The following is a 69,279-nucleotide window of genomic DNA, read 5'->3' as shown; positions in this document are numbered from 1 at the left end:
TCCAAGTAGGGACAACCCTTCTGAGGGCTTGGGGGCACCCTGGGGTTGCCAGGGCCTCCCGGAGCCCTGCGAGCCCCTCGGGGGTCTGGCCTGATGCCCCCCTCCACGTCCAGGGCAGGCAGTTGCCCAGAACCCCAGCTTCCCAGCAGGCCTGTGTGCAGTGGTGACCCAGGAGGGGCCTTACCTCCACTGAGGGGCCACCAACCTCTGCCAGGCCACAGAGACCCCGAGGAGTCTGAAGGTTGGAGACCCGGGGCTGGGACCAGATGGCACTTTCCCACAGAGCCGTCCCCAGGCCCAGCTGGGGACACGTCCCCCTTCTCTCCAGACACACCCTGCCTGCCACCATGGCACATCGGCCTGGTGGGGTCTCTTAAGTGCTTGCCACTCTGAGGTGACTGTCCCTGTCCAAAGAGGTTTCTGAGGCCCAGGTGGGATGTGTCGGCCTGAGCAGGAGGATCTGGGCCCCCTGGGGGCCGGGGACTGTCTCCTGGGGGAAGGAAGTGCCTGGGAGCATGTGTGCTGACCCGGGACCGTCCAGGGAGGCCCGTCTGTGGGCCAAGCGGGAAGGGAGCTGCTGGAGAGGCTTGGCTGCCCCCGCCCTGCCTCCCATTCCTTAGCTCCATGCCTGTCAACCTCTGTCACCCAGTGAGTGATGTCCAGGGGCCCTGGAAAGGTCACAGCATGTTTGAGCGGGGTGAGAGAGAGGGGAAAGGCGGGGGCGGGGAAAAGGACGTGGAGGAAGCTCTAGGCCCCAGGAAGGAGAAAGGGGTCTGGGAGGGAGGGAGCCCCTGGGGCCGCCAGGAGGGTCCCTGCCTGCTGCTGCCACCCGGAACCCTCTTCTTAGCTAGCTCCCACGGCCCCAGCCTTTCTGGCCTGTGCTCCCCTCCCCCATCCCCAGCCCTCCTGTGCAACCAGGCCTTGGACCCAAACCATCCTGTCCCCTCCTCTGCTCACCCTCCCCATGCCGTGGTCTCCATGGGTCAGAGCTGCAGCCTGGCTCTGCCCTGCCGCGGGTCCTCCCCTCATCCCAGGCCTAGAGCCTCCAGTCCCGGTGGCCCCCTGCCCGAGGGTGAACAGCCTCACCCTGGGTCGTGGGACAGAGGGCACGTTCACCAAGAGAGGCTCCCAAGGGACACGTGGCTGTTTGCAGTTCACAGGAAGCATTCGAGATAAGGAGCTTGTTTTCCCAGTGGGCATGGAGCCAGCAGGGGGGCTGTGGGGCAGCCCAGGGTCAAGGCCAGGCTGTGGGGCTGCAGCTGCCTTGGGCCCCACTCCCAGGCCTTTGCGGGAGGTGGGAGGCGGGAGGCGGCAGCTGTACAGCGGCCCCAGGCGAGGCTCTCAGCCCCAGTCGCTCTCCGGGTGGGCAGCCCAAGAGGGTCTGGCTGAGCCTCCCACATCTGGGACTCCATCACCCAACAACTTAAGACTGAATTTCAAGTGTTCTGTGACTTGGGCAGACACAGCCCCTGCCCGAAGGGGTTGCCAGCCTAAGACAGTGGGGACAACGTGGGTGGCGGGCGATGGGGGAGACAGACAACAGGACCGAGGGTGTGCAGGACACTCATGTCACTCGTGCACACCAATGGGGGGCATAGGAGGCTGGGGAGCAGATAGACTGGGCTGGGCTGGGCGGGAAGGACAGGCAGATGGGATCCCAAGGACATAGAATTTCAGACCTTCTGCCCCCGCACTCTCTGCTGAGCCTAGGAACCTCTGAGCAGCAGGAAGGCCTTGGGTCTAGAGCCTAGAATGGACCCCCACCTCCACCTGCCCAGCCTAGGCCCCCGGCATTGAGGGGTGGTCAGAAAAAGCTACCCAGACTTCCTGTGGGAGGAAGCCACTAAGCAGGATGGACACCATCGCCCACTCCACCCAGCCCTGCCCAGCACAGCCCTGCCCAGCCTAGCCTTGCTCTGCCCAGCCCTGCCCAGCCCTGCCCTGCCCTGCCCAGTCCAGCCCTGTCCAGTCCAACCCTGCCCTGCCCAGTCCAGCCCTGCCCAGCCATGCCCAGCTCTGCCCTGCCCTGCTCAGTCCAACTCTGCCCAGCCCTGCCCAGTACAGCCCTGCCCGGCCATGCACAGCCCAGCCCTGCCCTGCCCAGCCCTGCCCAGCCCTGCCCTGCCCAGCTCTGCCCAGCTAAGCCCAGCCCTGCCCTGCCCTGCCCAGTTCTGCCCAGCTCAGCCCAACCCTGCCCTGCCCAGCCCAGCCCTGCCCTGCCCTGCCCTGCCCAGGTCTGCCCAGCCCAGCCCAACATGACTTCTCTGGCTGGAGAGCACAGGCTTGGCCTTAGAAAGAGGCTGGCAAGGAGGGCCGAGGCCACCAGGCCACTGCATGCTTACGGGTCAGACAAGCTCAGAGCCTGCTCCCCTGCCACCTGTCAGAGCTATCACTGCCAACATGCTGTGGATATACGTGGCCTCAGGGCTGCTGGCTCCAGGCTGCCCCCGCCCCAGCTCCCGAGGCCACCCCTCTTATGCCATGAACCCTGTGCCACACCCACCTCTGAGCTGTCCCCACTCCTGCCTCCTGCACCCCCTTGAGCAGCCCGCTGTGTGTTTCATGGGTGTCTCAGCAAGGAAGGGAACCTCTGCAATCTTGCCAGTCAGGGTGCTGTCGACTGAGTAAATGCCCCTGTGCTGTGCCCGAATGTCCCCATCCTTTTGCAAACGACCGTCGGCCTGCCACCTTCCCGGTGGGTGTCTGCCACCGACCAGGATCCTGCACTCCCATGCGGTGGGAGAGGCAGACCCGGGCTCACCTCAGCCTCCCCACAAGCCAGGGAGAGGGGCTGCCCAATGGCGGGAGGCCCCCATGGGTCCCAAATGGCAGCTGCCCACACTCCTACCCAGGAACTTTGTCTGTGACGAACAATAAGGAATAAGGAAGGGAGTGAGAAAGAAGGAAGGAAAGGCGGTGGGAGGCGTTGCAGGTGGGGGAGGATGTTTGGAAAGTTCCAGAAAAGAGTCACTTCACCAGAAAGGCCAGAAGCTCCCCGCGCCCCCCAGCGCCTGCTCGGCTCCGAGGTGAAGGGATGGGAGCGTCGAGGCGGGCGTGGGTGCCAGCTGTTCTGCGTGGGTCTGTTTCCTTCAGCTCCTTTCCGGCCCTCGCCCTCCTCTTCCCGCCACACATACACTTTTTTCCTTTTTAAATTGTTTTATTTGGGGCCAGGTGAGGTGGCTCACACCTGTAATCTCAGTATTTTGGGAGGCCAAGGTGGGCAGACAGCTTGAGTCCAGGAGTTGGAGACCAGCCTGAGCAACACAGTGAGACCCCATCTCTACCAAAAACCAGTCAGGCGCAGCGGCAGGCACCTACATCCCCAGTTCTGTGGGAGGCTGAGGCGAGAGGATCGTGTGAGCCCAGGGTGTTGAGGCTGTAGCAAGCCATGATCGCACCACTGCACTCCAGCCTGGGCAAGAGAGTGACACCCTGTCTCAAAAAAAAAAGAAGTAGAAAAATTTATTTTTAAAAATCGATTTAACACTTGAATGCTACAATTGTCCAAGGAGGAGCAGAGAGCCCGTGTCAGACAGCCTGAAGCCTGATCGTCTGCGATCAATGGCCCTGCTGCCAGCTGTGTGTGGCAGTTTGGCCTGGCCTGATGCCACTGTCCTTCTTGGCACCAGCTCACAGTCCGTGCCCATAACAGATATGGAGCACCCAAGGAAGGGCAGACCCAGCCCCCACCTGCCCTGGGTCTGAAGATCTCCCAGGAGGTGCCATGGGGTGCCTTGGGCGGGAGGGGCTGGCCGATAGCCTTGAGGAAGTGGTACGGATATGCAGAGAAGGGCATGTCCCAAACTCGGGGGCACTGTGGCCTCCAGCTGCCAGGAGACAGGTGTGCTCTGACCACCAGAACTGCAGGGCTATGACAGCAAGCCGGACTAGGGGAGACGTCTCTGCTCAAGTGCATATTTGCCTGATGGCAACTGCTCTCGGGTTCGTGGGTTCCAGGCTCTGCCCCGGTGCCTCATGCAAACGGGTCCCATTCTACAGATGAGGAAACTGAGGCACAGGGTGATTATGGCTGTCCCTGAGCTCCTGCAGCCAGGAAGGTGACACACCAGGATATGCTCCCAGGCTGCCCGCTGGGCTCGGTCACATAGTCTCAACTGCCCTGTGACACTGTGTGTGTCTGTGCTTGTGGGGAAGGCGACCAGAGGCCCCCTTTCCTCCACGCGGTGAGCCTACCAGCAGGAAGACAGTCCTCAGGTGTGAGGATGAGCCTCGTGGTAGGCACAGAGAAACAGGAGGAACTTTCTAGAAGGTGAAGGCTCCCATGGCTGGGACTCTTGGAGAAGGTCAGATCTCTGTCCACTCCTGCCCACTCCCCAGCACAGACAGAGCGAGCAGGACAGAGAGTTCAAAGTCCCAGGATACTGCAGAGCTCAAAGGAGGGCAGAGAGCACCGCCCCGCCTGGGCGCCGGGGGAAAGGTGGGCGGGGTGCTCAGGGGCCCCTGGCGGTCCCAAAGGTTGCCTCAGAGAGGTGTGGGCTTCTCCTCCCTCCTACACACAGTGTCTCTGAGGATGAACTGCCGTGTGCCCCACGGGGATGCCGTGTCCTGCCGTGTGCCCCGCGGGGATGCCACGTCCTGCCGTGTGCCCCGCGAGGATGCTGTGTCCTGGCCCTCGCTGGGCGCCTCTGGGACGAGGTCAGCTGAGCCTGCCGTCCTGACTCAGAAACACCATCTAACTCTCTAAGTCCCTTCTCAGTGAGACGGGGGGTCTTGCACCCACCTCCCAACCCCCATGCACCTGAGGAGGTCCCCGTTCCCCTACTCTGTGGCTCCACCACGTTCCACGCATCCTACCTGAGGGACAGAGGGGACTGTGAGATGATTCTCAAGGCTGGTTTTCCTCTTTCACCCAGGACAGGCCCCAGCAAATTCTCACCTCCAGAGGCCAGGTCTGCCCCGCAGGACTTAGGAAATGCAGCCCTACTTCCATCCAGCACACCGACCCAAGAAAGTGCCTCAGAGCCCTGGGGCCTGGGGGGCCTGGCCTTGGTCTCAAGGCGTCAGCTCCACCTGGAAAGGAGTGAACTCAAGCCAGGACGCCCCATCTCCACGGCGGAAACGGTGCTGCCGGCTGCTCCCTCCTGGGGACTCTGGGCCTGGAGCTCCTGTGGGAGTTCGGGGGATAGCTGAGTCCCACGGAGGTGCCCCTCTCCTCCCCACCCAGTGGAGCTTGGGGTGGGGGCAGGCGAAGACAGGGCAGGAAGCATGGGGCATTCCCCCTCCCCACAGCACTGAGAAACCAGGGGAGCATCCAGAAAATGGCGCCCACAGGCACCAGCTTCAGGTGACCCTAGCCCAGCCAAAGACCCAGGGCCAGTGTGTGCCACAAAGCCCGTGCCTGCTTTGCTGCTTTGCCTGCTCCCTCCTGCCTGGGACCACCGTGGCGAGGGGAAGGGAGAGTGGTGGCCCTCTCCTGACTCCTGAGGCCTGTGGTCCAAGCTCCCAGCCCTCAGGCAGGCCAGGGTCTAGACACTGCTGCCCCAGACACACCCCCCAGTCCCAGCCCACAGGCTTCCTGCAGGATCCCTTGGTGCACCTGGGGGCAAAGCATAGTGAGCAGGAGTGCAAAGAAGCTTCGTCGGGAGGGCGGTCCCCACCACCCTTGGACCCCCGGGTGGTCCCTGGGGTCCTGGGATGGACCCTGGGAGGGACGGTGCAGGGGCTGCTTTTTGCTCCAAGAGGACAAAGTGCCACATTGCCTCCGCAGAGGGCTGCCGAGCTGGGAGGACCCACAGTGCAAGGCCGCACAACCCCCCAGGAAGCCTCAGAGCCCTCAGGTTCCAAGCCAAGGCTGTGGGCAGGAACCCCTGTGCGAGCCCTCTGGAAGAAAAACCTCACGGCTCCGGCGGACGAGGGCCCCACCCGCTCCCAGAGCCCAGCGTGTAAGGGAGGGGTGGTGCCCACATGAGGCCCAGGGAAGGGTTGCGGCTGGGACGCCCCCTCACCGCGCCCAGATATCCCAGGCAGCCCTTCCCTCCACAGAGAGACCCACTGGGCCTGACCCTGCCCTGGGCACAGGGTTGAGCCAGGGACGGCCCGTGGGAGAAAGACGGCTTCAGGGGCCACTGGCCGGGCCAGGCGGGTCCTTCCCCAGTTCTGGGTGGCAAATGGGGTGAGGCCAGAGCCTTCTGGCCAGGGAAGACACTGGCCTGACTGGTGTGGCACGGGCAGCAAAGGAGGGTCAGAGGCCACTCTGGCCTGGAAGAGTCTCTAGCCACCTGGACGGGGGTGGCCAGGCCTGGTCCCTGCCCCCACTCTCCCAGGGGTCGGGGCAGCCGGGCAGAGCCAGTAAGTGTTTGTTTTCAGATGACATTTGTAAAGAAAAACAGCCCTCCCACTCTGCTTGACCCGGTGTCTGGAATGTGGGGAGGCAAACAGCTGTACCCTTCCCAGACCCTGCACAGCCCCTGGTGGGGGCAGGGCCCTGGTGGGGGCAGGGCCCGGAGGTGCAGCCTGGGGAGGCACTGGCCATCGTGGTCAGGGCGCGGCAGCCAGGCTCTGGGCTCTGTTCCGGGCCTCACTGTGTCCCCGGTGGGGTGCCGCCACCTCCCCCCGAGCCTGGGCCCCGCCGGTCAGACACCCGCAGGGACAGCTTGTCTTGGCTAGCTGGCTACAGCACCTCGCTGGAGTCCAGCAGACACACGCTCCCGTGCGCACGCCGCGCCCCAGGCCAGCCCTCACGCCACTGCCCCTGTCAGACCCCTGCCTGCGGTGGGCTGCTGTCTGCCTTGGCCTGCCCCAGCTCTCTCCACGCCCTTGCCTCCAGGGAGTCCCCCTGGAGGACTCCAGCCACCCAAGCTCAGCAGGGCCAGCCTGAGCCCCTGCCCCACCCGGCCTGTGTGAAGGGTCCTCAGTCCCCTGATCCCCCAGACCCTCCAGGCTGGGTCCCTGGGGCTGGGGGAAAGCCGGCTCCAAGGTCCCTGGCCTGGATGATTTCCGGGAGGCCCGTCCCCTGCCACGTGCCTGGTGACCCTTGCTCCTGCCTGGCTGCCCGTGGTCCTCTGTGCGACCCCCACCCCCAGCCCAGGAACTGGACAGGAGACTCTGAATGGACGACAGCAGAGCCTTCCGAGGGCTGCCCCTGACCCTGGCCCTGACCCTGCCCTGGAGCCTGGTTTCCAAATCTTGCCTCATGCTTTCGCCAGACCCCCTTGGCCCCTTCCCCTGACCCTGGAATGCCCCTGGGGCTTCCTGGAAACAGCCCCTCCTTTGCTTACTACTGGGTGCCAGACCTCACCAGCACCGACCACCTGAAGGTGCGGGGACATCCCCCCATTCCCTCTCCTGGGGGTCCCATCGCCAGTTCCCCGTGGGCAGGATATCAGAAGAGTTCTCTGCGCAGGTCCTCCGCCCCTTCAGGCACGGGGGAGGGCAGCTCAGGGACCAGCGGCAGATATCGGTGCCTGCCCCTGCAGAGGGGTGCCCCATGCTGAGACAGTGCGCACGGGGGACACTCCGGGCCTCGGTCCACTGTCCATGTGGCAAATGAGGTGCTCTGCGGGGCTTCTAAACTCTTCACCCTGGCCTCCCCATGGGTCCCTTCCCTTCTCCTTGGGGGCCCTGGCCCCAGGTCCCCAAGGCCTGGACCTGCCTCTGCCACCCTCAGAGCAAGGATGCGCTGCAGAGGGAAAGGGGCTGCGACTCGGCCCCAGAGCTCCGGCTTCCCGTCTCCCAGCCCACAAAGCACTAAAGTCCCTAGGTCCTGGGACATCAAAGGCCCAGGAAGCTCCTTGTGCTGAGTTAAGCGTAGTGGGGCAGACGCATGTAGCTGGCATTTCCCACATTTACAGCTGCTCTGCTACGGGCTGGGAATCGGCTTCCCCTGCACCCCGGTCATCCCTTGTCCAGAGGGACCCGTGGGAAGGCCAGGGTGAAGAGTTTAGAAGCCCCGCAGAGCACCTCATTTGCCACAGGGAGGGTGGACTGAGGCCCGGAGTGTCCCCTGTGCATGCTGTCTCAGCACGGGGCACCCCGCTGCAGGGGCAGGCTCCAACATCTGCCACTGGTCCCTGAGCCACCCTCCCCTGTGCCTGAAGGCCCAGCACTTCGAGGGCTGCCTGGGCTGAGGACCTTCGCAGAGAACTCTTCTACACCCCACGGAGGAGGCTGAGGGGTAGAGGCAGCTGCGGGAGCCCCAGGGCCACCAAACAGGCACGCCTGCCCCTCTCCTCGGTGGGTGCAGAAAGCTCTTAAATGGTGGAAAAGCAAGGCATGGCCGCCTTTCACAGGCACTGCTCAGAAGGTTCCAGAAGGAGACAATGGCATGGAGGGAGCAGGGCCCAGGCTGGTGGGGGCGCAGGGATGAGGCCAGTGAAGGCCATGGGTCAGGGGGGGCGGTGCCCAGAAGCCAACGACCCCATCCTTATCGCCTGTGTCTCTCTGCACACAGCGTCTCGTCTGCAAAGTTAGCTGAGCAAACGCCAGGAGCCAAGGGTCGAGGCAACGCCATCCATGGGGCCACTCCACACCCCCTCTGCCGGCCCCACCAAGACCTGCTTTCTTGGTTGAAATCCAACTCACAGTCTGCCCCCGGGGGCCCAGCAGCCCTGCCCACTGGAACAGCTGCACCCACAGTGCCCAGCTTCCCAGGGCGACAGGGGCTGGGTGAGCCTTCCTGTCCTCACTGGAGCATGGCCGGAGTGATTTTCTGCTTCTGCTGCAGACCATCCCGGGCCTGGTGGGAGCAGCTGTAATCGCATTATCCCATTATGCCTCCACCGGGCACTGGGATGGGGACAGGGCTGCAGGATACGACTCCATTTATCTATCGCCAGTGGAGCCCTGGGGGCTCTCCTAGGTCCATGGGGAGGGGTGGCCATCTCTTTAGGCCCAGGGACCCCAGGACAGGGGTAGAAAAGCACAGGAGAATTAAAGAGTTAAGGCCAGAAGGGGCCAGTCCGGCCAAGTGGAGCAAAGCTGTCCACCGGTGGCCAGGGCATGACTGAGGGGCTGTGTGGGGAACAGAGGAGGCGCCTCGAGCCCCCCAGCCGCTCCGAGCAGCTGCTTATCTTACCCAGGCCCATGCCCGTGATGAGCTGTGTGACTACCTCCAAGATCAGTCAGGAGGCTCGGCCCGGGGGCCTGCGCGGCGGTCAGGAGGCTCGGCCCGGGGGCCTGCGCGGCGGTCGGGAGGCTCGGCCCGGGGGCCTGCGCGGCGGTCGGGAGGCTCGGCCCGGGGGCCTGCGCGGCGGTCGGGAGGCTCGGCCCGGGGACCATGCAGACCTAACAGCTCCAGACCCGAGGCAGGGCAGTTGTGCTCCAGAGGGCTCCCACGGCCACGCTGTTCCTCCCAGGTGGACACCCTCGTGGCACGTACACCCCTGCTCTCAGCCCTCTCCTTCACTGGATGGAGAGACTCAGGACCCCCAGAGGTGGGTGGCGGGCAGAGGAGGTGGAGCTGGTCTGAGATGCAAGACGTGGCCCATGGATTCTAGGAGCAACCGGCGACTTCCGAGGTCCCCCACCCACTCAACACACGTTCCCAAACCCCATTTTACAGATGAGGATGAGAGGCCCAGCACAGGGGCCCATGTCTCTGTCACCAGGCAAGGTCGGGGGGATCTAGGGCCAGAATCTGGCTTCCCGCTCCGGTCGGGGGTCAGAGGTCTCCGGCTGGCAGCCGAGGCCAGCGGGACACAGGCTGAGGGATGGGGACAGCTGCTTTCTCGGCACAGACAAGGCTCCCCTCCTCATGCTGCAGACCCCGGCTGCCCCATCAGTCACGGCCCACCCAGGACCGTGCAATCATCCCCCACTTCTCCTAATCCTCCTGCCAGCTTCTTCCCAAGAGTCCAAGCAGTTGGATGCATTTTCTAAATTCTCAGGCCACTGCTGTTTCCTCCTCAAATTCCTTGCCCCCCACCCGCGGCCCCCTCCCAGCCATGGGAAAGGACTGCTGCGGCCTCCCCACAGGCCCATGAACGGGCGGGGCTGCGTCCAGGCAGCTGTGAGGTGCTGGGACCCAGGGGTAAGAGCCCCGATTACAGAGGCGTCATGGGAAAGCGGCGAGGGGAGGCCACCCAGAGCCCCCACCACAGCCCCGCTCCACGCCCTCCCTGGAGCTCTGGCCCTGGAGAGAATCAGATGGGACCCCCAGCAGCAGTCACTTGAGCCTCCCTGCCACTGGCTCTGCTGAGGATGCCCACTGGGCCATGCTGTGGCCACCTGGCTTGGAATGTGGGCACCAAGGTATCAGCCCAGATTCCTACCCATCAGGGCACCAGCATAGGGCCAAGCCAGTGCCACAGAGCCCCCGGGCTGCACGGACATGTCCTGCACGTACCACAAACCGGGAGGGAGGGGTGCTGCCCAGGGTTCTGTGCCCTCCCGGAAGGGGCTACAGTGGGGCTGATTGTCAGGTGGTGGCTCTGACGCAGGAGAGGACAGATGGATAGAGCCCGAGGGCAGCCTGGCCAGGTGCACACAGTGGTGGCTATGACGCCTTCTCCCACGGCTGTCGCTCTGGGTCCAGGAGTGATGATCTCCAGGCTCCAGAGAACTAGAAACAGCCGGCAGGCTCGCTGCTGATAACCGGGCCTTCTCCACCTGGTGGGGAGTGATGAGGCAAGACCGGATGGCGGGCCCCAGGCCTCCCCTCTCCTGGGACGGCCAGCTCTCCTCGCCTGTGCACGTCTCAATACGTCCATGATTACGCAACCAGCCCTTATCGCTGGATGTGAAGATCTGGAGGCCAGGCGGGGCCCTGAGGCCACAGCCTTCCCGCATGGGTGAGCGGTGAGCTGTGCAATTAGCCCTCAGGCCATCCTCACCAGGCCCTGCCTTTGTTCCTCCACCTGCCAGGCAACATCCGCTGGCGGTCTCCCACAGCCTGGCCAGCCTGCTCTTTCTCCCTCCACTCTGACCCCTTCCTCCTCGGGGCCCTGACATGCGGCTGTCTGGCACCCATTTTCAACTACTCTTTTCTTTCTTTTGAGTTTCACTCTTGTTGCCCAGGCTGGAGTGCAACGGCACGATTTCGGCTCACTGCAACCTCTGCCTCCCAGGTTCAAGCGGTTCTCCTGCCTCAGTCTCCTGAGTAGCTGGGATTAGAGGCATGCACCACCACACTCAGCTAATTTTGTATTTTTTGCAGAGACAGGGTTTCACCATATTGGTCAGACTGGTCTTGAACTCCTGACCTCAGGTGATCTGCCCGCCTCGGCCTCCCAAAATGCTGGAATTACAAGCGTGAGTCACCGCACCCGGCCTTCTTTTCTTTTTTCCTGCCCTCAACTATCCTTTTCATTAAAGAATTCAGAATTCTCTCCCCTGCCTGCCAGGATGGAACCCAAAACCACGTAGCCAGTGGGCCTGCCCGAGCTGCGGCCCTGCGCCTGTCCCCGACAAGCCACCCTCCGTTTTCCATTCCATCATCCTCTCTCTGCACCTCAAGCACCGTGACCCCTCTCCTGCCTGACTGACCTCTCCATCTCCAAAGGAGACCCTTTCTTGTGCCTTCCCGCCCTCTCCAGGCCCGCAGTCTGCCTGGGGGCTGCCCTGGGGGCTGCACTGTGTCTCCCACTGCTGTCCACACGTGCTGCCTGCTCTGTGCCTCAGAGGCACTGGAGCTCATGTGCTCGAGGCGGGTGGCCTTCGAACACTGTGAGTCCCCACATCTTGCCCCTGGAGGCCACAGCTGCCCTGGGCCAAAGCTGGGCCGCTTGCTCTGCAGGGACCAAGGGCAGGGCTGCCTCGAGGGCTTCAGGGCAGGAGAGAGAGAGCGAATCTCCTGGAGGCAGATGAGGACCACAGGGAGGCTGCAGGCCTTGAACTCCTCCCAGAGAGCCAGTGGAAGGATGTTGCCTGGTGGATGGGAGATGGCAGACGGGTGCTCTGGGGGCTCCTCCCTCCCTATAGCACCTTGGACATGTTTTGTTTTATCATGGTGAAAATACGTAACAAAACTAGCCACTTTAGCCATTGAGCCATTTTAGCCATTGAGCCACTGAGACATTTGAGCCATTCAGCCATTTTAGCCACTGAGCCACTGGGCGCACACATCAGTGGCACTCAGTGCTTTCTCACTGCCGCGCAGCCATCGCCACCGTCCACCTCGGAGCTCCTCCCTCTCCCAGACTGAAGCTCCCTGAAGGTGCCCAGCCGACTTGCCAGCCTCCTTGCAGTAGACGAGATGGGGAGGCAGCCCTGCTCAAGCAAGGAGGCAGAAGTCTTGACTGTTCTCCCTGTGGTCCCACGGGGAGCACCTGCAGCAGGGCCCTGGCTGGACAGACGGCCACGAGGGGTGTGGTGTAGTGATCGCGTGCCCTGGCCTGGGCAAGAGAGTGGCGCCCTTGGCCTGCCCAGCCCCTGCCCTGCAGCCCGCCTGACAGCCGAGGGGAGCTTCACCTTCCAGCCTCTGGCTGTCATTAGCTGCTCCCGACGGGAGGTGGGACGGGCAGGGGAGACTCGTCCCCGCAGCCAGTGAGGATCCAGGCTCACGTGGGACCACCTGGACCTCATTATTCTTAAGTGGTCCAGTCTGAAAGTTTGAGAAGAGGGGAGAAAAAAACTGCCAATCCCCAGGTCTGGAGAGCCCCACCCCCTCTTCCAGCCATCACTGAAGCCCCGGGGGCTTCAGCCACAATGGAGAGCTGAACCGGGCCCACCCCAGGGCCCAGGAGGGGCATCTGCAGAGGGTTCGGCCCCAGAAGGACTTGGAGGTCAGGCAAGTCAAAGGGAGTTCAGAGCTTAGGAGGGGTGAGAGGTCAGACTCTGGTCCTTTCTCATCAGGTGGGGTCCCTCTGTCCTTCCAGAAGGTCACCTGGGGTGTCTACAGTCAGGGCCAGTCTGACAGGTGGGATGGTGCTTCCCAGCAACCCCACCTTGGGGAGAACCCTGCTGCCTCTCCCTGCTCTCCACCTCCGGCACAGGCCCCGGGAAGCCTCCAGCTGATGACAACACTGAGTAGACTCTGGGGCCAGCATCTCAAGGCACCCAGGACCCCAGACCATCCAGCCACACCCCAGGCTATGAAGACGGGGAGCTCCGGGGAGGCTGGGGTGCCTTCAAGGTGCATCCTAGCAACATCCTCGACCTGCAAGAGGGACACTTGGTCTCAGCATGGGGAGGACGTGCTCAGACCCCATGGATAGGATTTGCTCAGACCCCATGGGGAGGACATGCTCAGACCCCAGGCAGGCATCCTAAGAGTGCCTCGCCTGGACCCCAGGCTGGTAGCTCCTACCTCTCGCAGAGCAGCAGAGGCTGGCAAGAGGGACTCAAGAGTCCTGGCTGGGGGCAGAGGGCCCTGCATGGCTCTGGGGTCCTGACCCAATCCTGCATTTCCACAGAGAGCTGCCTCAGCACCCATACTGAGGGTCCGTGCACCCCCTGGTGTATTGGGGACCCTTCCCCCACCCCACCCCCCATCGCCACTGGGACACCGGAATGTGCAGGATGGCTGTGAGGGGAGAGGCAGGCCCGGGGCGCGGCGGGCAGGGCTGGACGGGGCTGGGGATCTGTAGGAGGCTGGCCAGGCAGATGGGACGTGTCTGGACCCTTAGCATCATCACCTCTGTGTTTTGACCACCGAGCAAATATACCCTAAATGAAGCACAAATTCGCCAAGGGGACAGTCAACTCTGTCCTTTCTTCTTAATCCCTCTGGCTTAGGGTTTCCCAGCCTGGACAGCCTGTCTGAGGGGAAGGCTGCCCAAGGGCACACGGGCATCCGTCTGGGGACATTCAGGCAGTGATCAATCCCCGGCCGCCCTGGTGTGTGCCCAGCACTGTGGGCCTTTTCCCAGCCAGCTAGTGGGGGAGCGGCCGCTGTGGCTCCCTGAGTCTTAGTGAGATGGTCAAGGATGGGACAAAGATGGAGACCCACATGCGGCCGCATCCATGGGCAGAGGAGGTGGAATACAGGACAGCTCTGCCATCCCCTCAGCCGAACCATGAAAAGCAACCCTGTCCCCTAAGGCCCCAGTGCCCACCTGGAGGCCACCATGAACTGGAGCCCAGCACAGCCGCCACCACCACGTCTTGGCTGTCCAGCTCAGGACAGGTCAGTTCCAAGGCGTCCAGGCTGGAGCTCTGGGGGTGGAACAGCATAGTTCCTGAAGAGTCACTTGTCCAGCCCTGGCCGTGGAGGGACAGGTGAGAGCCCACCGAGGGCTCTGAGGACTCCAGGAGGGACCAGCTGAGGACACCGGTGGGGGTGATGCCTCCCCCTTCAATGGCCGCTCGCAGGAGGCAATCCCAGAGCCCCGCTCCGTGGGCCACCAAGTACCCGGAGCCTCATTTAGAAATGGCCATCCCTCCCCACTGGCCCCGGCTGGGATCCTGGTGCTCCAAGAGTCCTGCTGTGGTCCCAGGGAGGAGCAAACCCCCTCCCAATCAGGAAGCATCCTCAACCCCATCTAATTCCAGACGCTGCCTCCCACCTTGGCTTTCGGAGATGGAGAACAGAGCCGGCCCCTGCCCAAGGCCCCGGAGCCCAGGAGGGCGCCCCTCTGAGCAGACAAGCTCGCCCCTGCTCCCAGGACGAGCAAGCCCCTGCCGAGGCTCTGCTGCTGCTAATTGGCCCGTGGGATAAGCAGACCTGTCCAGGAAAGGACCCCCTGATCTCCCAACCCCAACCCCATCTGGCTGGGAGTTCTGACTTAAGCAAATAATCCGTCCAGGGAATTGAAGGCTCAACAGAATCGCCCACTACGGATCCAGTCTTGGTTCCTCCACCCTCCTCCTGCCACCTCCACCTGGGCGCTTGAGATCAACAGCAAGGCTTTGCAGTCCTGAGAGCTTCCCTCAGATGCCCTCCAGCCTCAACCCAGAGGAGATGGGTGCCTGGGCCGTGACCCCTCACACAAGAGGACCAAGCCCAGAGAGGAGACGGGGAGCCATTGGCCCAGACAGCTGGGGTCTGCGATGGACTCAGTGAGGTCCGGCCCTCCTCACTCCAAGGGGAGCTGGGAGCCGACCCGGTGAGGGAGGACGTCCTGGGAAAATGATAGGAATCAGGGAATGGCCCTGGGGCTCCAGACCTCTTCTGATGGGGTTATTCAAGGCCCCTTGGCAGGGCTGGGCATCCTCTGGACCCTCGGGGGATAAGGTCCCCTCACTCCACCACAGAGTAGCATCTGGGCACCTACCTCCTGGCCATGGGCAGAGCAAAACTCTCTCCTGGACCCCAGTGCCCAGAGCCCTGGCCTTGAGAAGTAGCTGTGTGTCCTCAAGAGCCGCCCCAGACTGCCCCCCACCACCTTGCAGGCAGCTCACCCTCCCACCCCACCAGCTGCAGGGTGCGGACACGAGTCTTTTACATCCCCAAATGCTCCTTCCGCGCCTGCTTCAGGAGGGCAGCCCTGCCTGCTCACAGCCCAGCCCTGCCCAAACTCCTGGCCAGGGGACACACGGGCATTAGAACATGGCATCCTGGTTCTGTTCTATGTTCAGGAAGATGACACCCATTCGGCTGAGGGGATGGCAGAGCCCCTCTCCCCACAGCCCCCTCTGCAAGTGCAGCTCTCCTTTCCTCTCCCCGCATGCCTCTTCCCGAGGGCGGCCCCCTCTCTCCATCAGGATCACCCTTCCTGGGCCTCTGGGGTGCACTGTTTTCCCTAAGCCCTCCCTTCCTCCCTCAGGGTCAGGCCCTTTCCTCCAGGCCCCTCTCTGTCTCCTGGTCTCTGCCCTCTCCCAAAACTCATTCTATTTCTCTACATGTCTACCTGGTTCCCCACCCGTCTCCATTCTCCCAGTCTCCCGCCTGCCAGGCTGGCCCTGGCCCCAGCCACTTGGCAGCCTCCTCCTCCTCCCAGAACCTTCTCTTTCCTTCCTGGTCCCATCTCAAACTGCAGCAAGCTGGTCAGAAGGTGAGACCAGGCTGGGAGGAGCTCTGGGCCATGGAGATGGTGGCCAGGGGAGGTGTGGGAGGTGGAAGGACAGGTGGGCCAGGTGGGGAGCAAGGTGTCCTGCCATGGGAAGGGCTGGAGGAAACATTGTATCCAGGGATGGTCAGAGTTCGCCTGGAGGCCCTGAAGGTCTTGCTTTTAGAGCCGGACGGGGCTGCCGTGTGGCCAAGCCAAGTCAGTGGCCCCATCCCGGGGCCTGGGCTCCTGGCGTCTGCCCTGGAGCCCACCATGTTGCAGTACTGAGTGGCCGTGCATTGCTGCTCTCTTCACTGTATGACCGGGGGTTCCCTCTGTGCCCCTCAAAGCCCCATCTGGCCTGGACTTTGGGTCTGCAGCTGGCGCATGAGAATCTTCCCACAAGGCAGCGTAGGGGGACTGGGGAGCCGACACCAAGGATGCCAAGGTCTTACTTGAGTAGAAGACTTCCATCCTGAGCGATCCTGCTGGCCAGTCCTCCGGATCCAGCCCTCCCGGGGCTGTGGCCACCCCCAGGGCTCCAGGCGGGTCTGGGGTCCCTGGTCCCCCAGGTCGTCTACCCCTTGCTGCAGTTCTCCGGAAACAGGGGGTGCTGCCCTGGCCATTTTGCTCCTTGCTGGGTGTCTGGGAGGGCTGTGAGGGGAGAATAAAGGGCAGGGAGAGGTGAGAGACCCGAGAGACGGGGAAAGCAGTCTCAAAGGAGGGGAGGGAGGGCGGGCCAGCCGCGTGGCGCAGCGTGTAGGAGGGGAACATGGCGGTGCCCGGCACGAGGTGGGGTGCGGGGCGGCCCTGGAGCCCTGGCTGCCTCTCCCTACAGCGGGTCCGGCACTAGCCAGCCAGCTGAGCATGCTGTGTGTGGAGTCTGCAGAAAGTGCTGACCCGCCAAGCCCCACAGGCCAAGCCAGGCCCGGGGGACAGGAAGGAGCATGGGGCCTTCACTCACTGCCCAGCCTGGGGCACGGCCGGCCCATCTCCCATTTCCAGGGCATCCGGGGACGGGCACGCCCCGGACACTCACTGCCCTGCCACTGGAGGTTAGCATCCTCCCTCACCCGGTGCCCTGCCCAGGTGGCTGTTACCTCCCTTACCTCCTCCAAGACCCTGAGCAGGGGAAGAAAGAAAGTGGATGGACCTGACCCTCTGACCTGAGTGCGGTCCCCGCTCTGTTCCCCTTTCCTCTGCCCCTAGTTCTCACTGCGAAGGAGGACAAGAGCGCTCACCTGGGGTGGCCCCACGTGCCTGCCAGCCTTGGTCCAAGACTGCAGAGAAGGGGCCTTGAGGAGGTGGGGAGGAACCCAGAGGCAGACCCCGAGGGTCTTCCCTGAAAGTGGAGGGCTGGTGAGCAGCAGGAAGATCCGGGATTGTGCCCTCAGCTGCCCTCTCTGTCCTGACGTGTCACTCGCTAAGGGTCACGGGCCAAGGAGGGACCCGGCAATGTCCGGGAACCACAGAGTTGGGATGGCCAGGCTGGGTGTGGGGTCTGTTGGGGATCCCAGGTGAGAGGAAGGAATTGGGTGTGGACTTGGGCCCGAGGCAGGCTGGGTGGCTGGTGGGTGGCTGGTGCAAGGCAGAGGGCTGGGCCCCGGGGGCATTCTGTCCCGGCTCCCCTGTCCCCTCACCCAGTTCGTGAGCATCCCTTGTGCAGCGGGCCCCGGAGATCACGGGGGTGGCGGGCAGATGCAGTGCAATATCCCCCAAGGAAAGTGTGTTGTGAGGCGGCGGAGGGCAGGGCCGGAGAGGCCCCAGCTGCAGAGCAGGACGCCGGAGGGCGAAGGGCAGCCGAGCCAGGGCCTGGGGTGGCCGGAAAGTGGCACTGTGTTCTTGCGGGCCGGACCAGAGCCCAGGCAGTGTCAGGAGGTGGATGGTGTGGAAGAGAGACAAGTTCCAGGGGCACACTGGGGGCCCCCTATGTGGCTGGAAGGTGGAGGGGCGCTGGGTAGAAGGGCTGGCATCGGGCTGGTGGCTTGGGCTAAGGCAGCCTTGCAGGGGCTAGCTCCTGAACCCATGCACAGCGAGAAGTATGGGCTGGAGTGGCCACAGCACTGGGGAGAGACAGATGGAAAGGCTGGACAGCAAGCAGGGCTGTGGCCAAGCCAGGGCCCGGGGAGGACAGGGACAAGTGGCAGATGTGAGGGTGCAGAGGAGCAAAGTCACCAGGACCTGGCCTGGATCGGGACGCTCACGAGGCTGAGGCACTTGGAGGAAGGCCCTGGGGGAGTCCGGCTGGCTGCCCCACCCCTGCCACCCTTAGCTCCCTCTGCCCGCCAGGACTCCTGGGCTCCATCGGGTGCCGCGGCACCCTGGCCGCGACGTAACAAGGGGGGACAGGGTCAGCAAGGTGGCCTTTCATGCCTCCATGTTTGCAAATCCCCAAAATGACCCAAAAGACAAGCTCAAGGCTGGATTTTCCAAGAGAGCCCCTTCAAGTACCAAAGGACACAAAGAGCAGGCCCTTCAGAGTCTGTGGCCCGCAGACGGCCGGAGATTCCATGGCTGGCCTGCCGGGCTCCAGCAAACACGTGCAGGGCTTTCCAGAGCCCCGCACAGAACAAAGAACAAAATGGGGAGAGCAGGGCCTGGGCTGAGTGGACCACGGGCGGGTGGGTGGAGGGGACGCAGCGGCATGGCGCCCACTGCCAGGCCAAGGGCAGCTGCAGGGGGCTGGGCTGGAGCAGACCCGGGGAGGGGGTGGGGGCTGGAGGAGGCTCTCACGGCCGGAATCAATAACTCATGCTGGGGGAGGGTGGGAGACATTTGTGGCGGGGCGGGGAGGGGGCGCCGGACAGGGTGTCCCTCCACCCCCAAGTTCAAAGTTTTATGGCGAGCAGGCTTGACTTCCTCCCGCGTCCCTCCTCTCCAGGTGTTATTTGAAAAAAACACTTTTCAGACTACATGCTGAAAAGTTCAGCATGAAAATTTAATGTCAGAAACTCTGTAATCTCTTTCCCAGAGATAAGACCCAGCCCCTCGAGGAGGGGCGAACTCGATCCCTCTAACACAGAAAGCAGACGCCAGGCCGGGAAAGCAGGGGCCTGGCGGCCTCGCTGGGGGAGGCTCAGGCTCGCGCTCCCTCCCTCCCACCCGGGGCTGGGAGGGGGTGACTGAAAGAGGCCCTGCAGGGATGGAGCTGCAGGGCTGGGGTGAGGGGTCCGGCAGGAGGGGCCGTTCTAGTGCAGCCTGCAGGCTTCGGGCACACTCGGGCCTTTGGGAAGCACTTCCTGCCGCTCTCCCGCGTGCACCCCGCTCCCTGGAACTTGGTGTGGGTGCCGCGGCTGCCAAGGCTCGGGTTTCCATGACGCCTGAGGCCCCTGGCCCTCTCACTCAGACCCGAATTTAGGCCTCACGGAGGGCTCAGGCTGTGGACAGCTAAGCTGGGGAAGGACAACATGGCCACCACCGCCCCTGGCCTTTCTGACCGGCAGCACTGCCCTGGGTTGGGTGGTGGGGGCGTCCTGCACACACAGTTCCTGAGGTCAAGCCTGGGTGTGGGGGTCTCGGACTCTGAGCTGCCAGGCCCGCCGGGTCCTGGCCTCAGGGAGAGGAGAACAGAGCCGCCACACACCCGGCTCCTGACTCGATTTCTCTGTGGGTGACAGACATAACTTCTCTAAGCTGTTCCCAACAGTCCCCACCCTGAAGACGGCCTCCACCTCAGACATCAGACAACGCCCCGAGCCCCCCCTGCCCAGGGCCGGGAGGGCAGGCTGCCCGGAAGGAGGGTGGGGCTGCCCGGGGGCTGGGTGTGCTCCAGACCTGTGTTCTGGGACTGCATTCCGGGGGAGGGGGTGGTGGGAAGGCGCCATGTGGAGCAAACCGGCTGGGCTGGGGGCAGGAGGCCCCCCAAGCGGGGAGAGGGAGGCGTCCGACCGACCGACCGCACTGCTCTGCTGCCCCCACCAGGCAGGCTGAGGCCGGCGTCCCTGGAGACCGGGACCTGGTGGCCGAGCCCAGCACTCCTAAATGAGCCTGAGACCCCCACGTCCTGAGAGGCAGGGGGCTCCTTTGTAGCGGAAGGAGACAGAGGCCTCCTAAAGGGGCTGGACGCTTGCCCAGGGCGCTAATCGCCTGGAAGCTCCCAGAATGTGGGTGTGGGAGAGGCCAAACTGCTTTCTCCCCAGATCCCAAGATCCTGGGTGACCCTGAACCCGGGCCTGGGGACCTGGCCACGTCTGCCCAAACCCCCTATTGCCCCCCACATGTGCTTTGCGTGGTCCGAGCCCGGCGGGCGGGGCAGGGCTGGCTTGAGGCCTCCGAGAGGGCTTCTCCCCAACCGTCCTGCCCCTCCAGGGGACATGGGGAGCCAGACGGGTCTGTTGTCCTGTGTTTCCTGCTTCTCCCGGTGTTGCCCTGGTGTGTTGCCATGGTGATGACACCAGGCATGACTGGGAGGGGTCACACCTCAAGCAGACCAAGAATCCTACGTGTCCACCACAGACGGCACCTCCTCAGGACACCCACGCCCCGGCCCCTGGCCCCCAGGCCTTTTCGAGAATGTTCCATGAGCCTGATGGATAGGCACGAGGTCCAGCGTGTGAGGCCCAGCCCGCTGCTCTGGCGCCTGCCCCTGCATCGCCACAGCACCCCACCCGGCCACCCTGTCTGTCCTCGGGGGCCCCCCAGCCGTCTCAGATCCAGGTTGCCCGATGTGAGAAGCGCCCTGGGTTTCTGCTGTGTCCCTGAACCCTGACGAGGAGCGCTTCTCTTCCTACACCCGCAGCCCCTCACAGCCCCTCCACACCCCAGGGTCCCCCAGCCAACCCAGGGCCCTGTCTGCTGCCTGCAGCTGAGCCTGCAGCGGGGGACCCCCGGCAAATGTGAGGAAGCCTGGGGAGAAGGCGCCCCTGCAGAAGCTGCTGCCCGTGTGCCCCCACCCCATGCTGCCGGGAGAGGCTCGGACCTCAACAACTTGGGGGTGGCAGAAATGGTCTCGGCATGATCAGTGTGGCCCCTTCTCAGCCCCTTCCTGGGGGGTCCAGAGGGCCTAGCAGCTTCCCTGGCTGGGGGCTGAGGGGCCTCAGGGCAGCGACTCTTGGAAAAGCCTGAGGTCAGAAGAGTTCAGAAACGGCCGTGCTGGCTGGGTCCTCTTGACTGATGTGGACAACTGTGTCCCATCTCCCTGAGCTATTTCTGTTTTCGCAGGAGTCAGGGGAGGGCTGGAACTCCGGCTTCCCGGCATCCCGGCGGGCAACCAGATACCCTCAGATAAAGGGCATTCCTGGAGGCCTTCATCACGCTCCCCAGGCAGCTGCTGGCCCCTCACCCTGCACAAGTGGGCACGTCCTCCCTGAGCCCCGAGGGAGGCTCGGAACACATAGCTTCCCTGTTATGTACCAGCTGAGGGGCCCGGGTGGATTTAGCTGGGGTGAGGCCCAGGGGCCCAGGCGAGCAGGGGATGTTCTGGTGGGGAGGACATGGCTGAGATGGGAAGAGCAGCTGGTCCTAAGCCCCACAGGCCCCCTTCAGGGCCCCGAGCCTGGGTTTTATTTTGGGAGGCACCTTCTAGAGCATAAGCTGCCTCATCCCGTGGGCAGGCGTGGGGTCGCCCAGGGCCTAGGGGATCCTCCAGCCGGCTGTCCAGCTCTGGGACTCTGGGTTCCGGGGAACCCTCAGGGGCTGATGTTCTGAGCTTGTTTGCCCCACAGTGTTCTCAGCCAGGTCTGCACCCTAGCAGGATGCCAGAGGGCCTTTCCCAGACTTCAGAGCTGAGGCCTGGGCCTGGCAGGCGCCCCCTCCTCCAGCAGGACGAGAGCCAACCGTTCACTCAAGCCACGAGCACCCCACGGGCTGCCCTGCAGAGCTGTTGGGAGGGGAGGGTCCACGATCCCAGATTCTGAAGACCTCTGGGCCCAGCAGCAGGGCCTCTGAGGGTGAGGAGGGATGAGTGTTAGGAGCAGAGTCCATTGCCGGCTGGTGGGGTTTATTTTGTTAAACAGAAAGAAAAACAGCAGCAGCAGCACAGAGCCCCGAGGCAGTTGACCTCCTGAAGCCAGGCAGGGTGCCTGGGCAGGGCCCCAAAACCACAGAGGAGCCCCAGTCAGCCCTCTGGGGAGGAGGGTCAGGCACCCCGACAGAGGGTGACCAGGACACACGACCCAGCAGCCCCGAAGCCCCCAGTACCTCCTCACTGGGGACCAGCCTGGCGGCAGGAGGCAGCCCTGGGGGTCGGGGACACAGTGCTGAGGAACACTAGGACCTGGAATGCTCCTTAAGGGAGTGAGACACCCCTGGGGGGCAAAGCTAGGTCTTGACCAGGGTGGGGGCTGCAGAGGAGCTGAGCTGACTCCAGTTGGTGCGTGGCTGGCTGTCTAGGGGCAGCACAGAGGGAGGTCCCATCCCAGGCCAGCAGTGGCAATGCCATCTCCAAAAAACGGCCCATGCCATGAGGCCTGAGCCTCCGGTGCCCTTGCCTGGCATGCTCTGCCACACCGTGGCCGCGTGAGGGACAGACAGTGAGGGACAGAGCCCCATCTGGCAGGGAGGTGACGGGCTTGCCATGTGCCAGCAGGTACCGGGGGAGGAGGGGCTGGGTATCGGTGGCGGGGACCCCGGGGTGCGCAGCGTGATGTGAGGCGGGCTTCTTCTGCAGGCCCGTGTCTCCTGGGCAAGTGTTATCATCTCCACATTTTATTTTATTATATTATTATTTATTTACTGAGACCGAGTCTTGCTCTGTCACCCAGGGTGGAGTGCAGTGGTGCAATCTCGGCTCACTGCAACCTCCACCTTCTAGGTTCAAGTGATTCTCCTACCTCAGCCTCCCGAGTAGCTGGGATTACAGGCACCCGCCACCACACCTGGCTAATTTTTGTGTTTTTAGTAGAGATGGGGTTTCTCCACGTTGGCCAGGCTGGTCTCGAACTCTTGGACTCAAATGATCCAGCCGCCTCGGCCTCCCAGAGTGCTGGAATTACAGGCATGAGCCACTGCGTCTGGCCTCATCTCCACATTTTAGACAAAGCAAGACAAGGTGGCAGCCAAGGGCCTCAGGGTTGCAAGGCGGCAGCTCCAAGTGGAAACCTGGACTCCTGACCCCTCACCCAGGCCGCATACCTGCAGCCAGGCCTCCCTCCCAGAAGCTGCTACCAGGCCTGCTCTTGGCCCCAGCCTCCTGTGCTCCCGGTCCAGGTGGTGGCCATTGTCTGCCAGCCACTAGGAGCCAGCTGGGGGGAGTGCCGTGCCCCAGCCCCTGGGCTGCCCATGTGTCCCTCCTACACCCGTGGGCAGGGCCCTCGAGTCCCAGGTCCCAGTGGCCAGCCATCGGTCTTCTCACTAACTGCAGGATGGCCACTGAAGGCCAGAACGGTGGAGGCCTTGGGGACCACCCGAGAATCTCGCCCACCATGGCCCAGGCCCATGGGCATTCTGTGGCTCCAGCCTGTGGCTCAGGTGGGGGTGGGGACCTGGGATTTCTGACCCCGGCGGTGGGGAATGAATAGCAGACCCCTGTCTACGCCCCTGGCCTGCGGCTCACTGGCCTTCCTAATGAGCGTGTGTTTCCAGAGCCCTTTGATCTAGGGCTTTAATGACCATCCCCTACCGAGGAGCCACCAATCAATGGGCCGCCCCCTCCCCAGTGTGCCCACAACCAAAGCAGGGCTTATCCAGGCCCCCTGACCGGCAGCCCTGAGGCTGAGGGCTCCTGCTCCCACCCGGGGTCACCAGGATGTCCTCAGTGGCATTCCAGGTGGGACGAGCCTAGCTCCTCCTCAATGCCTCCATGCCCACGGTCAGGCCCAGCTGCCCAGGGGTCATCTGGGCACCTCCTGGCCCGTGATGGGGGAGGGAGTGGCCGAGCAGTGCTGGCTGCCACCTTTGGGCACCGGGGGTCTGCTCGGAACACTGAAAGAGGACGAGACATGGCCTCAGCTCTGACTCAGGGCATGGGAGCAGCCTGCGCTTCACAAGGTCGGTCCCCCACTCTGCCTGGGGGCCTCCTCCCGAGCTCCATCCTGGGTGGGCCAGGGCCCTCTCCCCATGGGGTCTCCAAGCCCCAACACTTGGCCCACAGAGTCCGGCGGGTGTGCCGTCCATACTGTCCTGCTGGCAGAAGCGGTGCCCTCCGCTGGCCCTGAGGAGGCCGCTGTTGCTGTCCCTGCAACGGGGGACACCCTGACTTCCAAGGCTGGCTCTCCTCCCGTAGTTAACAAAGTGGGGGCGCAACAGGCTGTGTCTCCAATGTGGCGATGGGGGGACCCACGCCGTCCCGCTGATGGGGAGGCAGGGGCCACAGGGCAAGGCGGGAGCCCCAGGGGGGACTGCAGGGGTCCAGTTCTTTGGGGCCACCCTTCCCCCAGGGCACCCCTCACTCAGGCCACGCACGCGCAGGCGGGAAATGAGACGTGTGAGGCTGGGCTCGGCCCTCCCCCTCTCTGGCAGCAGGCATGGGGTTTTATGAGTGCTACAAATCAGATATCACACAGTTTGGGGCTGACATGGTTTTTGTAAGAATTATTTCAGGCCCTGGCCGCCGGTGAAGTCCCCGGGAGAATGGGCGCGCCCAGCTGCGGGCCGTCGGAATTCCAAACACTTGGTAAAGCTAAGGTACTAGCCGGAGCACCTCGTTCTGTTTAACAGGCTGCTTCACCCCTGCCCCGGGCCGCGCAGGCTGCTGGGAACACCTCCCCCAGGCCGGGGGGCGGGGGGGCTGCCCGCAGCTGTGAAAGCTGGGGCCTGCCTGGGCGGCCCTGGCTCCAGGCTGAGAAGCTGAGAGGGAGTGAGTTGAAGGGTTGGTCCCACTAAGCATCTTCTCCCAACCCCAAAGATCTACCCAGGGTCCTGCTGTCAACCCCAGACACCGGGCCCAAGCCGCTCCTGGTGGTCTCCCGTGCTCCATCCTGGGCCCGGCTCGTTCCTCCTGGCGTCTGTGGCAAACTGCTGCAGGCCGGGACCTTGCCCAGCTCCCACACGCTGGGAGCACGACAGTGTCCCGGCCTCGAGTGGGCCTCACTCGGCATCTGTGACTGGTCAGTTCTGCCAGCCGAGCCTGCTGCTAACTGGGCCCGGTCACGGGCTCAGGCTGCCCTCTGGCTACTTCCCTGCTCCTTCCCTTCAGTGGGCCCAGGCCACAGCAGAGAGCACAGATGTGCACAATGTCACCACTGCCGGAGGAGGGACGGCCATGTGGGTGGCCCGGGGCACCCCAGGCACACCCCAGGAAGCTGCTCATGGGTGCCCGTTGGCAAGGAGGGTGCAGGGGGAGGCACATGCCTCCACCAACCTCAGGGATGCATCCAGGCTTCTATCCTGGGATATTTGAGCACTTCCATAATTATCCAAATACCGGTGTCGTCTCATACTGTCAGACAAGGACACCCTTCCTTCTGCGATCATCGCTAAAATCCATGACACTGTCATCACACCGAGGGCTGAGTAACCGCGCTGAGAATACGGGACACAGGGACACGAAGCTCTCCCAGTGAACCTGTGGGAAGGAGGCGAGCAGCATCACGTGACTGGGGCTGGCCCGGCTGAGGGGGTTCTGCGGGAGCAGGGCCATGGGCTCCCCAATCTGGAGGGGAAGCTGCTCACTCATTGCCTGGCCTCTCCACCCACTGGAGTGGGTGCCCTCAGGGGAGCTCAGAGGACCGTGTAAAGGTGGGCTTTGAGTCCCTGGCGCTGCGTGGAGCACTCCTGCCATGCGGATGTTGGGTGGGAAGGAGTGGAGAACCAGGAAGGGGCGTTGTTGTCGGATCCGATGGGCCCATCCCTTCCCAGCCCCCAACTTCCCGGGGGTGACAGGGCCCGGACTTGTGGATCCCTGTCTCTGCGGGAAGTGTTTGCTGCAGGCCCCAGGGCTGCACCCTCCAGGGACAGGCTGGGGACCCTGCATGTCTGAGCTTCGGTGAATTCCACGTAGAAGGGCCACAGGATTTCTGGAATTTTCTGTCTCACGTCTCTCAGTGAGGGAGGATGGGGTAGCGGCTCTGTCCGGGGCCTGAGGGACGTCTCTGAAGGCCAGCGCCCCCAGCCTCCCTCCATGAGGGCTCCAGAGCAGGGGTCACTCTAACCATGGGGCAAGTCCCCTAGGGTCTCAGCTTTGCAGAGCTGGGCTCAGGCCAAGGCAAGGAGTGCGGATGTGTAGGGGGAGGATGGGTGGGGGGTCTCCCACCCTCTCGCAGAGCTGGCCTTGTGCACGGAGAATGCAGGCCCGGCTGGCCCTCCCCATTGGACACAGCATCAGGGCCCCAGCGTCCACGGAGGCCAGGGCCAATCAAAGCCAGATGTTGGAGAAACAAGAAAAGCTGACTATTTTGACTAGAAAAAGCCCTAGTTACAAAGAAATAATGAATCGATTTGGGGGGACTGGTGCTGGGGATGATCTCAGACGGGGTGGGGTGGTGAACACAGACGCCGAACAGGTCACTCAGGGCCTGCGTGTCCCCACCCGGCATGGTGTGGTCTGAGGCCTCGCAGGGTGCGGCTCCTGTCAGGCTGAGCTGGGTGGGAACCTTGAGGGACATCCCCTCAGACACCCAGGCCCAGGAAGCAGCAGTGTCTGGAGGATCAGGAGAGGCCAGAACACGGGGGCCCCAACAGTCCTGTCCTCCCAGCGTGCCATGGCAAAGAGCAGCATCCACTATGGAGAGTGTCCTAGGGCAGGCGGAGGGGTGGAAATATGGTCAAAGAGAAGAATTCTTGGCCTTGAAAGAACTCTTAGCGGGCTATGGAGATGAGACGGGCATCCACGTGCAGCACAGCCCAGGCCCCGGCTGCCACGTACAGGGCACTGCGGACATTGTGCTTGCTGCCAGGGCCCCAAGACACAGAGGCAACAACGCAGGGAATTCCGGGGGTGTGGAGCTGTGAGTGGTGCTGGAGATAGAGAGGAGGGGACTGAGGGTGCAGCACCTGGGGAGGAGACGCTAAGATGAGAGAGAATGACAGGGAAGGGAGCAAGCACAGGTGGCCAGAGCCCTGGGGCTGGGCCCCTCGGTCCAACTCCTGAGCCCCAACCCGAGCCCCAGCCCAGGCCAAGCTCCCAGGGCCCTGCAGGAACCCCCTGGGGTCCAGCCCAAGAGCAAACACGCCATCCGCATCCACGCCTCTCCCCAGCTTCCAGGCCACTCGGGAGCCCACCTGCGCCCCTCGTGAGAAGCAGCCCAGGAAGACGTCGCCTTCATGAGCACCCCATCTGGAGCTCCACAGTAGGGACGTCTGTGGAGCCGGCCCCATCCCTCAGCCATCCTCAGGCACCTTTAGAGCCTGGGACAGTCACTTCCTCGGTGAGGCTACAGCAGCCTCACATGCACGCCACGGGCAAGAAAGTGCCCCACCCCTCCAAGAGGAATGGCAAGCTCACATCCACGTCAAAGTGTGCACACGCGTGTGCGCCACAGCTTTGCTCACGAGAGCCAAAAGGCTGAAGCCGCCACGTGTCTGCTGATGGACAGCGGATGAACACAAGGACCGTTCACACAGTGCAGCACGACTCAGCCACAGAGGGAAGGAGATCCTGGCGCAGGCTGGGACATGGGTGCGCCCTGAAGATGCCACACCAAGTGAAATAAGCCAGACACGAAAAGCCACACAGACCTTGGGTGGTTCACTCATGAAACATCCAGAACAGGCCAATCCAAACCAGACCAGTCATAGCCAGGGGCAGAGGGGAGCAGGGAGCTGGGAGTTCCAGCTAAGGGGCGCATGCTGCTTTCTGAGTGATGACAATGTTCTAGTAGGCTACACAACTCTGGGAATATACTAGAAGCCACTGAGTGGGTGGACTGCAGGGTACGTGAACATCTCACTAAAGCTGTTCTTCAAAAATAGAAAAGAGCATCCCAAGGCCAGTGCTCTCTCAGATCACTGCAGCCACAGGCCTCCTGCTCTGGGGGACCCACCATGGGCAGGCAGGGATGCCGGGCGGTGCTTGGCTCATGCCACCTGCCCACTCAGCCAGACCCTGGCCAGGAGCACCCATCAAACCCCAAGGAAGAGGATGACAGCCCGGCTTTCCCACCTGGCCAAGCTGACTTCCTCAATCGGGCGGTCACTCACTCACTCATTCACTTAGTTAATACGACTGACGGTTGCATGAAAGGTGGGAGGTGGGAGGGCAGCCCCGAGATGGCAGCCACTACAGCTACCTTCAAGGGGCTGGCCTGCTCCAGCCTGTCCTCACTTTAAGCCCTGGAGTGGACCAGGAGGAACCGCTGTGTCCCTGGCCTTCAGTCCCTGCTGGAGGCCGTTAAGTTGGGAACCCCAATGCAGATGGATGACCAGGAACGTGACTTCAGGCTCTAGACTGCAGAGGCGTGTGTTGGCTAGCTTGAGGCAGGGGGGCCCAAGGAGGTGGGAGGGGGCAGGACGGGGCAGAGGAGGAGCCCGGGGAGCCAGGGCCAGGAAGAGCCCGCTCCTGCCCCAGCGCCCGGCTGCCCATCTGCCACCAGGTACAGAAGGGATGCCGTTTCGAGACGGGACGCTATCAAGCCGCCCCAGGAACACCGCCAGCTCCCGCAGAGAACCAGATGCCCACAGGAGGGAGGGTGGCCAGGGGTTTCTGCTCCATTCCGGCAGCTTGGCTTACCTGGAGCTGCCAGGGCATGGGCTCCTGTGGGCTGGAGAGCTGGGCCCATCGTGGCTATAACTCATCAGCACAGACAAGCGGGGCCATCCAGCTCTGAGCACAGCCTGGTGCGGTCCTGAGGGCCCCTCCACCCCTTCCCATGCACGCAGTGGGGCACTGCCTGGACCTTGCATCACTCCGGCATGGCAATAAAGGAACATCAATGGGGACACGCGGCAGTGCTGCCAGCTCTCCCTCGTCCTGTTGCCTTTGTCTCTGGCTGCCCCCGACCCTGCTCCCAGTTGGAGATATCCACAAGGGGTAGGGCTGTCATGTTGGGGCGACTGAGGCAAGGCCGCAGGCCCGCTTGCCATCTCTGGGGTCAGGGTTCCTCTCCCACTCCTGCCACGCTGAGGATGTCCAGACACAGGTGGGAGGGGTCTTGTCAGCCTTGGGAGATTAATCTTTCCGGGCGAGTTCCTTCTGCAGGAAGAGCCTGTTTGGGTTGGACGGGGGTCTTGCCCAGGTGTGGGGGTGGTGAGGCTGACGCCCAGGCCAGAGGGGCCCTGTGAGACCCTCTCTGGTCCCCATGCATGAAAGAGCCTGTGTTAACACATGAGCCACTACAGTGGGGCCCTTGTACTGGGGAAAAGACAGACCTGCCCAGGTGCTGGTCCCTCCCTCCCCGAGCCTCCAGGCAGGAGCGGGTCATGGGAGCTGGCACGTCCAGCCAGTCCCTTCTCTGGGCTCTGAGTGTGCCTGGGGTGGTGGGAGCAGACTCCCGGCTGCAGCCCTGAGCATCCCACTCCACCCGGGGCCCTTCCCGTGGGCCCTCCCCGTACGGCCCTGGTTGGCTATCTCAAGCTCAGCTCCACGGGTGCGGCATGCAGGCCTCCGGGAGAGAGGCTGAGCCTTCCAGACCCCGAGTGGGGCCGCCTGCCCACCCCAGCCTGTTCCGCGCTCCTCGGCAGCAGGCATGAGAGGTGGGTGTGGATGCTTCGGGGAGACTATCCAGCGACATGGCTGGGTCACGCACACGTGGCTGGGACGGAGACCTGGGGGCTTCAGTTCAGACACCTGGCTCAGACCAGAAACCACTGGTCAAGTAATGACCCAGAAAGTGGGGTCTCGCGTGAATTACCCACCCCAGCCGAGGACTGGCAGCCCCGTTTCTCACACTGGACAGCCACATGCCCGTCCCTATCCTCCATTCTTCGAGAAATGCGCTCAGTCTCACCCCCGCGCTCATCCCCGCGTTTTGGTCTTGCCTTCATCTAGGCACTCCCTAGGACTGGGCCCAGGCCAGGCACTTGGCAGGCCCTTAAGGCTATGATCTCCCCTAAGGCTCTGCCCTCAGCCAGCCCCTTTCCAGGGTCAGTGGGCTGCCATGCAGAAGGATGCCCAGTGGCAACTGGGGAGTGGGGGAGCCCCCAGCGTGCTGTGCAGTAGCTCCCCAGCCCCTTTCTCCTTCCTGGCAGGGAGGCCTGTGGGAGACATGGGGGCTGCAACAGGACAGCACAGGCCAGGGTGAGATGGGGCGGGAGGAGGGTCTGGAGGCCCAGGCGGCTGGAGCCAGAGTCAGGGCTGCGTCTGGGGGTGGCGGCCGTGATGGAGTGTGCCTGGTGCGCTGGCCGCCAGCAGGGCTGCTAACAGCCTGGCCCCTGTGTGCAGGGCTGGACATGCCGTGGATGAAAGATGGGATTCTTCTTCCCCTGCCGTGAGTTAGGGTCCTCAGAGCTCTAGGCCCCATGAATTATTTCTCTAAGGAAAATACAGTTGACTCCATTTCTCCGGCTCCACTTCCTGACCTTCCCCATCCCTTTAAATCAACACTGAAGGGTGAGCTTGCCCGGGCCTTCACCCCCTAGCCGAGCACTTCCCCCGCTGCATCTCATCCTGCCTGCACTCTGGGCTGGGGGAGGGGAGGCTGAGCCAGCTGCCACGCCATCTCCTCTTGCAAGACCCTTGTAGGCTGCCCACGCAGAAGCAAAGGCCAGGACCCTCACTCAGACCACAACAGGCCCACGCTGCGGATTGGGGTTGGTCCTGAGGCCACGTGATACCTGTGTCCTCCCGAGCATTCGGATGGGGAGGCTCACACGGCAAACCCAACTTTGTGCAACAAAGCCGTGCCGTGGGCTTTCCCCCAGACGCCCGAGTGCAGTTCCGTCCTGGTCAGGTTAGATGGTTCCCAACGTACACGTGGGCCCTGGCTTTGATTCCCAAGCCGGAGCTGCCTCCACACAGCAGGGAGGGGGCCTTGCTCTGGCCTCCATGTTGGGTTTTCTGGGGAAGCACTGGAACCAAGGGCAGGTTAAGAAAAACAGAGGACCCCCCAGGCCTCTGGAACTCTTTCTGAGAACGCACCAGCTGCTGCACGGAGACGGGGCCAGAAGGGGCTCTGGAGGCCATGGGCCTCACCAGATGCAGGGGTTCTGGGAAGAGGGGCTGGAAACCATCCGGGCTCCTTGGAAGGTCCTGAATAATACATCATTAAAACTAAAAATCAATTCTGTATCCAGCTCAGGGCCCCCTGGAGGCTGCCCCGGCCGGCCCGTCCAGCTTTGCTGGAACAGGAACCCAGGCCAGTCTGCCAGGTTCAGGCCCCGTAAATGGCGGCCGGGCAACCCCCTTGCTCCCACAGGCCAGGCCAGGCTAGGAGAGGCAGCACAGCGCCTCTGGCAGGGCCACAGGCTTCCATACAGAACCCTTTAGACAAGAATCAGAGGCAGCAGCTGCGCGTCCTGACCTGCCCTGGGCCGACAGAACGAGGGTCTAGACCCAGGCATCCACCCAGACACTGAGAGGCCACCGGGTACCTCCAACAGGACCCTCAAGCCCACCCTCTCCTCTCTCAAAGCCCACAGAACTGTTTTGCAGTGGTTGCTGCCCACACCTTGCCCCCTGCCCTAGTCACCTTTCCAAGCTGCGTCCTCCCCGTCCCCTAGGCCCAGCCCTGGGCCCATTCCCGACGGCACCTCTCCGCCATGGCTTTCCTGAGATGCTGCTGCCCTTGGATCCCTTCCTGGCCCTTCTTGGGTCCTTGCTGCCAACTGTGCCAAACTGAAACCCACAGGCGGGCCAGAGTTCCCTCACCAGGCCCCCTGAGGGCTGCTGACCTGGCAGCCCCTCCCCAGAACTTCTGTCCAGGCCAGGCCGTTCTCTCACCCAGCGCCGTGCCGTGCTCTTGCGGACCCCTCCACTCCTCCCGACGCCTCCGGGCTCAGGCTTTGAATGTTAGCGCTCAGAACTATCTTCTGGGTCATTTCACCTGCGTGTCTCATTCCCCACCTGGCATGCAGCTCCGAGGCTGTGTGTGGCCCTCTCTCTGGCCAACCCGCCTCCCCAGCGTGGGGCCACCTCGTCTCCAGTCTGCCCACCCTCAGTTCCTTGTCAACTCAGAGACCCGACCCAGGCCGCGCCCACTGCCCAGACCCTGGAAAGCAGAGCCAGGCCACGTGGCGCTCAGAGTTGGGGGGTGGCTGCTGCGTGTCTGGCACCCAGAGACCCAAGAGAAGAAGGAAACAGAGTTTCCTGCTCTTTCTTCTGCAGCAGGACTTTTATTGAGGTGTCAGGGCTGCTCTGCCACAGTGCCCACCTGGGGCACATCCCTGATGGCCGCCCCGTCACAGCCCGAACCAGTTGGGGACGCCGCCCCGCCGAGGGTCACTGCTCTGCCTCTGCCGCCTCTCCTCCGTGAGCATGTCGTGGAGTCCGTCGGCAGTGCTGCCTTCGGGGCTCTCGTCTTTCTCGGGAAACAGATCTGGGAACGTGAAGGTCTGTCCGTGGGCCTAAGGGGGAGAACAAAGGCTCCAGCCAGAGCTGCAAAGACTCCTCAGCAGAGGGGTCCGTGGGGAGCCTCATGCTTTCTGGCAGCCCCTTTCTGCCGGCGCCGGATTCAACTGCTCAGAGGCACCTCCCTGGGCCTCCTGAGGCAGCGTCCCTGCCTGGAATGTAAGCAGCCCTACAGCCATGGCCCCCAGTGTCATGCCGCAGCCGAGGCCACAGCTCCAGGACAGGGCTGCTTTCCCCACCATTGTCTCTTTAGGGCCTGGTGTCTGCCCCCACCCTGGGTGCACCCATTTACTAGCACAGGGCCACCTGGCTGGACTGGGGGGGGCAGGGACAAGGCATGGAAAAACATGACACAAATCACGTCTGGTACCACGCTGAACCTATCCATCCAAAATGCCTCAGGCTGTACTCACATTAAAGCTCCCCCTCCTCCCAGCCCAGAGCCTGGCAATTAAAATGAACATCACGTACGAAGAAACATGCACGTGCAGCAGCTGATAAATCAGGACCGGCTCTGCCAATTAACTGGTCTTACATCTTTTGCTGAGAGTTCAGAATATGTCTGTGTTGGCCAAGCCCCAGCCCAGGCCACGGCATGTGGCTCGGGTTCACGAGAAGGAGGGGATACTGCTCTTTGGGGACCTGAGCAAATATGAGGAGCCATTTTAACTTGCTGATTACTAAGTAGCTCCAAAGATAAGGGGCAAGAGCAGAAAGAAAGAGCAGATCAGAGGAGAGGGAAGAGAAGGGGGAGGAGCGGGTCGCCACATGTCGGGGCGGCCAGCCTCCCTTCTGTTTCCAGACAGGTGGAGGAGGAGTGAGGATGGCACCCGAATCTGGAAACCTTTAGTGAGGAAAATCAGTCAAGTACATTTGGCTCTTGCAGACCCTTGTTGTGTAAATAAATTTGGATGTGGGCAAGCAGCCAAGTATGATCGGAAACAGGCCCAGATTCCACCCTGCGAGGGAGGTGGATGCACCCCGATCCCTGGCAGGGGCTGGTGGGGAAGGTGGCACTGCGTGCGCTACAGCCGACCTGCAGGAGGATTGGCTTACACAGCTCTAAACTTTGCGTCTTTTAAAATACCGAGGGACAATGGTTTACATGTGAGGCTGATTGCCCTGAACGGGAGGTTTACCTTTACTATATGCAGGTGACTCTGCTAGTTTTCTGAGGCAGTCAGAAATGACAGTTTAAAACACAAACATGGCCATTTGTCATAGTTTCGGGAAGAAATGGGGGAAGCTGGTGAGAGAAAATCTGTTTCTTACAGAAGACAAACACCGTTTGTGGATGCCAAGCATGGTTTCCCAGGGGGTTCCCCTTTCTAGAAGCGTTCACCTTGTACCTAAAAACAAAAACGCCCTTGATCCTTCCAGAAAGGACAGAGACAGTTGATCGGAGTAAACAACAGGAAGAGAAAAATGTCCTAATGACAAGTAAACACGGCAGCCCTGCCTTCAGGAATCCCAGGGCGCCCTGGGGGCTGCTACCCGCATGCAGCCCGGAGCCCCGAGCCCGGAGCTCAGCCCAGCTGGCAGCAGCGGCTTGTTCTGGAGTTGCCTCTCATGTCCTGTGCCCTTCATTCCTGCGCTGCTCAGCGTCCACACAGGCCTCGGGGCAGCGGGCGGTCAATGGTCTTTTTGTTGTGTGGGTCACTGAGGCGCTGGTTACAGCTCCCAGGACTTTGGGCCAAGGAGATGCTTATCAGGTTGAAGGAGAAAAAAATGTGGGACTCCCACCATGTGGGACAGGGTCTTTCCACAGCGGCCAACTCCAAATAAAGTGGATAAATTTATCTTTCTAATGCTCCCTCCCTGGGCTTTGCAATTAGCAGTGATTCTAAGCCCTGGCGCAGGGCCCAGGGGGACACGCTGAGCAAGGTCTCAGCAGACACGAGACAGGAAAGGGCCTTGAGAGTCCCCTTTGCGGGGGACAGGGACCAACGGCTGTGGCCCATTTCTAGGCTGTGCAAAGATCTGCCGGAGTTCAGGAAGGGGGTGAGGACCCGTTACAAATTTTAATTCTGGAACCGGAGGAACCATGCCCAACAGGGACCCTCCAGGCTCCCAGTTGCCCTGCCCTGTCTCTGGCTGCCTGGACTTCACAGAGGGAGAACGACACACGGGCAGCAGCTGCAGACACCGGATCCCGGCGCTGCTGGGTTCAGTTTTCATGGGAGGTGGGGACCAGAGGAAAAACGCAAGGGTTCGGATGACTCGAATGCCACTTGTAACCGTAGCTGCCTCTGAAGTGCCCGTGGCGGTGCCGGCACACGGGATGTCCACCCACATGCCATGACAAAGACAGATGGGCCCAATTGACACTGAGCACACAGAGGCCTTTATGAGGCCAACGGCTGCTCTCCCCACCTGGATTGGCTGATTTCATGCACAGCAAATATTAGGCCAAGTTATTCCGGGGGCCCCTGTTTAGAACAACAAATGTGACTGTTTTTCAGAAAAGCTGCCATGTTAACTTGGCCTTTTGAACAAACTGCCTCCTTAGCCCCAAAGTAAGCCGGCTGGCCCAGGAGGCGGTTTTCACAATAGTGTTACTGCCATCTAGTGGCAGGGGCCACTGGCTCAGCCTCCAGGGACCGATTACACCGGAAGACAGCCCCATCCCCACCCAGTAAGGCCAGCCCCAGGGGCAGAGTGGGGAGGCCCAGGAGGCGGCTGGGGCGGTCTGTAGACATCTTGGCCCCGAGAGAAAGTGCCTCTGGGTTTGCCTGGGACTCAAAACAAAGAGCCCAAAGAAAGGCTTTGAAACTGTGGGTCTCACTCCTGACAAGTCTGGGTTTCAGAAACTAAGGCCCAGGCAATGTGGGGTGAGGGTCCTTCTTCCCCAAAGCCCCTCCAGGACACATAAGAAAGCACCTGCTCAGAACCAGCCTGTTGAGCCCTCACAACTCTGTGGGACTGCTACCCTGCAACGCAAGGCACGGGCCTCGGCCAAGACCCCAGCCAGCCAGATCTGCCTGGGCACCAAAGACCTTTGCCCTCAGGGGCCTCAACTCTGCTTCCGAGTCTGAAACCTGGCCAAGGACAGGCTCTCCAGAGGCCGGGGCCTCCCATGCTCAGACACCCTAGTGTGTGTTGGAGCTGAAACCCACTAGGCCTGTGATGGCTGCTTTTGCCCAGAGAGAATTCAAACTTCAAAATCACAAAATGGCTGGACGCTGAGATGTGCCCCATGCGCCCCAGCGCTCACGTGCTCCCAGCACCACCACTGACACCCCCAAGGCCGTGACGGAGCGCGACCTTATGTGGAGCCTGCCTCTGCACTGCGGCCCTGAGATCCGGCCTCATGGGGGCTCCCTGGGCCCCAGCGCAGCGTCTCTGGCACAAACATCCCCAAGGACATAGTTGCAAGGAGCCCCTCGGAGGCCCCGCCGGGGCTGGCCAGCTCACACGCACCAGCTGCACGTAGGCGACCTTGTAGTCCGGCTTCTTGATCCTCACGTTTCTGTGATCTCTTCTCTTGTTAGAGCCTTCCGGAAGGGAGCGAAAAAACCAAATCAGAACTTTAAAAACTTACATCCTTAGAGGCCAATACCACTAAAACGAATCTCTGCTCTCTTAAAAACGCAAAGATGTTTTTAAAAACTCAGAAAGGCAATTTCTCAGGGAAATGGGCACGGAAATCAAATGAGCCGGCACAGCAGGCTCGTCCCATCTCCGAGCAGAGGCCAGCAGGCTCTCAATAAAGGAGCAGAAATAGCACCAGCCAGAACACACAACAGGGGCTTATGGAATAGAGAGTGCTTTGCTGCCCAGCCTCAGCCACTGCAGTCCCACCTCGGAGTCAGGGCTCAGAGTGGACCCCAGGCCAGCCCAGTTGAATTCCAATCCCTGCTCTGGCATGTAAGCACCGTGTGACCCTGACAAGTCACCCTGTGCCTCAGTTTCCATGAACCAAGTCAGACCAAGACCCCCAAGCAGTGGCTGAGGCTGTGGCTCGGCAAGGTGGGCGTGTGGTACAGATGGGCACAACACCAACAGGAGACCCTCCTGTGGGCACTCACCATACTGCACCCGTGTCCGCACGGCAGCCACGGGCACGTTATAGATGCTCTCGAGGTAATTCCTGAGGTCTACCCTTGTCATTCTGGAGGCGAAGGAGAGAGAAAAGGGCATCTTAACCAGGCTAGGCCAAAAATATTGTCCCAGACAAACAAGGGTGAGAGGCCGACAGACCAAGGCCCACAGGTGGCAGGGAGGAAGGCTGGGTGCTGGTGCCCGGCAGCCCCAGCAACACTAGTGCTACTGGTCACAAGGCTCCCTACTCTGGACACACCAGCATGGGGTGGCAGTGGCACAGACCCCAGGGAGTGGGAACACTGCCCAACCAACCCCTGGCCTGCTCCACAGCCCCACATGGCTCCCTACTCCGGGCAAGTGCCTGTGCGAGGTGACAGTCTCCGCACACTCCTGGCTGGCAGGTACCCCACCTCGTCTGCCCTGGGGCCCGTTGGCAGCACCAGGGTTAGGCCTGCTCTCCGGCTGACGGTGCTCTACGGTTCTAGGAAGTGCCTTCTGGAAAGGCCTGCCTGGGATTCGGTGCGTTAACTGCATGTTCCCTCTACTGTAGAACCTCATGGTCACTGTCAACTCAGCTTCTGAGCCTCTGCAGGTGGTACAGTCCTGACCTCTGCCCCCAGGCGAGCTCACGCTGCTGTCTCGCCTGACTCGCGCCAGCCCCGAGCTGGGGACCTGTGATCTTAAACACTGCAGAGCGGCACCCCAGTTTTGTTCGCAGGGACTGTGCATTTCTCTGAAGGTCAAGGAGGCTCTTCTGAGCGGTTCTGCACATCATGGCCTGCTCCCAACCCAGCCTCCCAGGGCACCTCTCCTAAAAAGAAGTTGCAAGAACTCAACAGAAGACATGAGCACAGAGGTCCAAATTTTAAGGCTTCCAGTGAAGCCCTCCCCAGCAGGAGGGCGGCGTGCAGCATGCCTGCTGGGCTCCCCACCTACCAGCACTCCATTAACACTTGCTGGGCAGGGCACGTGAGCTGAGTTGTTTAACTCAGGACCCAGGCCCCTCAAGGGCGCTCTCCCAACCCAGCCAGACTCCTTCTGGGTTCACTCCATGGGGATCCCCCCGAGGGCGCTCCCCCACCCCAGCCGGAATCCTCCCGGACTCACTCCATGGGGATCCGGAACTGCACGGTGTCCTCGGGTTGGGCCACACCGGGCCGCACCAGCTGAATGAAGAAGTTGGTTCGGAACACCCGAAGTTGTGGGCCACCCAACTGGTACAGGGGGTACCTGTACAGAAGAGATTGGGTCCACGTCACACACTTAGCCACGGCAGTCCGACATGCCAACCCTGCAGACCTCCGAGTGTCCACTAACAGGGCTGGCAGGAAAGGGGGTAGCTAACCCTGCAGACCCCCCCCTACCCTGCATGTCCACTCACAACAGGGGCGGTCAGGAAAGGGGATAGCTAACCCTGCAGACCCCCAGGTGTCCACACACAACAGTGGTGGGCAGGAAACGGGGTAGCTATCAACAGGTCACCACCCAAGGACACAGAGGTCCCCACAGCCCCTTTCTTACATGGGCCTGCCAAGGAGGACAGCCAGTCCCTAGCATTGACTCAGGGAGCACGGGCTGTTGACCCCCAAGGTCAGACTTTAGAAAGGGCCAATGAACAAAAATCAGAACCCCGCAGAGAGCATTCCCCCAATAAGCTGGTGGCAACGCTCAAAGACGTGCGTCGGGGCACTGATACCCCTGGGAGAGCAGACCCTCCGCGGCCGGCCCACTCTCCTGTTGCTCAGGTGAAGTGGAGCTGGAGAGGACCACACGCCATGGGACAGAAAGGGCAGCTCTGCACTCTCCTGGTGGCAGCAGGGCCTAGCTCCTCGGGATGGAGAACGCAGGCAAACCAGGCTCAGGCTCCTGGAAGATGGTGCTGCCAGCAGACTCTGGTTCGGTACACTAAATACGAGCTGACTGCCACACCCCACCACCCCGCTAGAAGCCAGCGGAGGCAGACTCTGATTTGGTACACTAAATACGAGCTGATCGCCGTACCCCACCACCCCGCTAGAAGCCAGCGGAGGCAGCTGGAGAAGTGCCAAGTGGCCACCGCAAACTAGACCAGCACTCAGCCTGGGCTGGCGGGCCATGTGACAATCGTGCAGAATCTCTAGTCAGTTGGTTTTGTGCATTCTCCCATGTCCAGCTGGGTGGACAGGCGGCGCCTTCCTACTGCCCCCCACCCCCGTTCCATCCCCTGCCACTGCCCACACATCCTGGCTCTATTTGGGCCTCAGAGCCGGGAGGAGGGACACAGGAGAAACTCAGGTCTGCAGGGTCTCAGGGGATGTGGGGTCTGAGAGCCCAGGTGCAGGTCTTGGTGGAGGGGGAGCACAGGGGCTCTTCAGGAGTCTCTGGTGACCTATCTGAGGCACTGCACACGGCGCTGACCTTGGGGAGCACCCAGCAGCAAGTTAGAGAGAGGCTCCATAAGGCTAACGCTGCCCCAAGCCTCACATGAATTTCACACTGGTCTCTGCCTGTCTAGGGAAGATAAGGAGGAAGTGAGGGTCAGAGGCCTTGGGTGGGGTGTTCCTGAAGGGCCAAGAGTGATGGGCAGGGCTGAGCCTCTGGGCCTGGGGGCCTGGCAGGGGCCAGGAGCTGCCGGGAGCTCTCAGAGGCAAGGCGCCTGTAGCAAAGCCAAATCACTAATAATGTCCACCCCAGGCCTCCTGATGACCACACTGACACATGGCAGCCTGGTGGCTGGGCCAGTGGGGCTGAGTCTTCACTCCCCCAACCCCAGCAGAGCCTCCTCTTGGGCATGGCCTTGGCCCTTCCAAGCCTCAGAGTGCAGCCTTCAGGGGTGGGCGCCAATGAGAGGCCGAGAAGGAAGGGTGGGCTCTGGGTGTGGAGGGGCCTGACTTGTTTTACCCACAGGTTCAGGCTAGCCATGGCTACCCAAGGGGTTCACACATTCCCTCTGGTGACCAGCTATGGGATTGCAGGAGGGGAGACAAAGTTTGGGGACTCCCAGGAAACAGTAGAAAAGAGGGTACAACAGCTCCCAGGCCATTAATTGTTGAGTCTCCAGGCTTGGGGCCTGAAGGGCACACTTTGCTAAGGGTCTGAAGGGCCATGTGCGGGCTTGAGGTGAGAGGCTGGCAGGGGTTGGGCCAGGTCTATTCACTGTCCTTGTTCTCAGAGGCAGAGCCTCTCCAGGAGGCAGCGCGGGCTGTCTGCGCATGGAGCCCGCAGATCTGGAACAAGCTGCACTGTCCACACCCAGGGCCGCAGGACAGGGCTCTAAGGCCTCTCTGCAGGACTCGAACCCTTATGGGCCCACCAGCCCTCAGTTCCCTCAATCCCACTCTCCCCAGGGAGCACCCCAAGCACTCCCCATGGTATTTCACAAGCACCTCCACCGTAACCTATCTCAAGTAGAACTCTGACCTAACTTCTTCCTCAAAACACAAAAACCTGGCTCACTGCCACCAGCCTACCTCCCCACAGCCCCACGAGTGACTCACCGAGGATCCCACCCTGTCAGCACCCCCGCCCCAGCTGCATCCAGTCCACAGCAAGTCCACTCAGCACTCCCTGCAAAGGCTCCCCAGCAACAGGAGTGTGTGCACTGCTGGCCGTGCAGGCCCCGCTGCCTCCAGGGCAGCCACACCTGATGTTTCCAGGGGCCCACCGCCCTTGGCCTTTCAGGAACACCCCACCTGGGTCCTCTGACCCTCACTTCCTCCTCATTCTCCAGGGACAGGCGAAGGGCCAGCGTGGAATTCACGTGAGGCTCAGGGCAGTGTAGGCCTAAGACCCTTTCTTCCTTGGTGCTGGGTGCTCCCCAAGGTCAGGGTCACGTGCAGCACCGGTCTCAGATGTCTGCTGAAGGAAGCCTCGTCCACTGAGGGTCCCACCTGCCACCCTCCCCTCTCTCCCCAGCTATGTGCAGGGGCCTCCAAAGCCATGCCCTGGCCTCTTGACGGTCTCTCTCCAGAAATACTGATTACTGTTCTCCAAAACCCACCCGGGAGCCCACATCTACTGATTACGCCTGAGTCACTCGTTCACCAAGAAATATGCAGGGTTTCTTGCTTCAATTTGGGGAAGGCCAAGTGGGGCAGGACAGCGCCCTGATGGTCCCTGGGAATCCAGAGAAGATGCAGAGTGGGCGTGGGGGGTCTGGGCTGTGCAGAACCGGGTCTCCGGCCCTGCCTGCCCCAAAGCCGAGGGCTGTGGTCAGCTGCCCTTTCCCACTCAAACCCAATCTGGACTCCCAGCTCCTTTGCCTCAGGCCCCGCCCGAGCTGCGGTGGGGGCCGCCCGTGCCTCCCCGCCTGGACCCAGCAGCCACCGTGGCCCGTCCCGTGACGACCAGAAACGTCTCCAGACAACGCCCTCGGCCCTGGCAGCGGGACCACCCCCGGGCCGCCCTCCCAGTGCCCCCGCGGGGACACCGTGGCCTCCGCGGGTTTGGCTCGTACCCTCTGTCGCCACCCCGGCCACACCCGCCCCCCGAGGTTGCCCTAAACCTGGCGGGGGGCCTCTTCCGCCACCCGCCTCACGTGCCCCAAGCCACCATGGGGGTCCCGGAGGACCCCGCCTCTCCCGGGCCAGGAGGGGACCCAGGGACGCCCACCCCACTCCCCGGAGTCCGCGCGCCCTGTGGGGTCCGTCTGCTTGTGACACTAAGGGGCGCCCCGCGGGGGGGGCGACGACCCCTACTCACACCACGTTCCGCGCCATGGCGGCCGCGCGCGCTTCCGGGGCCCGCGAGGCGGAAGGAGCAACACGCCCACCCCGCACGGCCGCCGCCTGGCACAGCGCCCCCTCGCTTCCGGAGGCCGCGCCGCCCGCCCCGCACACGCCCGCGCCCGCGCCGCCTGCCCGCGCAGTCCGCAGCCCCGCGCCCGCCCCGCCCCCCCCCGCGCCGGCTTCTTCCACCTCTCCTCCCCCCGCGCCCGTCCCGCACCCCACGTTCCACCCCGCCCCGACCCCCACTCCCCGCGCCGCAGGCTCCACAGGACGCAGGACCGCAGCAGTCCCGCCCCGCACTTCCGCCCCCACAGCCTGAAGCCGGGGCCCGAGCCCCTGCTGCTCGCGCCCCGCCCACGCCCGCACCCTCGCCAGCCCCAGAGGCCTCTCGCCGCCGTCGCACTCTTTCGGGCCTGTCTGCCCTGCCTCCCAGAACCCGGGCCTGCACGCCCCCCACACCCGTGCCCCTGCCCTTTGGCAGCTCCAGGCCACAGCCTGGCCCGCACCGCTGCCCTTGCAGCTGCTGGGGGCTGGAAGTGGAGACCTGGGGCTGTAGTGCCGGGGAGGGCGGGTCCCCGGGTCTGGGGTCTGAAGCCCCTCTCTCCTGGCTGTTTCCCCCCTCCCCGCGTCCGGAACCCCAGGGCCCCTCCCCTCGCCCTTCTGGCGAGCCCGGTTGGCAACCCCCACACCGGCCACACTCTCCATCTCCGGTGCTCCCACCACGCCTCCTCCAAGAGGGCCACGGGTCTCTCCAGGCTTTGCCATTTGCCCACCCCCTCTCCACCCTTCTGGCCAGCCCCCTCCAGCCTCTGGCAAGGCCCTCTCTACAGGGACCCCCGTCCAGGGCCCAGTCCTCACTCCTCTCCTTGGCTGGCGCTGGCCAGGAGGGCTGCTGGGACCTTTCGGGGTAGGGCGGCAGGCTCCCTCCCCTGTCCCCAGGCCTCTCCCTCCTCCCGTGGTTTCCTCTGCCTGGTGGCTGGATTCAGGCCACTTGATCTCTTTCTCAGGCCACTTCTCAGTCTGTTTAGGTGCCCGTGTCCCCCCACCCCCAAGCCTGGCTTGTTCCCACACCCAACAGCACCCTAAGTGCAAGAGGCAGGGGTGTCGGGGGACCCCGAGAAGCGGGGCCATGGGTCCTGGCTGCTGCTGGGGGCAGAGGGCCCAGGCCTGCAGGTGAGGACAGGGCTGCGGGAGGGCACTGGGGTTGATGGAAACTCAGGAGGAGGAGAGGGCGCTGTGCCCCTCCGAGGGCCTGAGCCGGGTGGGGCTGATGGGTAGGTTTGAGTGGAAATGACTCCAGGGGGTCTATCCAGCATGAAGGCATTGAAGCAGGATGGAGTGAGAAGTGGGACAGAGTGGGCAGGGAAGGTGGTGGCAGCTGTCCCCACTGTTGTCCAGGCCTGCGTGGGGTGGAGAAGCTCCAGGCTGCCAGTGGTAGGGTCCCAGGAGGCTGGTGACCAGACAGGCCTTTGCACAGCAGCAGGTGCCCTTGGCCAGGCCCAAGGAGCAGACCGCAGGGGAGAAGGGACAGGAATGGAGCTGGAGAAGGGGGGTCCTGGGGCTGGGGGTCCTCAGGCTTCCTTTTATTTTCATGCAATGCTGCGTTTTTCGGCAGTCACATTGTGCAGTGTGCTTAGAGATATGTGGCTGCTGGAAATTGGGTTCAAAGTTGTGGGTGGCTGATGTGGAGAGAAGAGTGATGGGAGGCCAAGCTGCGTGTCGGGGGTGGGTGCTGCTCAGATCACTGGGGCTCCTGGAGGGCGGGAGTCAAGCTGGGAGCTGAGGTCCTTCCTCAGGGAGGGGCAGGGATAGGGTCTCAATGGAGCACCGCTCCACTTCTTCCATCCTTTCGCCACTCCTTCCAACCCTGCTTCTCTGATAATCTGCTAATGGGATCCTCTGGAAGGCATGCTAAGTATGGGGGTTCTCTGAGATGCCTGGGGAGCCAGTGGGGACCTCCTCTTCCTCCTTCCCACCTGCCGTTGAACACAAATGCCAGGGTGGCTTCCACTCTGCCTGCCCCTCCTGAGATCAGTGGTCTGCACGGGGTTGAGGCTGCCAGATAAATACAGGCCCAGTTAAATCTGAAGTTCCGATGTTTATCTGAACAACTAATAAATTGTCATTATTTATTTATTTATTTATTTGAGACGGAGTCTCGCTCCATGGCCAGGCTGGAGTACAGTGGCGCAATCTCAGCTCACTGCAACCTTTGCCTCCCGGGTTCAAGCGATTCTCCTGCCTCAGCCTCCTGAGTAGCTGGGACTACAGGCACGCACCAGCACACCCAGCTAATTTTTGTATTTTTAGTAGAGACGGAGTTTCACCATGTTGGCCAGGATGGTCTTGATCTCCTGACCTCATGATCCGCCTGCTCCGGCCTCCCAAAGTGCTGGGATTATAGGCGTGAGCCACCACGCCCGGCCCTTATTTTATTTTATTTTATTTTTTTATTTTTTATTTTTTGAGACAGAGTCACTGTGTTGCCCAGGCTGGAGTGCAATGGCACAGTCTCGGCTCACTGCAGCCTCCACATCCCAAGTTCAAGCAATTCCTCTGCCTCGGCCTCCCGAGTAGGTGGGATTACAGGTGCGGGCCCCCAAGCCCAATTAATTTTGTATTTTTAGTAAGGATGGGGTTTCACCATGTTGGCCAGGCTGTTCTCAAACTCCTGACCTCAGGTGATCCGCCTGCCTCGGCCTCCCAAAGTGCTGGGATTACAGGCATGAGCCACTGCGCCTGGCCCAATAATTGGTCCTTTTTAAGTAGACCTTATCTTTTAGAGCAACTTTGGGCTTACAGAAAAATTGTTCAGGGAGTATACAGAGTTCCCACAGACCCCTCTCCCTGAGTCCCCTTCCGTTATTAACATCTTGCATCATGTGGTGCGATCTGTTCCAATTGATAAACCAATACTGATACCTTACTATTAAGTCCAGAGTTTACCCCAGGGTTCATCCTTGCAAAATGTCTTTTAGCCACCATTATGGTGTCAGACAGAAGCGTCACTGCCTGAAAAGCCGCCTCTGCCCCGCCTGTGCGTTCCTTTCTCCCCCTGCCCCTGGCAGCCCTGGGTCTTTCCACTGCCGCCTTGGCTTTGCCCTTTCCAGGCTGTGGTGTCGTTGGAGTCATACAGCACGTAGCCTTTTGAGATTGGCTTCTTTCCATGAGTGAGATGCAGCTAGGGCTCCTCTGGGTCTTTTCGTGGTTTCATAGGCATTCTTTTCGGGCCGGATACTGTTCCATTGTCTGGATGTACCTCGATTTATCCACTTGCCTGTGGAAGGACTTCTTGTTTACTCCCAAGTCTCGGCAGTGATGAATAAAGCCTCTGTAAACACGTGTGTGCAGGTTTTAGGGTGGACACAAGTTTTCAATTCATTTGCAGAAACACCCAGGAGGGCCATTGCTGGTTGTATGGTAGGAGGACGTTTGGTTTTGTAAGAAACTGCCCCGCGGCTTTCCAAAGTGGCCACACCATTTGGCGTTCCCACTGCAGTGGTGGCACTTCCTGCTCCTCCACGTCACTCGCGTTTGATGTTGTCAGTGTTCTGGGTCTGGACCGTTCTCATAGGTGTGTCGGGACACGCTCTTCTGTGTCCACCTGCTAGACCTGAGCCGGGAGCCCCGCTGCAAGGGCAGCCCCTAGGCTGAGCTTTGTGAGTCAGGCTGGGGAAGATGGGGCATTTTTACAGTGAGGGGCCCTGAAGGATTTTAAGGGAATGGACGGACAAGTTCAGCTGGGAAAGCACCTTCAGCCTGCAGATGAGAATCAGGTCAGAAGGTGGGGGAGGGTCCGTTCACACATACACTCATTCATTCATTCATACAGAGGGTGGGGGAGGGGCTGTTCACACATACACCCATTCATTCATCCATAGACTCATTCATTCGTCCAGCCAATAAACGCACAAAAAAAGTGCAAACGCTTGTAGTGAAATCAGTATAAGCACAAACCGATGAGCCACCATGTTCAAATGCAGGTTTTCAAAGGTTAGGAAGAATGGCAACCCCCTTGGTTTTTTTTGTTTTTGTTTTTGTTTGGTTTTGTTTTCAGACGCAGTTTCGCTCTTGTTGCCCAGGCTGGAGTGCAGTGGCGCGATCTTGGCTCACTGTAAGCTCTGCCTCCTGGGTTCACGCCATTCTCCTGCCTCAGCCTCCCGAGTACCTGAGACTACAGGCGCCCGCCACCACGCCCGGCTAATTTTTTTGTGTTTTTAATAGAGACGGGTTTTCACTGTGTTAGCCAGGATGGTCTCGATCTCCTGACCTTGTGATCTGCCCGCCTCGGCCTCCCAAAGTGCTGGGATTACAGGCGTGAGCCACCGCGCCCAGCCTGTTTCTGCTGTGTGTGTGTGTGTGTGTGTGAGTGTGTCTGTGTGTATGTGTGTGTGTGTCTGTGTGTGTGTGTGTGTGTTTTGAGACAGGGTCTCACTCTGTTTCCCAGGCTGGAGTATGGAAGTGCAGTGACACAGCGAGAGCTCCTTGCAGCCTCAAAGCTCCTTACAGCACCAGCCTGCGATCACCAGCCACACACGTGGCCACCTGGCATTTCCCCCAACCAGAAGAGAAGGCCCCCCACCCATGTGGGAGGCCTGTGTTTGGGCAGGACCAGGACAGCAGGTGGGGGTGTGCTGGTGCTTCCCTCACGAAGCCCTTCAGAATCAGCTGCCATTAGAGACTTCTTGTCTCCCCATCGACCCCTCCTGCTCCTTCCCCCTCCTTCCCCCCTCCCCAGCTCCCTCCCACCATCCCAGGCAACCTGGCCCTTTGCTGCAGCAGCAGAGCCCCTGCCCAGCACCTGCTCCTGGTGGCCTAGGGCTCAACAGTGCCCCCATTCTAGGAGCCCCTTCTTAATCCCAGTTCCCCCACCATTCTTGCCCTCCTAGGAACCCTGCTCTCGGGTGCCACGAAGAGGGGGTGACAGAGATAGTCAACCCCTCACATGGCGTGGTCGGGGGCCTCTGAGGGGCCACATGGCTTTTTTGTGCCCCTGTAGTGCTTGGGATTCCCAGGCCTCAGGGCCTGGGCATATGCTGACCCTCTCCTCCTGACCCCGACACTTGCCACGCCCTCTTCCCAGGGAGGCCTCGTTCACCACCTCATTGAAAACTGCAGCCTCGGCCTGGCACGGTGGCTCACACCTGTAATCCCGACACCTCGGGAGGCCGAGGCGCGTGGATCATTGAGCCCAGGAGTTTAAGTCCAGTCTGGGCAACATGGTGAGACCCCGTCTCTACAAAAAATAGACAAGTGAGCCAGGTGTAGTGGCGTGTGCATGTCGGTTGCTTATATTTCGGATCCCAGGGCTTGGCTGCTTCTGTCTGTTGCTCATTTTTTCTACAGGCTGAATTGTGTCCCCCTTAAAATTCTTACCTTGAGGCCAGTCCCTGTGGCTCATGCCTATAATCCCAGCACTTCGAGAGGCTGAGGCAGACGGATCACCTGAGGTCAGGGGTTGATCAGCCTGGCCAACAGGGTGAAACCCTGTCTCTACTAAAAATACAAAAATTAGCCAGGCGTGGTGGCGGGCATCTGTAGTCCCAGCTACGAGGGAGGCTGAGGCAGGAGAATCACTTGAACCTGGGAGGTAGAGGATATAATGTAGTGAGCCAAGATCGTGCCACTGCACTCCAGCCTGGGCGACAGAGCAAAATCCATCTCAAAATATATATATGTATGTGTGTGTATATATATACACACACATATATATCTATCTCGTATGTTGAAGCCTTAGTCCCCAGTGCTTCAGGATGTGACTGTTTTTGCAGATGGAGTCTTTAAAGACATAATTAAATTAAATGGGGTCATATGGGTGTGTCTTAATCCAACAGGACTGGTGTCCTTATAAGAAGAGGAGATGAGGACACAGACATGCACAGAGGGATAGCCCTGTTGGGGACACAGGGAGATGGTGGTATCTGCAAGCCCAGGAGAGAGGCCTCAAGAGGAACCAGCTCTACCTTGATCTCAGACTCCAGCTTCCAGGACTGTGAGAGCACAAATGTCTGTCATTTAAGCTCCCTGGACTTGGTGCTTTGTTACGGCAGCCTGAGCAAACTAGTTAGGGTGGGAATGTTTTCCTTACGTGTTTTTCCAAGTGCCTTTAATGTATGAATGACATTACTCCTTTTCTGTCATACTTGATTCCAAGTATATTCCCAGTTTTGTCATTTGCCTTTTACTCTTTAAAAACACCTTCGTTGGGAGTGTCATTGACATGCAGTCATTGCCATGTTTAAACTGTACGATTCCATCGGTCTTAATCTACAGAGAGAGCCATGAAGCCAACCCCATCAGGAGACAAACGCACCCATTGCCCCAAAATTGTGGGTGCCCTGTGTGACTCTCCTTCCCACCCTGGACCTCCCAGTCCCGAGCAACTGGTGTCCTGGTTGGTTTCTGCTTGTGTGTGTGTGTGTGTGTTTGAGATAGGGTCTCTGTTTCCCAGGCTGGAGTGTGGGAGTGTGTGTGTGTGTGTGTGTGTGTGTTTTTGAGATAGGGTCTCTGTTTCCCAGGCTGAAGCGTGGGAGTGTGTGTGTGTGTGTGTGTGTGTGTGTTTGAGACAGGGTCTCTGTTTCCCAGGCTGAAGCGTGGGAGTGTGTGGGGGGGTGTGTGTGTGTGTGTTTGAGACAGGGTCTCTGTTTCCCAGGCTGGAGTGTGTGTGTGTGTGTGTGTGTGTGTTTGAGACAGGGTCTCTGTTTCCCAGGCTGGAGTGTGGGAGAGTGTGTGTGTGTGTGTGTGTGTGTGTGTGTGTGTGTGTGTTTGAGACAGGGTCTCTGTTTCCCAGGCTGGGGTGTGTGTGTGTGTGTGTGTGTGTGTGTGTGTTTGTTTGAGATAGGGTCTCTGTTTCCCAGGCTGGAATGTGGAAGTGCAGTGGTACAATGAGAGCTCCTTGCAGCCTCAACCTCCTGGGCTCGACGGATCCTCCTGCCTCAGCTCCCCGAGTAGCTGGGACCGCAGGTGCACACCACCACACCTGGCTAAGTTTTTTATTTTTTTTGTAGAGACGAGGTATTGCTATGTTGCCCAGGCTGGCTTCAAACTCTTGGGCTCAAGTGACCCTCCTGCCTCCACCTCCCAGAGTGCTGGGATTATAAGCATGAGCCCTGCACCCAAGGCTGGGATTACAGGCATGAGCCCTGCACCCAAGTGTTTGTGCTTTTTTACAGAGTTACATAAATGACATCCTGCAGCACGCATGCACTCCTTGTCTGACATCTGTCACGTAGTGTAACTATTCTGAGATCCATGCTTGCTGCTGTGTCTGTTGTAAACACTCATTTTTATTGCCACAGCATGGGTACACCCCACCACGCTCATCTGTTCATCTCTTGGTGGACATCAGGGTGGTTTCCAGTTTTGAACGATGGAAAGTAATGTGGCCATTTGCATTCACACTCTGGTTTTCAGAAGGACATACATTTCCTTTGCTCTTGGGGAGAGACCTAGAAATAAAATGACTAGATGCCGTGGGAAGTGTGTGTGAAACTTGTTCAGAAACGGCCTAGCTCTCATTTCATGTTGCAGCTGGAGTGGTTCATCTCGCTGACTTTGGCCCTTCTTAGACGTGTAGGGTGCGGTCTGTGATTTTGGCTTGCGTGTCTCCAAGGACCAACGGCGCTGTGCAGCTTTGCACGTGCTACTTCGCCACTGATGTATCTTGTTGGGGGAAGCATCTGTGCAGATCTTTTGCCTGTTGCTGTAAAATTGGGTTATTTGTTTTCCTATTGTTAAGTCTGAGAGTTCTTTCTTTCTTCTTTCTTTTTTTTTTTTTTTTAGTTTTGCTCTCGTTGCCCAGGCTGGAGTGCAGTGGCACCATCTTGGCTCACTGCAACATCTGCCTCCCGGGTTCAAGCAATTCTCCTGCCTCAGACTCCCGAGTAGTTGGGATTACAGGCATTTGCCACCACACCTGGCTAATTTTTGTATTTTTAGTGGAGATGGAGTTTCACCATGTTGGTCCGGCTGGTCTCAAACTCCTAACCTCAAGTAATCCACCTGCCTGGGCCTCCCAGAGTGTTGGGATTACAGGCGTGAGCCACCATGAAAGTTCTTTATATATATTCTGAATTGGTCCTTGATGAAATAGATTTGCAAAGATTTTTCTCCTAGTTGGTGGCTTGTCTTCTCACCGTTAACCATCTGAAGAGCAAATTTTAAACATTTTTGATGAATTTCAGTTTGTCAATTTGTTCTTTTAGGAAGTGTGCTTTTGGTATCATGTCTGAGAAATCTTTGCCTTATCCAGAGTCATAAACATTTTCTCCTGTGTTTTTATGGTTCCAGCTGTGTATTGAGACCCATGATCCTTTTTGAGTCCATGTTTGTGTACAGTGTGAGGTATGAATGCAAATTCTTCTTTTCTTTTTGCATGTGGAGATCCAGTTGTTCCTGAATATGAAATTGCTGCAGCATGCTTTCTTGAAGAAGCTACAAGTGGGCACCAAGTCGCCTTTGTACCTTTGTCAAAAGTCTGAACTGCGCGTGGTGGTGGGTGCCTGTGGTCCCAGCTACTTGGGAGGCTGAGGTGGGAGGATCCCTAGAGCCTGGGAATTTGAGGCTGCAGTGAGCAGAGATTGCACCACTGCACTCCAGCCTGGGCAACAGAGCGAGACCCTGCCTGAAAAAAAGTCATCAGTATGTATGTGTAAGCTTATTTCTGGACCATTTTCTTTTGGATCTATTTGAGTATTTTTACACCAGTATCATTCAGTTTTGATTACTCTGGTCTTAATATGAATTCTTAGAATGTTAGCTCTTCAGTTGTGTTATTTTTCCAGATTGTTTGCGCTCTTCTACCTCCTCTGCTTTTCCATATGGATTTTAGGATGGACCTGTTAATTTATACAAATGTAGGGAGAGTTGACATCTTAACAGTATTGAACTTACTAATCCACAAACCTTGGATGTCCCTATTTATTCAGGTCTTCTTCAACTTCTTTCAAGAATGTTTTACTTGTTCAATTTGGAGGTCTTTCACATCTTTGGTCAGATGGACCTCTGCGTATTGTCTATTTTTTTACAGTTAGGAAGTGGTATTTTCTAATGTCAATATCTGATAGTTGATTACCATTTTATAGAAACACAATGGACTTTGTAGATCAGTCTTGTTATTCTATTAACCCTATTCATCTCACTTAGTAATTCTTGTAGCTTTTTTTTTGTTTTTTATTCCATCGGGTTAGATGGTCACGTTATCTGTAGATAAGATTGTTTTCTTTTTCCTTTCTCGTCTGTATGGCTTTTATTTCTTTTTAGGGGCCTAATTGCACGAGCAGGAACCTCCAGGTCAATGTTGGATGGAGGTGATGAAGGCAGACATCCCAGCCTCCTTTCTGTTCTTGGTGAGATGATGTTCAGTCTTCCACCATTGGTTGTGGGGTTTTCATAGATATCCTGTATTAGGTTGGGAAAGTCCCCTCTATTCCTAATTTACTGAGTGGTGTTTTTTAAAAAAATCAGGAACCAATGTTGGATTTTTCAAATGCTTTTCTGTACCGTTAAAAGAAAAACTTTGGACAAATTAAACTTAACAGAGTTTAATGAAGCAAAGAACCACTCGCTAATTGGGCAGCCCCCAGACCCAAATAGGTTCCAAGAGGCTCCGGTACTGCTGCATGGCTGAAGATTGGTGGACAGAAAAAGGAAAGGAGGTACAGAAAATGGAAGCAAAGCTCAGAAACCACCAGAGGGGCCGCAGCTCGACGCTTGCCTTATCTGAACACGGTTGGAATGGCCGGCACCCTTGATGAGCGGAAACCCGGTGAGTGACACAAGGGCAGGTTTCAGTCTGTTTACATCTCCAGTTAGGTTTCAGCTCATGGCGGATGGAGAGGGCGGAACATAAACTATGTCAGGAGGCAGCTTTACGCCAAGATTAATTTAACGATTTCCCCCTTTAGACGTCGACGTCCCTGTCGCCATCGTAAATGTACGTATTTGGTCCCAAGTCCCGCTGGGAAATAGCAGAACAATGGGTTTCGTAAGTGGGAACGAGGACCTAGGGTTCTATTTTTTGTAAGGAAGAGAGAGGAACCCCCTTGTACTGGAATTTCATGTGCTCAGAAAAACAAACCCTGGTCTGCCTTAGGACCTATCCGCTTCCCTAAAGCTTCAGTTTGATGGTGTCACATTTAGCTTGCGTGACTCCATCTGCGTGTGGTCTGATCTGTTGGGGCCTCTTGCAGGAGCTCAGTTCAAAACAATGGCCTCTTATAATGTTGTGTAAAAATTCCCTGCCTTTGGTCAGGTTCTCATTTAGTGGAAAGTGTAGCCAAGCCTTAGGGCCTTAGCACCCCCCTCAGTCACTGCCACTTCGGGCTCCTGGTCACAGCATGTCATTCGTGGGTTACGATGTCCTCGTGGCCGTGTGTTTCTTTGAGTTCTTGTTGCTCCGTCAAAGAGGCACCATTTAACATCCTACAGATGGCTGCATGCAAACATGTAAAACTTCTGAGAGAATACAGAGCACCAGGGAGACGAGTATTATGACTATTAGGAAGATCATATTTAATACCAAGAATTTGGAGCATGCTCCTTAGGTGGGGTCCCGTGAACCAAACCAACGAAAATCAAACAGATCAGAGAGTGAGCTAGATAAAGAGTCTACTCATTTCAAACAAGCAGCCTGTTTGTTAATCCCCTACAACCGAACCTTTCTAATACCCGATACATTCCTCCATGTGCAACACGAAGCGTCAGCAATGGTACAGATACTCCTCTGTTTAGCTAGTAAGGAATCCAGAGCAAGTCTGTCATCTCACACACCTTTAGCAAGAGAATTTAAGGACTGTTGTGTAACCATAGCCTTTGGAGTAGAAACTGTTCTAGAGCCAATTGCGAGGGATACTTTTTATTTATTTTTATTTTTTATGAGACGAAGTCTCGCTCCGTCGGCTGGAGTGCAGTGGCGTGATCTCGGCTCACTGCAACATCCACCTCCTTCGTTCAAGTGATTCTCCTGCCTCAGCCTCCCGAGTAGTTGGGATTACAGGCGCCCACCATCACACCCAGTTTATTTTTTATATTTTTAGTAGAGATAGGGTTTTGCCATGTTAGCCAGGATGGTCTTGATCTCTTGACCTCGTGATATGCCCGCCTCGGCCTCCCAAAGTGCTGGGATTACAGGCGTGAGCCACCGCGCCCGGCAGAGGGACACATTTTAAATCTTTGCCTCGTTTACTCCAAACTGTGGAAAAAGAGGCCTCAGAAATGATGCCCATCTAGAAGAGTGAAGCTCTCGCCAGAGTTCTCTTTAAGCTGTGATGTAGAGGAATGGACCGATGTTTGTGACTGATTATAAAGCAACAAAGGCACCATTCACATTTTTCACCCAGGCTGGGCACAGGAGCTCACACCTGGAATCCCAGCACTTTGGGAGGCCGAGGTGGACACTTGAGGTCAGGAGTTCGAGACCAGCCTGGCCAACATGGTGAAACCCTGTCTCTACTAAAAATACAAAAATTAGCTGGGCATGATGGTGGGTGCCTATAATCCCGGCTACTTGGGAGGCTGAGGCAAGAAAATTGCTTCAGTCCGGGAGGCAGAGGTTGCTGTGAGCTGAGATCACACCACCGCACTCTAGTTTGGGCAACAGAGAGACTCTGTCTCAAAAAAAAAATTTTTTTTTTCCACCTACATTGACCCTTCATCTTCCAACTGTCAAGGCAAAAGGTTGACCACGTGTAGGATTGGCTGCAAAACCCTCCACAAATAAAAGTACACCCCATGAGCGCACATAAGAGATCCCTTTTTGGTTCTGTTGTTCAGAGGCATAACGGTCTCAAGATAGGTTCTTGGGGAAAAGCTGTTCACGTCTGGGTTGCCGTCCGCTTCTGGGGAGAGACTTCCCTGATTAGCTTTACCTTAAAATCTCGGATGGGGCTGCAGTTCCTAGAGTCTGGTGGTGCCCTCTTGAGCTGTGAGATAATGAACCCAGGGTTCAAAGTCCTGAAGTTTCACTGCAGCGTGGGTGGCAAGGACAGTCTTTCTGTGATACTCTCAGAAAACCAAATGTCTGAGTTTTAGATGGTGAAGGGCTTAGTAGAGTCCTCAGTGTACCATGGAAAGCTTTCTGTACCTGGTAAAATATACTCAGGCGTAATGCATTAAGGCCTTGGAGCCTTTAGTCATATCGGAGATGAGGAGTGGAAGATACATGAGGTTCTATATAGGCCTTCCAGGGACTATTTCATAAGGTGCCAACCTATGTTTTCCACTGGAAATGGACCCGATGGCCCATCTACCTGCAACACCCTTGACCAAGGCAGCCCACTTCATTCAGTTCCCTTGCTTTTAATATTATTGTATCTGCAACAACTTATTTAACAGTTTTTCCACTTGAGCAGTGGAACAAGTACCTCTGTCACTGGAGATTTCTCAAGGAACGTCCCACGAGAAAAACAATTTTCTAATAATCTTTTAGCTACTGCTATAACATCAGTGCTCTTGCCTGGGAAAGCTTCTATATAATCAGAAAACAGGCACTGAAAATGACAATGGAAGGAAATCCCTCCAGTAATGTTTAAATGGCCCATCAAGTAGCAGAAGTATAATTGAAGTTTTGATTGTCCTCCCAGGATTATGGGGTTGGCAAACTAAACATTGGTCGTAAACCATTTTAACAACTTACAACAGTCACCATGCCAAACACATGTCTATCTGATGTATATATAATATGTATATACAAAAAATATATATAATATATATAAAATTTGGATTATTTTGTCTCTTCCATGATGAGTCATGGCATGCAGAGCATTTAATAATAGAAGATTTAAGGACACAGGAAGAACCAGGTGACCATCTGGGCTGTCCGTGTGTCCGTGCTTGACACTGGACTTGTATCTTCTTGAATACCAATTTTGTTTCTCCAATTCAGGTGTATAGCGCTGTTTATTAGAAGGGTTATTGTAGGTAATTTGACTTGGACTATGGATTTTATTCAAATTGGGTACTGGCTGATTTAGCATGAAAAGCTGGCAAAGTATTTTCTTGGTATTCAATTAATTTTTGTCCATGGTTAGCCATTTTATAAACCAGTCAATGTTTTATATGTCCAGGTTAGCCATTTTATAAACCAGTCAATGTTTTTGTTAGAGTTCCAGGAATTTTTACCCAGTCCAAATTATATTACACTAAAGTTATCAGAAGCCTATTCGAGAGGGCTTACCAGGGTCCTTTCTATCCTTTCAAGAACCTCCTAGAAGACTTAGTATTGTAGGATTGTGCATGCTTGTGAAGAGTTTTCAGAAACGTCAGAAAAAAGCAATTAACTATGGAAATGACTTAAAATGGCCATGGTTAAAGACAGAATTGACAAGGAATTTTGGTTATTTCTGTGGCCAACAATAACTTAACATAACTGTAATTATGAGTGACAGCATGTGCCAAGATGCATCAGAATTTTAGGAATCCCATACAATTTTGGAGCATGTATTAATAATGTATTCATAAACAATATCTCAAATAAGGTTAAACATCATTTCTTATTTAGCAGTGCTTCCCATGTAATTTAGTTTATCAAATACTTCTGTCACTCTCTTTTTTGGATACTATAGGGGCCCTTAGTAGCATCCCAAAATTAGTTTGAAGTTGAAAAGATACCTGATTTTACAATTTAAATGTGATTTTGGGAAGCCTGTCAAAAATGTCAAAGATCTAAAACACTCAAGCATAATAGGTTTACAGGTGACTGTAGAATTGTCATTCTTTTAGCCAAAGTGATATTTCTAAGATTTTAAAAAGCAAAAACCTGTATTCTTTGTTAGAGAAGGGATTCAGTTTTTTACACTGAGAAAGACAGCATGAGACAGAATCTCTTTTCTCTCTCTCTGTCTCTCGCAGTTTACTCAAAAGATTAACAATCATTATTACTATCTCTTATTAATACACATAAAAATTCTTGTTCAAAAGAGAGAAGCAAATTTTACTTTTAGACTAGTATATTTATCAATACTAAAACTAATTTTCATAAAACCTTACAAACAAATCAATCTGGCCGGGGGTGGTGGCTCACGCCTGTAATCCCAGTACTTTGGGAGGCTGAGGCGGGTGGATCATGAGGTCAGGAGTTCGAGACCAGCCTGGCCAACATGGTGAAACCCTGTCTCTACTAAAAATACAAAAAATTAGCTGGGCATGGTGGCGGGTGCCTGTCATCCCAGGCACTCGGGAGGCTGAGGCAGGAGAATTGCTTGAGCCCGGGAGGCGGAGGTTGCAGTGAGCTGAGATGTGCCTTTGTACTCCAGTCCGGGCAACAGAGCAAGACTTGGTTTCCAAAAAAAAAAAAAGTCCATCCAATTTCACTCATCTCGTGACTAAACAAGGTTTTCCTAAGCCTTTTAGAATCTTACATATAATTTTAAAATTTTTCTTCTTAACTTTCTATATTTTTGTTTTACCTGCATCCTTTTATTCCTTTGATTTTTTTTTTTTTTGAGACAGAGTCTTACTCTGTCACCCAGGCTGGAGTGCAGTGGCACAATCCTGGCTCACCGCAACGTCTGCCTCCCAGATTCAAGCAATTCTCCTGCCTCAGTCTCCCGAGTAGCTGAGAAAACAGGCAAACACTACCACACCTGGCTAATTTTTGTATTTTCAGTAGAGACGGGGTTTCCCCATGTTGGCCAGGCTGGTCTCGAGCTCCTGACCTCAGGTGATCCAACCTGCCTCGGCCTCCCAAAGTGCTGGGATTACAGGCATGAGCCACCACGCCCGGCCTATTCTCTCAGTTTGAAATGAGCTTTAAGTAGCTTCAAACTAGAAAACATGATTTTTAAACACACATTTTTCATGCCTTTATACCTTCTCTCACCAAAAGCATATCTTGATTTTTTATATTTTCGGTATACAGCATTGTTTTTCTTATATCTATCGTAGTCTTAATTGCAAATGTTAACTACACTTACATCAGTAACCCAAATCCCAGTGAAAACCCTAAGAAATAATTGTGAACTATTTTATATCAGTATTTGTAGAGGAGAACCACTTCATAATTTTTTTAGAAAGATGTTTCTTCAAATATTTGTTTACAGATCTAATACATTTAGTTTTGTTTGTTGTTTAAGATGGCATCTCGTTCTGTCACTCAGGCTGGAGTGCAGTGACCTGATCTCAGCTCACTTCTATCTCTGCCTCCTGGGTTCAAGTGATTCTTCTGCCTCAGCCTCCCGAGTAGCTGGGATTACAGGCACGTGCCACCATGCTGGGGTGCAGGTGTAATTTTTGTATTTTTGGTAGAGATGGGGTTTCACTATGTTTTGCCCAGGCTCGTCTCAAACTCCTGACCTCAGGTAATCTGCCTGCTTTGGCCTCCCAAAGTGCAGGGATTACTTTTTTTTTATTTTTTTGAAATGGAGTTTCACTCTGTCACCCAAGCTGGAGTGCAGTGGTGCGATCTCAGCTCACTGCAACCTCTGCCTCCTGGGTTCAAGCGATTCTCCTGCCTCAGCCTCCCAAGTTGCTGGGATTACAGGCGCAGGCCACCATGCCTGGCTAATTCTTGTAGTTTTTAGTAAAGCCGGGGTTTCACCATATTGGCCAGGCTGGTCTGGAACTCCTGACCTCAGGTAATCCATCCCCCTCGGCCTCCCAAAGTGCTGAGATTACAGGCGTAAGCCACTGCACCCAGCCTACATTTAGATTTTCTATACATATAAAATAAGATGCCAAAGTATTTAAATCTGAGCTCATGAATCTCACACCTGAAATCCCAGCAGTTTGGGAGGCCGAGGTGGGTAGATCACAAGGTCAGGAGTTCAAGACCAGCCTGGCCAATATGGTGAAACCTCGCCTGTACTTTTTGTAAAAAAACAAAACAAAACAAAACAAAATTGTAAAAAAAATACAAAATTAGCCAGGCATGGTGGCACATGCCTGTAATCCCAGCTACTTGGGAGGCTGAGGCAGGAACTGCCTCCCCCTTGAGCCCAGGAGGTGGAGGTTGTGGTGAGCCAAGTTTGTGCCATTACACATCATCCTGGGCGACAAGAGCAAAACTCCATCTCAAAAAAAAAAAAAAGGCAAGATGGAGTCAATTAAGTTGGATGTCTTTCACCATCTCAAAGAGATAGTGCAAAGGTGGTTTCAGCTTTATTTCCTAAATATTATCAGATACATGTAATGCAGAGAGACATATAGTCATAACAGACACAGATAGAAACAGATCTTACAGATTTCACAAAGAATTTTCATTTGCCAGCTTTCAGATAGTTTTTCTTTTCCCCCTTTAGACAATCAATCTTCTGATTACTTGTTTTATCATACTAAGCAATTGTTAGCTAGGGAACAATTTGCCTTCAAAAAATATAACTCTTAGGTGAAACAAGGCAGAAAATGTGTATCTGAAAAGTACAGAGCTGAGACTTTCAGCTTAAATACTGTACCATCATTTGCTCAAATCAAGAAAAAAGCAAGGCCCAGTTAAGACAAGATGGCCAGGAAAAACACGTTAAACAAACGTAAGACTTGTTATGTAAATTTAAAACCAAGGTAGTCCCTCCCAGACATTGCAAATGGAAATGTCTTGTGGAAATGTAAATTTCTTTCACAAAATGGTTTCAAGATAGTAGTTGAATGTCAGAAAGGTGCATTTGAGTTATTAGGCTGGTTGAAAAGTAATTGCAAAAACCACAATTACTTTCACACCAACCTATGGATAGGTGGTCCTTCTAACTGTAACTACTGTTTCTTAGCTAAAATTACGGAGTACAGGGTGGGGCCCATTAAGGAATAGGGCGGAGAAAGCCTTCCCTCTGCCTGGGCTCAGCGTGGATGGATCTGAAGTAAGCCTGCTGGATCTGAGAGACCTTTTAGAAATCCTTCATCTAGGATAGCTTTCTGTCCGGGATAGTGACCAGGCCAAAAGCCCAGAAGATTCATTTTTTTCTTGTCAACTGGTCACTTAAGCTTTTTATTTGTCTTAATTAATTAATTTACATTTATTATCTTATTTTGTCTTTATCTTATTTGGCAGGGTGTTGCTCTGTCACCCAGGCTGGAGTGCAGTGGTGCCATCACAGCTCACTGCTGTTGTTACAGGAGAAGGGTCCTGATCCAGACCCCAAGAGAGGCTTCTCGGATCCTGTGCAAGAAAGAATTCAGGGTGAGTCCACAGCGCAAAGCAAATACAAGTTTATTAAGAAAGTAGAGGAATAAAGAATGGCTACTCCACGGACCAAGCAGCCCCGAGAGCAGCTGGTTGCCCATTTTTATGGTTATTTCTTGATGATATGCCAAACAAGGGGTGGATTACTCATGCCCCCCCTTTTAGGCCATATAGGGTAACTTCCTGACATTGCCATGGCGTTGGTAAACTGTCATGGCACTGGTGGGAGTGTAGCAGTGAGGACGACCAGAGGTCATTCTGGTCACCATCTTGGTTTTGGTAGATTTTAGCCGGCTTCTTTACTGCAACCTGTTTTATCAGCAAGGTTTTTATGACCCGTATCTTGTGCCGACCTCCTGTCTCATCCAGTGACTGAGAACGCCTGACCATCTGGGAATGCAGCCCAGTAGGTCTCAGCCTCATTGCTCCCAGCTCCTGTTCAAGATGGTGTCGCTCAGGTTCACACACCTCTGACACAGCCTCTGCCTCCTGCTTCAGCCTCCTAAGCAGCTGGGACTACAGGTGCGTGCTACCATGCCCGGCTAATTTTTTTTTTTTTTTTAAATTTCTGTAGAGATGGCAGGGCGACGGGGCAGGGGCTGGGGGGGCGGGTGCCTCACTGTGTTGCCCAGGCTGGTCTCAAACGCCTGGGCTCCAGCGATCTTCCCACCTTGGCCTCTCAAAGTGCTGGAATTACAGGCGTGGGCCACCTTGCCAGGACTTATTTGCCTTTTGTGCAGACACTTTTAAAATAGGGAATAAAAATATTGAAATCATGTTAGAAGCTTCTTCATATCAATGAGCATAACCGATGGGACTAATGAGGAGGCCTTGTAGTTAGGTGCACTTCTTAAAGTGCAGTGGTGTTCACCTGGAACATCCCACCATAATTTCCATTCACCGTTAGTAAGATGCCACCATTTCTGTAAACATTTGCTGCGTCCAGGACCTAACACGGATGGACCTACAAGCCAGACGGTGCTCGGTTTCTCAGAGACGAAGGATCCCATTTTACATTAAACCTTGGCTTTGGCTCTTAGATCCCCTCGATTAACTTAGCAATGATTTTTCCCTACCTTAGTGTGCACGAAAAAGAAACCAAGAGAGTAGAACACGAAAATCCTTGTGAATGTCCAAAAGCTGGAGTGTGTACCTCCTGCAGTCCTGCCATTTACAGCTAGTTTCTGCCTGACCCAGTCAGACATGCAAGGGCCTCTTACTGGATCCAAGCCAGTGGATGATCAAATCAGATTCCATCCTGGACCCAGTCCAGTTTCTGTCACGACTTCTGAACCCAGTTTAGATAAAAAATTTGCTCAAGCAAACTCAGAGAGCTCAAAACACACATCCATGAAGCTTTGGAATCCAAGAGAGAACTTCCCACGAACTCCAGCTGCTCTGAGAGAGCAGAGGGCACAGTGGGCCCTGTGGGTCCTCCTTTGGTCAGTCAGAGCTCCTGGGGGCCTCTGGAAGCTCTACGCCAGACCCACTTCTGATGCCATCCGTTTAAAGAGAAAACTTGGCCGGGCACAGTGGCTCACGCCTGTAATCTCAGCACTTTGGGAGGCTGAGGCGGGAGGATTGCCTGAGCTCAGGAGTTCGAAACCAGCCTGGCCAACATGGTGAAATTCTGTCTCTACTAAAAATACAAAAATTAGCCAGGCGTGGTGGCAAGTGCCTGTAATCCCAGCTACTTGGGAGGTGGAGGCAGGAGAACCACTTCAGCCCCGGAGGTGGAGGTTGTAGTGAGCGGAGATAACACCCCTTTACTCCAGCCTGGGCAACAGAGCGAGATTCCATCTCTAAACAAGTAAATAAATAAACAAACAAAAATTAGCCATGCATAGTGGCACATGCCTGTAATCCCAGCTACTCGGGAGGCTGAGGTGGGAGAATCACTTGAACCCGGGAGGCGGGGGCTACAGTGAGCCGAGATCGTGCCCCTGCACCCCGCCTGGGCCACAGTGGGAGACCCTGTCTCAAAAATAAATAAATAAATAAATAAATAAAAATAAAGAGAAGCCTTAGATAATTCAACAGAGTTTAATTGAGTAAAGACTCATTCACACATCAGGCAGCCATGTGGGGCTTGAATTTTCTTTGTGGGAGGGTTTTTGCTGCTCTCTCAGTTTTTAAGAGAGAGTTATTTAGGTCAGTTGTTTTTTCTTGTGTGAGCTTTGGCATTTTCAGTTTTTCAAGAGACGTATCCGTTTCATCTAACTTGTCAAATTAATTGGCATAAAGCTGTTCACCAATATTTTCTTCTTTTTTTTATTTTTATTTTTATTTTTTTAGACGGAGTTTCGCTCTTGTCGCCCAGGCTGGAGTGCAGTGGTGCAATCTCGGCTCACTGCAGCCTCTGCCTCCCGGGTTCAAGTGGTTCTCCTGCCTCAGCCTCCTGAGTAGCTGGGATTACAGGCGCCCACCACCACCCCCGGCTAATTTTTGTATTTTTATTACAGATGGGGTCTCACTATGTTGGGCAGGCTAGTCTCCAACTCCTGATCTCAGGTGATCCACCCACCTCGGCCTCCCAAAGTGCTGGGGTTACAGGCGTGAGCCACTGTGCCCGGCGTCTTTGTTCTTTGAATTTCTGCAGAATCTGTACTCATGCCACCTCTCTTGTTCCTGATATTGGTAATTTCTGTCCTTCTCCTCCTTTCCCTGGGCCCTCCCCCATCAAGTTGGTGAAAGGTTTATTGATATTCTTATCAGGATTATTGATATTCTTAAAGAACCAAGTTTTGGTTTTCTCAATTTTGTTCTATTATTTATTGTTTTCTGTTTTATCAGCTTCCACTTGATGTTTACCATTTCCTTTCTTCTGCCCACTTTGGATTGAATTTGCTTTTCTTTTTCTATTTTCCTTAAGGTGAGAGCGAGGTCGTTGATTTGAGACTTTTCTTCTTTTGTTTTTCTTTTTGAGACTGAGTCTTGCTCTGTCGCCCAGGCTGGAGTGCAGCGGCGCGATCTCAGCTCACTGCAACCTCTGCCTTCTGGGTTCAAACGATTCTTGTGCCTCAGCCTCCCTAGTAGCTGGGATTATAGGTGTGTGCCACCACGCCTCACTAATTTTTGTATTTTTTGTAGAGATGGGGTTTCTACCAAATCCTGGTAGAAATGTTGCCCAGGGCGTTCTTGTCCTCCTGGGCTCAAGCAATCCTACCACTGCGGGCTCCCAAATTGCTGGGATTACAGGTGTGAGCCACCACACCTGGCCAGTTAAACCATATTTCTTATTGGCAGTACATAGTTGGGCTTTGCTATTTTATCAATTAGACAACCTCTGGTTGGGGGTGTGCGGACAGGGTCTCACTGTTGCCCAGGCTCAAGTGTGTTGGTGCAATCACAGCTCATGGCAGCTTCGACCTCCAGGGCTCAAGGGATCCTCCTGCTTCAGCCTCACAAGTAGCTGTGACTACAGGCACATGCCACCACACCCAGCTAAATTTTTTTTTTGGAGAGATGCATTCTCCCTCTGTTGCCCAGGCTGGTCTTAAACTCTTGGACTCAGGGGATCCTCCTCTACCAGCCTCTAAAACTACTGGAATTACAGGCGTGAGCCACCATGCATGGCCCCTCTGCTTCTTAATCGGGGAGTTGAGCCCATTGATATTTAACGTGCTTACTGGTATGGTTAAGTTAGAGTCCGTCACCTTGTTACTTGCTTTCTATTTGTCGCATCTGTTCTTTTCTCCCCTTTACTCTTTTTTCTGCCTCCCATTGCGTTCGTGAGAAGTTTGATTCATCACGTCATCTTGTTCATTGGCGTTTTCGCAGTAACTCTTTGTGTTGTTGTTTTAGGGGCGGCCGTAGGGTATTAGTGGTGAGCTTTAGCGTCCCGCAGTTGACTTTGAGTGACTGATATTTCCTCTTTTTTATGGGTCACCCTTTCCTGCTTCTGTGTCTTTTTGATAATTTTTTATCGGAATGCAGACATTGTAAACTTTAACTCGGGTGGGAGCTGGATCCTTTTATATTTCCACAAATATTCCTGAGCTTTGTTCTGGAATGTAGCTGTTTATCTGCAAGCAGTTTGATCCTTTCAAGTATTACTTTTACCATTTGTAAGGGAGGTCTGGAATCGTGTGGGCTAACTCTTCCCCACCATGGGGGCAAGCGTTTCTGAGCACCCCACCGCTGTGCGTGATAGGGTTTTCTGCTGTGGCTGGTGGGAGCAGACACAATTCCTAGATCCATGCGAGCGCCCGGCACTGCCCAGCACTGGTCTCTGTAGTCCTTTCTGATAGTGCTTTCCTGCCTTGGGACCTTTCCCCTGGCATGTGCTGATGGCTCCGTCCCTAATACTCCAGGAGGACTCTCCAGTCTCAGCTTCTCTCTCTGGGCAGCTCTGTGAGCTTCATGAACTTCAGCTGCCTGGAGACCCCCAGCTCTGCCTCATCCGCTCAGGGACTCTGTGGCCTCCATCTCAACTCCCACTTCCTGCACTGAAGCTTGGAAACCCACCAGAAACTGCACAGGCAGCGAGAGGCCCCCAAGGCCAGTTCCCAGCCCGGGAAGCACATTTGTGCACCGCCCACGTGTGGGGTCTTGAGAGCCATTGTGTTGTGTGTTTTGTCAGTTCTGTGTTGGTTGTTTCATTGTCTTGTGTATTTTGTCTGTTCTGTGGTGCTGTTTGGTTGTTTCAGGCAGGAAGATAAATCCAGTCCCTGCTACCCCATCTCAGCCAGGAGTGGAAATCTGCCTTTTAATGTTGGTGGACATGTTTGGGTAGACAGAAACTTGACATGGTGAAGTAGTGAAATGGGCCGAGCTGCCCTTTTCTTCTGTCATGTTTCCACTGTTCTAAAGCTCGAAACATTGTTCCCCAGCGTGAAAGCAGATGAGTGTGCACCACACATCTCTCTAGCTTATGTATTTATGTATTCAAGATGGAGTCTCGCTCTGTTGTCCAGGCTGCAGTGCGGTGGTGTGATCTTGGCTCACTGCAACCTCCGCCTCTGGGGTTCAAGCGATTCTCCTGCCTCAGCCTCCCCAGTAATTGGGATTACAGACGCCCGCCACCATGCCCAGGTTATTTTTTTATATTTTTAGTAGAGACAGGGTTTTGCCATGTTGGCCAGGCACGTCTCGAACTCCTAACCTCAGGTGATCCAACCGCCTCGGCCTCCCAAAGTGCCTGGATAACAGGCGTGAGCCACCGCGCCCGGCCTCTGGCTTTATTTTTAACCTTTTTTTTTTTTTTTTCACATGTCATGGCCTCTGTAATTCACCTGGACTGTATTTTGGCATTTGATGTGGAGAGCAAATCACACTGCCCCAGTGCACACCTAATTTTCTCGACCTCTTTTATGAAATATCCCCCCAGCCTTCCTCGACCGTGCCACCCCGAGGTTCCCGTGCACACATAATATTGCGGGATAGGTATTGTGGAATGAGGATCAGTGTTACAACCTACAGAAGGTGTGGTCGTGAAGTCAGGAGTCACAGTCTCAGAGTTGACTGCACTGCCTTGTAGCTGTGTGACCTTTGGGATTTTGTTCAACCCCCTCTGAGCTTCGGTTTGCTCTCTGGGAAGACTCCAAGGATAAGAGCATCTACCTCCTCAGCCTGCTGTGAGAGTTACGGGGCCTGGGCCAAAGACGCTTTGTCCGACTGCTGGTCTGCAGGGAGCTCTAAATATGAATCTGCTACATCACCTTCACTTCTGAAATCTGCTCTGATGTTCCAAATGTTCTTGGCCGTTCCTCCGTGTTTCTCCTGTATGAATTTCAGCTTCTTTTTGCCAAGATCTCCCCACCCCCGCCCACCCCCACCCCCAAATAAACTTACTAGAATGTTGGTTGAAAATCTGATAAGCCTACACATTGATTTGGAAAGAAATGATTTTTTGTAAGAGTCAAACTCCCTACCCATTTTTTTTCTTTTTTTTTTTTTTTGCAAAAGTTTTTTCTTACATTTGTCATTCAAGTTTGTCATTTTCTTGCTACAGACTCTAAACACTTTTCAAGAGGACCATCGCTAAGTACTTTATACTCTTGTTCGGGTTTTTTTTAGAGTAAAAAGTGTTCAAATTCTACCTTATCTTCTAGCTGGTGGTGGTTGGAAAATAATTTTAAAAACGGATTTAAAATATGTATTTTGCATCTGGCCGCGTTCCTGAATTCTCTCATTCTTTCTGAAAACTCTTCCGCCGACTCTCTGGGGGCTCCTAGGAATGTGCTGTTTTGGCTCCTCCTTTCCAGAAGTTATACGTCTCATTTCCGCCTCACATCGCTGGCATTGTCCTTCGTTTCCAGACCAGGGTCGAACAGTAATGGTAAAAGCAGGCATCCTTCTTGGGTTCCTGTCTTGGACTGGAACGCCTTCGTGTTCCAGCAGCAACAGGAGATAAAGGAAGTGCTTATTTATAGTTTTCTATAGTTTCTTGAGCTTTCGTGTTGTTTTGCTTTCAGAGACAAGAATTGACTTTCAGCAAATGCCTTTCCCCCTATAGTTAACAATCAGGAACTATTTAAACTATGCCAGGAGGCGTAAATAAAGTTAGGAAGAGCCCCCATCTACCCAGCCCCCACTTAGCTTAAGAAAAACAACATGGCCGGGCATGGTAGCTCAAGCCTGTAATCCCAGCACTTTGGGAGGCTTGAGTCCAGGAGTTTGATACTAGCCTGGGCAACACAGTGAGTCTCTACAAAAACTACAGAAGTTGGGACCGGGCACGGTGACTCACGCCTGTAATCCCAGCACTTTGAGAGGCCGAGGCGGGTGGATCATGAGGTCAGGAGATCGAGACTATCCTGGCCAACAAGGTGAAACCCCGTCTCTACTAAAAATACAAAAATTAGCCGGGTGTGGTGGCGGGCACCTGTAATCCCAGCTACTCGGGAGACTGAGGCAGGAGAATCGCTTGAACCCAGGAGTCAGAGGTTGCAGTGAGCCGAGATCGCCGCTGCACTCCAGCCTGGCGACAGAATGAGACTCCATCTCAAAAACAAAAACGAAAACAAAAAAGTTAGCCAGGCATGGTGGTGTGTACCTGTAGTTCCAGCTAGTCAGGAGGCTGAAATGGGAGGATAACCTGAGCCTGGGAGGTTGAGGCTGCAGTCAGCCGTGAGGGTGTGAGTGACTGCACTCCAGCCTGAGCAACACAGTGAGACCCTATCTAAAAAAAGAAGGAGGAGAAGGAGAAGGAGAAGGAGAAGGAGAAGGAGAAGGAGAAATACAACATGATGACTTCATCTGAGTTGAGTGCTCTGTGCAGCTCCTTTGCGATGGAATCCCCTCTGCTGGCCGGGACCTTTCATCATAAGTGTGTATTCTCTATATCCAGGTGCATGTGATATTTTAAAATATAAAAATATTGTTTAAATGTCATGTAAGTAGCGTGAGTTTTCCTTTTGCAACTGTTTCACCGCCACCCCAGTGTGGTTGCTGTGTCCAGGACTTCGCCATTGGTGGCTCACAGCTGCAGGTCAGTTTTAATCGTGTAGAACCCATCTATGAATACACCACAGTGTACCTGTCTATTCTCTTCTTGGTGAATGTGTGGAAGTTTTCTGATTCTTTGCAGCGACCAACAGCGATCTGTACCCAGCAATGCAAATGCCGGACTGAGGATGCACCCTGTGCGCTGGCCGAGATGTCATTGGGTGCCATTGTGGTGTTTTTTGTTTTGAGACGGAGTCTCGCTCTGTTGCCCGGGCTGGAGTGCAGTGGTGCGATTTTGGCTCACTGCAACCTCTGCCTCCCAGGTTCAAGGGATTCTCCTGCCACAGCTTCCCAAGTAGCTGGGATTACAGGCGCCCACCACCATGTCCAGCTAAGTTTTGTAGTTTTAGTAGAGACAGGGTTTCACCATGTTGGCCAGGCTGGTCTCAAATTCCTGACCACATGATCCACCCACCTTGACCTTCCAAAGTGTTGGGATTACAGGAGTGAGCCACCATGCCTGGCTGTTGTTCTCTATTTTCAAGACACCCTTTTAACTTTATAAGTAATCAGTCAGGTGGTTCTTTGAAACTGAACATACTGGCCCCCGTTAACTTTCACGTTTGACTTGGGCATCCAGTGATAATCCTTGTCTCAATCAGTGATCCCATCAGTGGTTGCAAAACAGTGCATTCTTAATGCTGTCGTTTCACCTCCATTGAGCTGGTGTTCTGCAAAAATGAACTTTTCCTTCTCCAGACTGATGTTTATATTTTGTTCATCCACTTTGCAGTTTTAATTTAGTTTCCCCTTTCATGCGTGTGCTGACGATTCAGCTTCGCTTCTCTGCCAGCTACCTGTTACCACCTCTCGCCCATTTTTCTATTCAATTGCTTGCCTTTTTTCTAATGGTGTCCTACTTTCTTTTTAGATAGTGAAAACTAATCCTTGATCAGTGATACGTGTTACAAACACCTCCCAAGAGATGGCTTGGTTTGTTTTTGGCTTGGTTTATGGTGTCTTTTGATGAAGAGAAGTTCACTTATTAAAGACCTTAGTTTTTTCTTGTTAAATTTACCAATCTCTTTATTCTTTGGTTTGTGGTTTTTATATCTTGTTGAACATATGTTCCTTGCTACTAGCTGGGTGTGGTGGCTCACGCCTGTAATCCCAGCACTTTGGGAGGCTGAAGAGGGTGGATCACCTGAGGTCAGGAGTTCAAGACCAACCTGGCTGATGTGGTGAAACCCTGTCTCTACAAAAAATACAAAGATTAGCCAGGTGTGCTGGCAGGAGCTTGTAATCCCAGCTACTAAGGAGGCTGAGGCAGGAGAATCGCTTGAACCTGGGGGACAGAGGTTGCAGTGAGCCGAGATTCTGCCACTTCACCCCAGTCTGGGTGACAGAGTGAGACTCTGTATCAAAAAATAAAATAAAATGATAAGTGGCGCGATCTCAGCTCACTGTAGCCTCCGCCTCCCAGGTTCAGTTGATTCTCCTACTTCAGCTTCCCGAGTAGCTGGGATCACAGGCACCCGCCACCATGCCTGGCTAATTTTTTTGTATTTTTTTGGTAGAGATGGGATTTCACCACGTTGGCCAGGCTGGTCACGAACTCCTGACCTCAAGTGATTTGCCTGCCTCGGCCTCCCAACATGCTGGGATTACAGGCGTGAGCCACTGTGCCCGGACCTCTCTTCTGTTCTTAGTTGACAAGAATGTCTATGAGTGATGGTATATTTTATCCAAATTATTTTTTAGTCTTTACATTCTTTATGTGTTGTAAACATGAATCACTACGTCATTCAGTTTTCTGATGTAAAACTATTATCACATTAAAAGAACTCTCAAGGCCGGGAATGGTGGTTCTCACCTATAATCCCAGCACTTTGGGAGGCCGAGCTGGGAGGATCACTTGAGGCCAGGAGTTTGAGACCAGCCTGGGCAACATAGTGAGACCCCATCTCTAAAAAAAAAAAAAAACCAGGTGTGCTGGTACGTAGCTGTGGTCCCAGCTGTGTGAGAGGGTGAGGTGTGGGAAATCGCTTGAGCCCAGGAGTTTGAGGCTGCAGTGAGCCAGGATCTCACCACTGCACTCTGGCCTGGGTGACGAAGTGAGACTTCATCTCTTTAAAAAGGTAAAACTAAAAAAATAATAATAAAGGACCCCCTTGGTCATAATGTAATTTAAAAAATTCATACTGTTTTTTGCTTGGTAGGAGATTTAACTACTGGTTCAATGTCTTTTTTTGTCTTTGCATCCCTGATTCGGAATGCAAGATCCAATGTCTTTAAAATGAATTAGTCTATGCAGGGTTTGGACTTCACTTGGAGTCCATTCCATGTTGTATTTCTCCTGGGAGTGGGCTGTTTTGCTCAGTTTTTAAATTGTCATAAAGTTGTTTATGGAATTCTTTCACCACAATGTCATCTCTGCAGCCTTTGTCATGGCGTTCCTCTTTTCGCCGACGTTGCTTATTTGTGTCTCTTCCTCTTTCTGCTAATTTTGTTGCCAGATGTTAGACTATTTATTAGTTTTTTCACAGAAACAATTTTAAAATTATTTATTTATTTTCGAGCCAGAGTCTCACTCTGTCGCCCAGGCTGGAGTGCAGCGGCGAGATCACGGCTCACCGCAACCTCCGCCTCCTGGGTTCAAGCGATGCTCTCACCTCAGCTTCCCAAGGAGCTGGGATTACAGGCACCCACCACCGCACCTGGCTAATTTGTTTTCATTTTTTGTAGAGACAGGTTTTCGCCATGTTGCCCAGGCTGATCTGGAACTCCTGGGCTCAAGTGATCTGCCCTCCTCGGCCTCCCAAAGTGCTGGGATTGCAGGCGTGAGCCACTGCACCCGGCCCACACAGCAGCGATGTTTAATTTGGTTGATCTTCATCAATTTTTATTTTTCATTCTGTTAACCTCTTACATTTCTTAATTATTTCCATTCTTCTCTTTCCCTTGGTTTTAGTGTTTTGTTCATCTCCTAATTTCATAAATTAGATGCATACTTATTAATACTTTCCCCTCTCTATTTTTTTGTTTGAGGGTAATCCATACTTTGTTTTCTTTGTTTTTTAGTCTTCCCCCTTTCTGATGTAAGCATCCAGGCCCCCCGTGTCCCTCTGTCTTGTTTTAGCTGCACCCAGGGCTTTGCTCTGGGTTCTCCCATTCTCCTTCAATTCCAGCCTCGCCCACTCTCCCTGACCACGTCCTCCCTGATCCCTGCGCCATTCAGGTGTGTTTTTACTTCCTCACCCTTGCTGAAAGGGCCGCCTTCCACTTAGTTGGGTTCTGACTTGGCTGCAGAGGGCAGACAGTTGGCTGGGGCATTCTTGTGTCCGTGGCCAGCTTTGGTCACTGTCTCCCACGCGTCCTCTGGTTTGGAGGCTCTGCTTCTGTCCCTGTCTGTTCCACCAAGCCAAGTCATTTCGTTCCAGTCCCAGACGCCTCACCCTGTGCTCTGTGGTGAGCATGAGCTGCGTTGCGCACTGGGATCGCGGACTCCTTTTCCCTTGTGATGCTGCCACGGGCTCCCACCGCACTCCCAGTGCCAATTGTGGAACACGTTGGGGACGGAGCCACTGCCCATGGGTGGTGACCACCTCTGTCCCCCGCATAGCTGCTTGCCTCCTGTTCATTTGGTGCTCCTTGGGGGCCTTTCAGAACCAGGCAGCACAGCAAGACTGGCGACATCCAACCAGCAGATTTCGCCTGGGGGTACCCCGGTTCCCACCTTTGCATTACCCAGTGAACACGCCTCGTCAGGCACGGTGTGGCTGAGACTCCCGCGTGCAGGCCTGCTGTGCGGGTGCAGGCTGACGGTGCACATTGGTGTGTGTTGTGGGGTCACACACCTGGGATGATGTTGCTGTGTGTGTGTGTGTG

General features: G+C 56.5%; 1 protein-coding gene and 1 long non-coding RNA gene across 5 annotated transcripts; one reads left to right on the top strand and one right to left on the bottom strand.

Annotated features, from left to right (window-relative positions):
• Positions 1-26,099: 26,099 nt before the first annotated feature.
• MRPL23 (mitochondrial ribosomal protein L23) lies at positions 26,100-41,020 on the bottom strand. 4 transcript variants are annotated; one of them, XM_025357248.1, is made up of 5 exons: positions 40,867-41,020; positions 37,294-37,416; positions 36,171-36,253; positions 35,563-35,636; positions 26,100-26,693 (listed from the first exon to the last, which is right to left on the bottom strand). In XM_025357248.1, exons 1-5 carry the CDS (start codon positions 40,881-40,883, stop codon positions 26,499-26,501), a joined length of 492 nt encoding a protein of 163 aa, XP_025213033.1. In that variant the 5' UTR covers positions 40,884-41,020; the 3' UTR covers positions 26,100-26,498. The 4 variants fall into 4 exon arrangements, with proteins under 4 accessions (XP_025213033.1, XP_025213034.1, XP_025213035.1 ...); XM_025357249.1 differs by lacking the exon at positions 26,100-26,693 and adding an exon at positions 31,878-32,138; XM_025357250.1 differs by lacking the exons at positions 26,100-26,693; positions 40,867-41,020 and adding exons at positions 31,878-32,138; positions 40,670-40,689.
• A 9,252-nt stretch (positions 41,021-50,272) lies between these two features.
• On the top strand, positions 50,273-63,811 carry LOC112605594. Its single transcript, XR_003115534.1, has 4 exons — positions 50,273-50,658; positions 57,871-57,999; positions 58,372-58,524; positions 63,287-63,811. It is a non-coding gene; the product is annotated as an uncharacterized LOC112605594 (long non-coding RNA).
• The last annotated feature ends 5,468 nt before the right edge of the window (positions 63,812-69,279 follow it).

This window comes from Theropithecus gelada, chromosome 14, assembly GCF_003255815.1.
Source record: "Theropithecus gelada isolate Dixy chromosome 14, Tgel_1.0, whole genome shotgun sequence".
NCBI classification, from domain to species: domain Eukaryota; kingdom Metazoa; phylum Chordata; class Mammalia; order Primates; family Cercopithecidae; genus Theropithecus; species Theropithecus gelada.
Note: the sequence above shows the minus strand (reverse complement) of the source record. Positions and strands in the feature narration are given on the sequence as shown.

Coding starts and splice junctions, on each gene's coding strand:
- MRPL23 (XM_025357247.1), bottom strand. Junction 36,254..37,293: donor CAGTTCCGGATCCCCATGGA/GTGAGTCCGGGA, acceptor CTTCGCCTCCAG/AATGACAAGGGTAGACCTCA. Junction 35,637..36,170: donor GCGGACACGGGTGCAGTATG/GTGAGTGCCCAC, acceptor CCCTTCCGGAAG/GCTCTAACAAGAGAAGAGAT.